We start from the raw sequence: 72,089 nt of genomic DNA, 5'->3' as shown, positions 1-72,089 counted from the left end.
ATAAACACGGGTGCTTAATTTGGACATTTTATAAATCTGTCTCGTTGCTTTTGGGTCGCTTGAAATAGGGAGGGACGTGGCACCACGGTCTACAGTGCACACATATGCCCATGTCGGCATGGGTTCGAATCCGGCTCATGCCATGCTCTCCCATCTTCTCCTGACTTTCCTGTCTGTCTGTCTTCACTATCACAATCTGTCCAATAAAATAAAAGAATACGAGTGGGACTGCCCCACTCAGAAAATGAATAAATAGGGAGGGACTATGAATAACTACAGGTGGTGTCATTTCTGAATGGTGAAACCAATATGTACACAAAAACCATCAAATAAAAGCTGAGAATCTGGAGTGTAGAAACATGTTTCACTGTCCCATTACTTACAGAGGGCATGCATATTTAGTGTATTTTGTGAAGAAGCTTTAAACCCTCATTTGCAAGACATTGATTCACCATTTGGAATAGAAGATGACACTGACTCAGGAGTGTGAGGTCGTTACCAACTGCCAACTGTCATTTCAAAATATGTTTGTTCCATATGTCACATTATGCATGTAATATTACCATAGCAAGCATGGTCATGAATGTTGTATCAATATTGCTCTAAGCTCAGTCACCATAACAACAATTGTTCTTTCAGTTGAGTCTGTACACTGTTGAAGCGTTGATGTGGGAGTCAGATCTAAGTTTAGCGAAATGCAAATGTGGGGATTAAAACGTCAGGCTAGATTGAAAAGCACCAAAGCAACCAGAGCATTAGTTATCCTGAGAGCCACAGACACACACAAGCTCCCAATCAAACATCAAAATACACGCACACACACGGACACGCACACACACACACACACGCACACGCACACGCACACGCACGCACACACACACACACACACACACACACACACACACACACACACACACACACACACACACATACATACATTACACACTCACACACCATCAAACGGGCATGACATCTACATTGGAAGAGGATTTCTGACAGTCTGAAAGCAAGCAGGCTGAATGTCAATGATCACACGAGAGAAGTGAAGGCTTCATTCAGTTCAAGCTAAATTGAGAAATGATGTAATATTTCACACACAAATGTAACACTTTTACTATATAATAATAATAATAATAATAACTTTTTTATTTGTATAGCACTTTTCCTCAAATGTTGCAGCTCAAAGTGCTCCAATCATTATATAATCATAATTACATTATTTAGTCATTTAAAGGCAATATTAAAAAGATGTGTTTTTAGTCTTGACTTGAACTCAGCTTGATACTGAGGTTGCATCCCTGATGTAAACTGGCAGTGCATTCCACAATTTGGGTGCATAAAATGAGAATGCAGCCTCACCAAATCTCTTCTTTTGTACATGTGGTACACAGAGAAAACCAGCGTCAGAAGACCTGAGAGCTCTATTGGCCTGATATGCTAGCAGAAGACCTGAGAGCTCTATTGGGCTGATATGCTAGCAGAAGACCTGAGAGCTCTATTGGCCTGATATGCTAGCAGAAGACCTGAGAGCTCTACTGGGCTGATATGCTAGCAAAAGGTCTGAACATATTCTGGTGCTGTGCCAGAGAGAGCTTTATAAATATAAATATAGAGGTATTGTGGGCTCACCAATCCCATGCATTAAAGAAAAGTAATTTTGTACATATATATTTGCTTTGAGTTCCCGTTTAACTTTGATGGAACACTGCAATAGGAAATGCAGAACCCTCCCACATAGACCACCTTGTGTGCTTGCTGCCCCCTCTCCCCCCTGCCCCTGGAGCACCTCACCGCTTTCCCCCCTTGACAGATGGATAATTGTCCACCGCTCCTAAATGTTTTGTCACTTGCAGATTGGACTGTGAATAATTCAGTGAGACAGCAATCTGTCTTAATGCGTCCGTGTTGACTTTAATGGCAGGGTGGAAGCAATCAACGATATTCAGGTGTGCTAATCAGCTGCGAGTCTGTCTGTCTGTCTGCTGTTGAGATCTGTTTGAGCCATACATACAGCCTAGAAAAAAACCCTCTATCTGCACCCAAACTTCTTGTGCAAAGTATAGAGCTAACAAGGATGTGAGTTGTTATTATTATTAGTGTGTCCTATCTAATCAAAACCTGTGACTGGGTTTTGGTGGATGGGAACAACAGTCCTCGTGAGTAGGCAGACTGCTCGTTTCAATTCGTACGTACTGTATAATCTTCCACAGTAATGCTTCCAAATCATGTTGTTCTCACGCCTCTGTTGGAAGTCTGAATAAATTGCTATGCCTCAAGGGAGATGATACCAAGAGGCTGAGCTAGCTTATTAGGAAAGCTGCTTCTGTTCTCCGTGTGTGTGTTACCCTGGACACTGTGGAGGAGGTAGCCAATAGGAGGAGGAGGACCAAACTCCTGGCCATCATGGACAATCGCTCCCATCCCCTACACGACACGGTGGCAGAGCAGAGAAGCTCCTTTAGCAACAGGCTATTATAACCACACTGCACATACGTAGGAGCTCTTTTCTGCCTGCCGTAATATAACTGTACAACTGCTCCTCCGAATGGCTCTATCGGGGAGATCATAGTCAGGCTGGAGGATGTTAAATCCTACTTTATATAGCCTAAGTTTTTCACATGTCTATTAGGTCTATCTTTATTTTTATTTTTTATTTAAGTCTACTATTGAATTGTCACTTTATTTTGTTGTTGTTGTTTGTGGTTTTAGCTGCTGTAACACCTGCATTTCCACTCACGGATCAATAAAGTATCTATCTATCTACCTATCTACCTATCTATCTACCTTTCTATCTATCTCTCTATCTCTCTATCTATCTACCTACCTTTCTATCTCTCTATCTATCTACCTATCTATCTATCTATCTCTCTATCTCTCCATCTATCTATCTATCTATCTATCTACCTTTCTATCTATCTATCTACCTACCTGCCTTTCTATCTATCTATCTATCTATCTATCTATCTATCTATCTATCTATCTATCTATCTATCTAACTTTCTATCTACCTTTATATCTATCTAGCCGATTCAATTTGAATGGAGCGCTGACTGCGAAAGGTCACATTTTTAAAATATACCTTTTTTTCCTGGAATTATAATTCGGTTATTGGAACACTGTCTATGTGGGCTGTTCCGTTTTGTGATGCCTATTGCCTGGTTGGCAGTGTGTTCCCTCTGGCAAGGTCGCCGAGGCAGGTGAGCTACTGTAGCATTCACTTATTTATTGGTTTCCTCACATTGTAAACATTGTTATGCTCACCACTAAAATGTAAAATGTTCTTCTTGGCTTATCCCAGAAACCTGGCAAGACAGAATGTCCAGACAGAATGACGACGGCCCCTCACTTTTGTTTACGAGGTCTGTGGACTATTTTGGTTAACAACATCCCACAAACACTTCCCTATTCCTCTCAGAACTTTCCAGGCGGCGGCTCGCTCATCCCTACACACACCTATCCCCCTAGCGTGTGTGTGAGCGACGGGGAGGCTCCTCTCCATGCAGCGCAGAGCCCCCCTACCTATCATAGCCGCCAGTCAAAAGTCGACTGAGTCTACCACCGACAGCCGGGAGCTAATCAACTCTGACTGGAGTGTCTGGGTTGGCAGTGGCCCTCCTTTGACGGGCACAGGTTGCAGCGGGTACTTTATCTCACCGCACTAAAGCGTCTCGCTGGCAGCTGTTGGCATGTGCTGTCCACCTCATTGATCCAGCCCGTCTGGTGCGGGGCTGCATAATTCTGTTTAATGTATGAGGACCGCGGGGCCCGGGGCCTGTCAGGGCCAGTAGAGATGGATCCGGCCTCCCTCATACTAATGCGCCCTGGCAGGGCTCCCTTAGGACACCCAAGGCAGCATGAGGGAGGACAGGCTCTGCCCATGCAGATTCATCAAAGTGGGGCTGGAGAGAGGGGATCGTGGTGGACCGTTTCCTCCAGGCGCTACCAAATACATTTTGCCTTTTTTTCTCTTTTTTTATTTTATTTTTTAAAGGGAATTCAAAGTTAGTTTGTGTCAAGGTAATAGTTGCGAGGTGATGAGGTGGATTTCTCGTCTGTTTTCGTCATTTGTCGATTGGAAAAATACGAGAATAAACAACTGAAAAAAACTATTGTTCATGCAAAAGGTGTTTTTTAGTGAGGAATATGTCTAGCCTGTCATCTGTCAAAAGAGATTCAGATAAATCTTTCTGAGTAGGAAACAAGAAGAGCTTTGCTCTTGAAGAAGCACTCCTAAAACTCTGTCAACCATTGACAGGTTTGTTGCTGAGGGGTGGGTCTTGACTGGTTTTTATGGCCACGCCCCCAAAACTAAATTATTTACATGGAATACATGAATTGAAATTTTAGTCTTAATGTCTTCAGTAGTTATATTGTATATATATATATACATATGAAATGTATTCATAACTGTATCAGTTTACAAATTGATAATCAAATGAATGTCAATCTTCCCAAGCTTTCATTGACTGTAGTTACAGTTAACAGTAACAGTTTGAGATCTGTTTTAGATATCAAAAAAAGGCACACATTTCAGATAAAAGCTACTTAGAATAAAGGGTATCATCGGTGTATGCATTATAGGCCTAGAAACAACTGTTTATTTGATAATTGGCATTCAGTACCCAGGGAATGGTTTTCAAATAATTGTGGCTGTGCAGTACACATCAGTAAATACAGATATAAACATTGGTTGGTTAATGATTTGTGATCTTTCAATTACTCAGCCTTGTACTACCCCACTTCATATTGGGAATACTAGTATCAGTATACCAGTATCAGTAATTATGTATAATTGTATAAATAATCAGATAATCCGATGAGTTCTGTGAGAGAGAGAGAGAGAGAGAGAGAGAGAGAGAGAGAGAGAGAGAGAGAGAGAGAGAGAGAGAGAGAGAGAGAGAGAGAGAGAGAGAGAGAGAGAGAGAGAGAGAGAGAGAGAGAGAGAGAGAGAGAGAGAGAGAGAGAGAGAGAGAGAGAGAGAGAGAGAGAGAGAGAGATTTTCAGCCTCTACTAACAAAAGAGGAGCCAACCTGCTTTGTCTTCTGTCTTTATAGGCCTCTGATAACATGAGCGATGAGAGAGAACAGCAGCTCGTGTTCCTGTGTTTATATTCCCAATGGTTCCTTTTTAGTTGTTTCCCAAATTATAACTCCTAATTATTTGTTCAAACTACCTAGTGCAATTGCAGAGAGACCGCTCTTGTTGTTTTACATTTTATTAATAGCAACATCAGAGTACTAAATGTACAGGGGACGAATCCGATGAGAATCGCATTTACAGTGCTTGCAAATACAGAGCTTAGAAGTACAAGAGTAAAATCCAAATCAAAGTCACCTGGAAATTCAAACATTACCAATACCTACAAAAAGAAAAGAGAGATGTGATTCATAAGACACAAAATAAAAATGTTACAACATTTAGCTTACACAGAAACCAACTGTTTATACAGTCCCTCTGTGTGTGTTTGTACGTGTGTCTGTGTGTGTGTGTGTGTGTGTGTGTGTACTATATTCATAGGTCTTATACAAAAGTAACAGAGGTACTCATTGATATATTAAACACAAATATAAAAAGTTAGAGAGTCACAAAGTACAAATTTTCATTGTTATGGCAACAACACGAGTCAGGTTCTGTGTAGTAGTATGGATTGTGATTGTAAGTATCTTTCGCTGAACAAACTGTTCTGTGCCCGTGTGAAACAACCGAAAGAAAACATGTTGTTTCTACCGATAGCTTTGTGAATGACTTCAAATACCTGAAAGAACTTCTCCCCCCCCCCCCCAAGACCTTAGAGAGATACACGATATTCAGGGCTATATTTTAACGGCGTAGCTAGCAGTCTTAGCACAAATGCGGGTTCTGGAGGGGTAGTGGGGGGGTGGGATGGGGAGTGCTGGCACTGGGGGGGGTGAAATATTAGTGCTATTTTCAAGGCCAGAATCTTTCAGCACACCTGATGGCACTTGACCTGCTCATTGTCATGAACAGGCCTCTATTACGGCTACTCAACACACCTGAGCGCAGGCCAGACAGTGTTCCAGCGCTGTGGACTTTTTTTTTGTTGCCAGTTATCTCCAACACAAATTGCCGATGTGCCTGTGTTGTGGACTTTTTTTAGGACCGTTTTGCACCAGCTGAAAATAGAGCCCTCAGTTCTCTCTCAGTCTGCTCATAGAGGTGAGTCAAGCAATGCATCTCTGTCACAGCGCGTTTATCGTCACCTTGGTGACCACCTTGGCGGTTTTTTTCTGCTGTAACAAAAACAGACTTAAAATCTGCCTAGACTGCCGTTTACTGGCACAATAATTAGTTAAATAATGGCAGATTTGGCCCGATTGGAATTCTCTGTTTTGTTTACGTACGTAAGCAAGACTTTGCCCCGGTCTTTATGTCGAGTCTACCTTTAATTATCTGAGAAAACAACTACTGTAGGAGTATCACCCCGGCACGGTCAATAGACTGGGGAGGTGAGCCTGCGTTCTATTTATAACAATCAAATCAATCATCAATAATGGCTGCTGTCTGAAACCCATTCTGTGATGTGAGCCACCCCATGGCCTATGATGAGATACAGAGACGAGGCAGGCCTACGACTCTCCTTCTGTCCTGTTTCATAGCCACTCTGAGACAATCCAGCCAACGTCTGATTCAACATTATGAATGCATCGATGATTCTCCATCAGTATGCCAATATGTCAGATGTGGGGGGGGAACAAGGACAAGGCAAACACAATCCTGTGCCCAATACACAAACTGTGCATGACACATATCGTTTCATCTTGGCACTGAATACTGTCTTAATTGAGAGTTTATTTGTGTCAGAGAGGGGGAGGCGGCTATGTCTTGAGAATCACTGAAGAGACAGCAGAGATGTCAGCTGTAGATATTCATTAGCCCCCGCGAAGGCAGAGTAATGTATTTGGCGTCTATACTTCGGATGTTTTTGATCCTGTTGCTGCTCCCATTCAGCGTGTGGTTAAGCCAACTGAACTGCTTTGACCACTGTGAGCTGAACAGAACAGATGGGAATACGAGGAAGAAGAGCTCTGTGAATGTACAGCATGTCTGCGTTGCCTTGATATGATAACTTGAAAATGATTCGGTTTGTAATGAGCCAGCAGGTCAATTCTTTCATTTTTTTTCTTTCTCCAGATTTCAAGACTTCAATGATGCAACATTGAAACTTGGAATTATTTCTCATCATAGTCGATAACTTGATGAGATTTGACAAAGTCGTCAACTGTTCTTGATACATTGGTACAGGAAAACTGAGGTAAAATGTGGAAGAAAGATAAGTGTACTGTAAACGTTTCTAAAAGACTACAGAAACAGTACGCTTCAGTGCATCACTGTTTCTACATAAAGCTGAAAATTGTGGGTACTGTAGTTAGAATTGACCTTTTACATGTATCGAACATGAGTTGTAGAAGAGTTGGTTATGGCAATCTGGTAACCGTTTTTATGTTCTCTCATGTGTATGTGATATCACATTGCTAATACCATTTGTCTCCATTCATAATGTATGATATTTGAACGCATGAGAGGGAAGTGTTTTGCAACAATAAATGGCACCAAATGAAATAACGCTGAATACATAATTACCAGATGCATTTAAGCCCCAATATATATAAAAATGTAAAATACAGTTCACCAAATGTCTTCCACTTCCTGGATGTTCTGGACATATAGTGTACATATCTCTCTCTGATATTCACACAAAGTGTATATGTTTTTAGCTTTTTTGTTCTTCTTCTTCTATCTTGTAACTATTGAATCAGTGAGAGGTTCATGATGATAGATTTACCATGAAGAGGAGTGGGGGAGTTGCCCGTCTCTAACACCCTTGGTTTTCTCTACTAAACACTCTTCTTCTCCCTGATTATTTGTCTTTAGTCATGTTTTCAACCTCAGCTAGTCCCCCTGTCCCCGCCCCTCTAAAGAAAGCTCATAATCTAGCGCCTCAAGGGTGGTTACCATTAAAACAGAAATTTGACTGAAATAAACGGTCTCAGTCTTATCTCCTTTTTATCACAGGTGTTCTTGGGTTTACATTATTTCCCCCCTTTCAGTGTGATTACCGGTAATCATATCTCCAGACCACAAGCAAATATAGAATTCATATCAAAGTGATGTCAGGATTTGAGAATATCACTTGATCATCTACCAACCGACACCCCAAACAGCAGCTCTCTGATCTCACCCTAGGATACAATCAAAAGACCGTGTCATACTTTTGTAGATTTTTTTGACTGTCGCTTTCTCTCACATTTCCGGCCCGAAATCGTTTTTTGTTTTTTTAACGACAGTGAAATATTGCAGCGTCTACTTAAGTATTGTATTGGTTAGCTAAATATATAATACAAGTACTGCTTGAAAGTGCAGGTAGGAAGCTTGGCACAAGGTTAGTTTGTGTTATGAAAGAAATACTGTAGTTACACATGTAAACAAAGACACTATCCCAGACCTAGCCGAACCTTTTCCCAAAAAGGGACAGGTCTTGAAAAATAACACACCTGTACACAAATAGAAGTAAATATATAGAAAATACATTTACACATGTATAATATACAATAATTTAGTAACCCTCTGACTATTAAGATAACACTCTTCGTTCCAAAAATATATGTTATGTTGAATCACCGAGTGTACATGGTTGGCCTGAACTGGCATGGTCATTCATGACAGTTTTGGTGTGTGTGAGAAATGACAAAGGGAGTGAATCGCTATTGCACCTCAATACTGATCTAAGGTCAGTTTGACAACCCTCCAACTTAGCTTTAGCTAATTCAGATAAACTGATCTCAGATCTGCTCCTAAGGGACAGCCTCTGCCTTGAGCTCAGGGGAGTGAGTAATGACCACCTGATGGAGTTACAGTAGCAGTAAGTGCAGATACAGTAGTCAGCCCTAATCCATTCCATCTTTAAATCTGTACATATTGCTGTCTGCCCCCCTCCCCCCCCCAATCATTTCAATCAAGAGTTGTTTTTGTGCTTTCTACAAACCCACTGCATCACAAAGGGTTTTTAATCGCATATCATTGTCCTGACTTGGTGGAATTCTATTAAGCGAGGGCCAGAGTTCCGCTGGCCTCTGATTGGCTTGTCCTAATCCCTTCTACCCTCTGATTGGCTTGTCCTAATCCCTTCTGGTTCAGCATTGACTCAGCAATGATGATGCTTCTAGGGGTGTTGGGGGAGTTAGAGACACTGACATTCCTGTGTAGCTTGCAGGGCTATGACCCATCTACTACGAAAATATCATGCCTGTTTTTCTCTTGGCATGACATTTTTTACGAGAAATACTGTGACTGCAAATAGTAGTAGATATAGATGTATTATGTTATTATAATGTAACAATAAGCTCCCTCTCAATCTTGCCACTGATTTGGACAATTTGATCAAGGAGCTGACGTGATTGTGTTCAAAGCGCAAGATTCGGCTAATTTGGACCTGAGGGATACCTTTATGCTTTTGTTTTCTTGAGGGGGGGGGGGGGGATTCTCAGATGTCCTCTTCAATGATTCTGAGCTCGTGATGTCAGAGAGAAATGACTAGTGTAAATGATAACTACATTTGAATAATCTGATCCTGGAAAAGGTCCTCTCATTCTTGACCGTCTCGTTTTGTTACAATGGATTTTCTTCATTGTGCCAATCAAACTAGTGTTGTGTATTATAGTTGTGATTAGCAAAACAAACTAGAGAGAAACACAGCATTTGGGAGGTTGAGACGGAATACTACTGAGTCTTCTTCAATTGCTCCAATTTGGACGAATTATTCTATTAATAATTAGTAACACTGAATGATTACATTCATGTGAGCTAATTGAAAAAAATTACCAGCCTTGTGCAATGCTGCTCATGTCTTACCACCAATTAGTGTAACCTATAGTGTATTACTGTATCACTCTGTTTTTGAGATGTGTTAGTTGTTCGGATGGGATGAAAGCTTGTGTTTGAGACACTGACCTGAGGCAGTATGTCAACATACTGCTAATCCTCCCCTTTAACCATCTTGATATCATCCAGATACACAGTAAAGAACCACTGCAGGAAACGGGGTATGCACTGATCTTCCACCATTGCGTCAGTCAAGTTTTGGGAAAGAAAATAAAAAGCTTAAAAAAATGGCTTTACTAAATGGCAACTGAAACAGGATTAGATGGGGTGTGTTTTCAAATAGTTCCCTTGGTTTTAATCTCAGATTGGACAGGAGAAGTTAATTAACAGTCCGGGAATCTGGTCGCACAGGAACTGCACAATTTGGGTTGTCACCTCTTTTGTGTATAAAAATAGACGCGACTACTCTGGTTTTAAAACGGGACCTACAGTAGTAGCAATGCCTTAGTAATAGTATAAGGTGTTGAATAAAGCATTTACTGTTTCTTTTCTTTCCCCCCCCCCCCCCCACCCCCAATGAATAGTGCTTCATATAAATATTTTTTGGACTCTGCAACACAATTCTTAAAACTATTTCAAAACATATTCAAATACTTTGATAACATATTTTTTTCTCTTCACATTTCTTTAAAAAAAAAAAGGAAAAAAAGAAAAAAAGAACGTCAGGTTGATACAGGGTTAATATAGCACTCTGCTTTTGTTGTCCATTGAATTGTTTTTTTTTCTTCTTAAGTTCCTTCTGTACAGATTGTGGCACATAGTGGCATTATTGGCACATTGTTCTGAGATACAGTTCAGTTCATATTCCAATGAGCAGCAGCTCTTCCTCCAGACTCAACCTCTGAAGGACATATTCCTCTTCTTCGTCTATGGTCTTCTCCTGCACGTCCAGTAAATATATCCATAGTACCTCTACATAGATATCTGAGTGACCACAGGTCCTTGGAAAATAACATGGAGTGACAGCAGGAACGGCTGCTCGGTTTGTCCTCATTTTTTAGAAAAATAAATATCTTCGCCGGTGTCCAGAGAAAGAGAGAGAGAGAGATATCCCCACTATTTTACAAAATTGGCCGTTGTTTTGTGGTGCTCCTTTCTCTTGGTTGAAAAGTTGACCAAAGGAATCCTGTGGAGGGGGAATCACCACATTAGTACTTAAGACTGTAATCGTCAAACAAGCTGCTTGCTCAATGTAGGTCATTGTAGCCTAAGTCACGATGTAATAGCAATAGCAGAAAAGCAGCCCTCCTCGATCTCCGTTCCTGCCCTGCAGTGAGCCCTTTGTGTTGACAGTATAAACTGTAGAGGGGGGGACGGTCTGGGCGGATTTAACTGATGTGAATTCATTTAAGTGATTTTGAATTCAGTGGTAACCACCCGCCTCAGAATGAAAACACATTATCTGGGGCTCACTGTAGGGGCTGAAATAGAGATTGTGTAGGAGTGCTGCTTTAATCAAAAGAAGCAATTACTCTATGTACCAAACTCGACATTGATAGTATATTTTCCGCTGCGGATAGTCACAATAGAGATCTCCATGTTTTCTAAGACCGCAGTGCTGAAAGTAAGAACTGGCACCCCCCCCCCCTACCCTAACTGTACATATACCCTAACTGTACATACTGTATTGATATCCATCGCCATTGTTCTGTACCGTACATATAATATCTTAACTGTACAAATCTTCGCCCTTGTCTGTACATATCACACTGTACATATACAGTATCTGTCCATACCTTTATGGCTTTTGCACCATTGCATAAGTCAGATGCCGAACTGAGTTTCATTGTCTTTGTCCTTTTGTACTCTTGTCAATGACAATTAAATGGAATCTGAATCTGATCTCCTCAGCAAATGTATTATTGAATGACTACTCGGCGTGTCAGAACTGATGATTTTTCTCCCTCTTACAGTACAAGGCTATATCCAGTATACCCTACCTATAGAAGCTTCCCGAAAGCAACGTTAGGCCTACAAGACATTACAATGACCTTGTCTCAGGGTCGCCAGCTCTCACGCGTCCGGCGTGACTCTCACACGTTCATCTGGTCAGACGCCGAACTGCCTTTCATTGTCTTTGCACTTTGACTACTCTTGTCAATGACAATTAAGTTGAATCTGAGTCTGACTGAGTCTCCCTGACTGAGACTAATGTCTGTCCAGACGAAGGCCTGTCGCCGTCCCCGCGGTACGCTACCTCCAGGCATTTCTATTTCCTTTCATATCTGGGTCAATAACACCCAGACTTGTGCCTACCCCTGGGGGCCTCTCAACCACACTGTGGGCTAGAAGCATGTGTCTAACTTTCGCGAATTTAAATTTCCAATAGAGGCAGTCCCAGCCCCCTGTCGTCCCGTTGCATAAAAAATGCAAGGAAAGTCAAGTGAAAGTGACCCTTTCCATAAAAACAATATTACATTTGCCGCATGAACGAGGGCTGCAACCTCATAAATGAGTAACACCTTTCATAAACCCGAGGATTTGCTGAACTGCCAGATCCAAACGTAATATACATATCCAATAACATCTTTTAACTACTACCAGTAGTACAAACTTTAGTTTGTAAAGACAAACACGTTAGACATTCATTTTTGCTGCCTTATCTTATTGGCCTTACCAATTGTAGGTAATGAATGACCTTTTGGGTGGTGTTAAAAACTATTTCACAGTTTACCATGAACTATTTCACAGTGCTCTAATTGGATTCATGAACAATCGAGGCAGAAATAACACAACATTATGCCAAGTTCCTTTCTATTCCCAAAATGGGGAATTACCCATCTATGTACCAAACTCGACATTGATAGTATATTTTCCGCTGCGGATAGTCATAATAGAGATCTCCATGTTTTCTAAGACCGCAGTGCTGAAAGTAAGAACTGGCACCCCCCCCCTACCCTAACTGTACATATACCCTAACTGTACATACTGTATTGATATCCATCGCCCTTGTTCTGTACATATAATATCTTAACTGTACAAATCATCGCCCTTGTCTGTATGTATCACATTGTGATATATACAGAATCACTGCGGGGATCAAGGTGTCTAAGGCTCAGGAAGTGATCTGCTGAGGGGATGAAGCGGCGTACCCACGCACCAGGGCATCAATTCAGGAAGTCTGTTTTGCCCATAAGGTGAAAAGGCCTTCTTCAGACGGTCAGCAGGAGATCTCAAACCACTTCTCCGACACGAAGGCCACAGGAATCAGCTGCCTCTCAGTAGGAGACGGTCTGCAGGCGGGGGGGGGAGACAGGAGATGAGAGGAGAGAAGAGAAGAACAATAAGGGCCTGAGAGTACAGAGGCTTGTTATCCCCGCTCCCGGTAAGGGAATTACTTAACATGCAAAATAGTATAATTCTTACGGGGGAGATTGTGCCAAAACAAATCAGCCGTTACTCGATACGTCTGAGGCAGGAACAACTCCTGGGATAGTGTCTCAGAGTAAAATAACCAATCCAGTCAGAAGGGTGATTTGCCAATGTCATCAGAGCAGAAATCAATTCAGGGCAACTTCAAAACCCCCGTATCTATATATAATAATAACACACGCCATTTAGCTGACGCTTTTATCCAGTGAGTGCATACATACATTGCAGTGAATGCATACATTTTTCAGTATATATATCTGGTCCCAGCGGGAATCGAACCCACAACCTAAGCGCTGTTGTTAGCGCCATATCCATAACTGTACCTGTTTCCGTTGTAGGTGGTCTTATAGATCGGAGTCTGCTGGATCATCTCGTCCGTGTAGACGGGCACGGCGGTCCGCACGCACTCGTGCGAACACTGTAGGCTGTCGTTGTAGGCGGTGAAGATGTCCACTTTGCTGGGCACCCTGGCGGGGGTGAAGTCTGTCAGGTTCTGGCAGCTCTCCTCCTGCTGGTGGATCTTCCGCTGATGGCTATTGTGACGGCCATTCCCCGTCTGTGCACAGCTACAAAAACACGTACCAAAAACAAGAAACAAACATAAAATCATACCTTGTACCACTGCTGGTGGAGTGGATCTCATTTCAAAAATCTCATTTCAAAAGCTTAATCATGATGATTATTTGAGGAGAATGTGGAGTTAATTGTGGAGTAAAGGAATCTTTCCTACCAGTTTTTAAGGACAAGTGTTGTTATCAAGGCTGCAATAACCATTATAAGAGACACAGTGATTGTAATAATCTGGTGAACCGCCAGACCTGCAACGAGACCAAAACACAGAGAAAAAAAGCAATCAGTTATGGAGGCAAACTGGTTCACAAACAGATAGGATCTGCTAAGTAGTAACTCATAAACTAATAACACTTTTAAGGAGTTTTTTAATTGAACTGTGCTGTGCAGATACAGTATATGATTAACACAGCACCAAGGGCAATCTACTAAAAGTGGAAGATAGCATCATTTCCTATTCATTATGCAGAACAATCCATTATGCAATCAAAGCCATCCCTCAGCATATCTTCATAGTTTCATAGCAACCACCATAGTTTGAGAAAACTGTAAAATATTTTCCCAAACTTCTCCTGAGCAGATGGAAACTGTGTCAGATGGGGAAAAGTTTTCAAACCTTTACCTCAAAGCCTTCACCTCCATCTTACCTCCGTATTTCACATCAATATTACAGCTTTTGGAACACTACGTGCCACAAAAAATACGGCAAACAATAACACAGTATATTACCCCCAAAATATCTGAGTGAATCCGAAATAACCTACATATTCTGGGAATTGACAAACAGAGCAACTGCTATTGCATCATCAAAATCTCCGGGAAGGAGGATAATCACCAAGATAGTGTTATTTTAATTGCTGTGTTGTGAGTAGCTGTAACAGAGTAGCTGACACAAAAGAGGCAGTGTTCAACTGACATTGAGGGGTGAATTCACTAAGGAAGAAGACTGCCTTCTTTTTCTCTGCTCCTCATCTCGCGTACCCGCTCTGCGCCTGTTTTAACGACAGATTCACACGAGTATCGATGCAAATCAAGTGTGCAACCAAGTGTAACCACGCCTGAACTGCAAGGGACTGAGGGCTCTTAGAGGAGGGCTGTGTCATGAGGAGAATAAAGTACTACTAGACTATAAATAGCCGGATTATTAGATAAATGGCTGTGAGATAGTGTAGCGTACAATCGAAAGTCTTCTTTCATCCAGTTAAATTACACCCCGAGTTATCTTTCCGACAGATAGGCTAATACTGATAACATGTTGCATTAGAAAGGTATCCGTTAATTGCTTTAGCGAAGGCTACAGTATGCAATGCAAGGGATGATAACCAGAAATGAATGAGGCACTACAGAATCGATAGGAATACTGTAGTGATTTTCCATAACGACGCGCGTAATCACCGAACGACTGAGGGTGAATGTCGGCCCAAATGAACCAACACACTTATAGTCTAAATTATTTTATTTCACATTAATCTTTTTTCATTTCATTCTTGTGTCCTGCAAAAAAAAACTGCTTCTGATAGACAGAGACAAGCTGTGCTGATCCAGTTGGCTACCCGACGTTGGCAGACCAGCTTGATACAGTAGATGACATAGAGAGGGGGAGCGAAATGAGGTTCCATTTATTCTCTCCTTTTTTATCTTGAGTTATTGGGATTGGAATAGTGCTCGTCTTTTAGATTAGTATTCAGACCCAGACATAACAACCTGGAGTGGGCCAAGCAATTCTACAATCCCTGGTATTGCACAGGATCTTCACGTGACTTGACATCGAGTCGCTGCGAACAGCCTTCGCATTCCAAATTGCTCACACAAGTCTCAAACCTGTGTGGGAAAGATGTCTTTAATACACTAAATATGTGACAATGATTACTTAAAACTGTATGAATGGCAGGTATGGAAGACACAGAATACTCTCATGTGATAAATAGAGGTTTTACGATTACTTGATGAGCAAAATGGTTTACGAGGAGGGGGAAAGGCTGCTTCTCCTCCCTCTGTGACAGCTTGACCAACAGTTGAACTCACTATGGGAAATCCCAGGACAACCTGCTCACGTGTGTGATGGAATAATATTGCGTTAGACATTTTATATATTAATAGAATAAGAATATTCCTTCACCTGACTGAATTCACAAGGGCAGAACCAACATTGACGACCTCAGCCTAGTAGACAATGAAACCAGTTTCTCTACTTGAAGCTTGACATTGGTTAGACAACAGACACATTTAAATGATTACAAAGACCTGATTGCTCTCTTTTCTCCTGACCTGCACCTAGATGGACTAAGCCATCTAGAGCAGTTTTGGACCTTTGTGTTTCCCCAGACCCAGTACTCTAGGACCAGACTAAACCAGTTTGTGGCCTTTGTGTTCCTTTTTCACCTTTGTGTCTCTAGGAGAAAGTGGGGGTCGATTCCCCCTTAACCTTCATCCCCCATCATCTTCCTCAATGTACAAATCCACACCCCTTGTAAATGATTGGCCTAGACCTCACCCAAGGGCGGACTTGTTACCTGAAGTGTACCTATGTGTATATATACCGAAATGTAATGAATGTTCTGGACTTTGAGAGAAACTTTGACCGTTCAGACTTGTCTGACGTACCTGTAAACTTTCGCCTTCTATAGAGGTAAACATTAAATACCTTTTTCCAATGCATTTTGAAACGAAGCAGGCTGCCTTTCTTTAATTTCTATAACACAATGGGCCGGTTTCACAGACAAGGCTTAAGCCTAATCCTAGAATAAAAAACATCTTCAATGGAGATTTTACATTGAAAGTGTGATTTAGTCCAGGACTAGGCTTAAGCCTTGTCTCTGAAACCGGCCCATGATGTTGTAAACCTATAAATGTAGTTAACAGGGACCACCCCGTTGAGCTTTTGTGATGAGACCCTATTTTGTTGGCCGGACAATCGCTCCTTCTTGCAAGAACTAAATAAATACTCTAAGGGCCAGTTTCACAGACAAGGCTTAAGCCTAATCCTGGACTAAAAAGCATCTTCAATGGAGATTTTACATTGAAAGTGTGATTTAGTCCAGGACTAGGCTTAAGCCTTGTCTGTGAAACCGGCCCATAATGATTTGATTAAGTCTCAGTCTCCTGGTTACAAAGTTTAGCATTCTGTGTATTTGAACCTTACAACCTGCGACCTCTGAATTGTCACTCTGAACACGTGACCGCCGTCTCCTAAATACGTGACGGAAAACAGCTAGACCACCGAAAAGCTAGCAATTTGATCATGGCATGTTGTAGGTATTTCAACTCGAAGGGAGTGAGTCTACCATCTTAACTCGATTACACCCACCCCTTTAAACTCACAAACAGCACAGCAACAACATAGCAACACCACAGCAACACCATAGCAACACCACAGCAAGTGAGTTTGGCCATCTCAACTTGCTTCCGTTCGGGTGGCAGGATCAATGATATCCTACTACATGGGAGAGGCAGCACAGGAGTCTAGGCTCCCACACCAACAGGCTTGCGAAGAGCTTCTTCCCTGCAGCTGTCAAACTGCTGAACTCAAGATCCCGGCGATAGCCTTGCCCCCCAATACCTCTACCCCCCCACCCAGACCCCTCCTCCCCAACAGGATATTGCACCCCCCCCCCCTCCGCACCCCCAAAACCACTCAGGACTTCAACTACATAATGTATTGATATCCATTGCTCTTGTTGGGCGGCTGTGGCGCAGGAGGTAGAGCAAGGTCGGCGGTTCGACCCCCGGCCGGCCGCATGTCAAGGTGTCCTTGGGCAAGACACTGAACCCCAAATTGCTCCCAATGAGCCATTTTTTGTTATGTACATATAGTACTGCACATATCTTACTGAACTGAACTACACCTTTACCCTTGTCTCTATATATCATACTGTACATATATCTGTGCAAGTTAACTTCTCTGGTGATGCCAAACTGCGTTTCGTTGTCTGTACTTTGTACTCTGTCAATGACAAATAAATTGAGTCTGAATCTGAATCTGATATCCTCAGCAGATGTGAAATTGAATGACTACTCAGCGTGTCGGACCGATGATTTGTATCCCTCTTCCAGTATAAAGATATATTATCCAGTGTGCCCTCCCTATAATATATAGTATAATATAATGCCTAGAAGACATTATATTGACCTTGTCTCAGGGTTGCCAACTGTCGCTTTCACCTTCAGCCTCACACTCTCACGCTGCCCAGTCAATTCCCACGCCAAAACATTACTATTAAGTTCGCTATATAATATAAAGATACACTTGCTATTGAGAGAGCCACACAAGAACACGGATGGGGGCATTGATATCCATGTTAACTCAGAACAATGTTGTCAGTTACACTTAACGGGGGCTGTAGAGTGCCCCCTAACGCATGGGTATAACAAGGCATACTGTTGGCAATATCCATTGCATACATAACAACTACGACAGCGACAGACATTAATGGCCGAACGCCCCCCCCTTCTCCTCCCCCCCCACCCAGTATGCGAGTTGAGGGGGGATGGCATCCCCCCTGAAATAAAAACGGTCAATATCATCCCCCTTCTAAAACTGCCATCCCCCCCTTTCCATCCCTTATGTCATTTTATCAATGACCGTGGTATTACTGCTATTTAGTTTTTGCGCCCATTGAGTAAAATACTGTGGGCGAGGGGGCTGAAGTCACTGACACTGTGGGGATGCTAAAATTGTCCCCATATGATAAAATCCACCATCCCCCCCTGATTTTCTTTTACAACTTGAGTACTGCTCCCCCCCCCCCTCTCCAGAGATTTTCTCAGAAGGCAACTACTACTACGGCTAACCAAAGTCTCAGTCCAGCCAGGTATCCAAAGTTGGCAACCCTGACTTGTCTTTACCCACAGACGGTTGTATATGACGACAGATAAACGTTGGCTCGGAGCTGAGCCCCGATGAGTCTGGCAAGAGACACAAGATAGATAGATCATTACATGATTACCGTCAGCTTTCAGAGTTGTTTTTTTTTAACATCGCCAGGTTAATCGTGTATGGCGAATAGAGACGATGTGAATTGGGCACTCACTATAATGAGCGTCATTTAAATCAAATCCACCCATTTTTGCGCAATTAAATATGCAAACAACAACATTTAAATAATGCATGATCCTGATGGCGTCGCGATTTGCCAGGCTGCGCTGTTTGGTGTGCTTGTCAGCCACGGCGGGTGGTTTGTGAATGAGACACATTTTTTACTGTTTGAACGTCTCAAAATCTCTGCAATCCTTTAGTGAATTTGCCCCTAAATGTATTGGCGTGCTTCAATTCCAGCGCGTTGGCAAAGTGCGTTTCTTGCTTCAAAATATCTTAGTGCCTTACAATCACGGCAGTTATAAACATGATACTTCCGTGGTTGGCATTTCTGCTAACCAACTGCTAATTCCAACAAGACAAAATACCGTAATAAGACATTATCTGTGTCAACCCAGGAGATAATAACAACAAAGAAAGCGTTCAACCAATCCAATACCGTAGCATTTCCACATTTCTCTGTGGTATATGAGATGCTTCACTGTGATGCCCTCTCTGTGACCTCCGCGTTGCGCAGCATACAGAAAGCGCTTATAGGATCTCTCCAGATGTTTCCACCGGATCATTCCGTGTGACTGATCTCTGATCTACAAAACGGTGTATTGTTTTAGTCAACATCTGGAGACCCCCAGGGTGCTGTAGTCTCACGTTGGGGGGGAAAAGTGGTGTGTAATCCACAAACACCAACGTGTGGTGCATATCAGCAGCACAAAGGACTCTATGGATGGAGTATGATGTGTGTGTGTGTGTGTGTGTGTGTGTGTGTGTGTGTGTGGGTGGGTGGTGGAGGTGGGGTGGCAGAGAGAGAAACAATCCACCACCACTGCACTGAGTAACCATGTAGCGGAATGAAATCGTCCTCCCAGTCCCATACATTCAACTTCCCCCTCAGCCAAACTGACTGGCTGCGGATCCAAGACAATTTGTCTTTTGAGAGCTCGGAATGAAGTGCTACTCTGTCATCTCTAACAGGACATTTGCCAGGGCTTCAACCGGGCTGCTGACTGGCTGGCTGTCTGGGGACTCTTTCATTGTGCATATGCACTTGGATAACAAAGTTCTGTGAGGGTGCAGGGGCACACCAAGTGAGCCAGGTCAACCTTGGATTAATGATATCTCTGGCTGGGCTGTGGAAAGCCCTCCCTTTCCCCTTTCAAATCAGAGTCCCTCTGCAGCAAAGGCACATTAACTTCTCTGGAAGAGGTCATTTGCATTTCTCGCTCACTCCCTGTCCCCCCCACCCTCTCTCGCCCGACATCAAGGCTGAGAGTTGAAAGTGTGTGGCGTGATAATAAATTCACATCTGTCCAGTTCATGGATAATAGAGCTCTCGCCCTTGACCGTGATCAATAGTTCAAGCGGTTTCCCCTGGAGATATTGTTGGATTTGTATGTTTACGTCAGTGTGAAAAGGGATGTTCTCTCTCGTCTAGTGGATAATGCAGCTTACTCAGACGCTAATGAATATCAGACCGAAGCCCAGCCTCACAATCCTGGTCTATTATAAATCTAATTTCTGTGGCAGTGCATTCAGAGGGAAAAAAAATAATATATGTCGGATAATGGCTATACTGCCACATCTGACAGAAGAGTCTAGCCTATTCTTATTCCGAAATGGCAGTTTAAGGGAGAAAAATGTGGACCCGCTATCCGAGGCTGGTGTCGGCTATGGGTAGGGGTGGGCTCAGCCCACGCAAATGTGCGTCTTGCCCACCCAATGAAAAAGTATGTTTCCTTTTTCTGAATTGTTTATATTCCTGGGGCGTGTTTGAATGTTTAATCAAACTTTAATCATATCTGTGTTTGGTTTAGGTCCATATACTGTGTCTATGTACTTAGCGCTGCCCAGAGCCTTGCTTCCCCCCCCCACCCTGTCGGCCTTGCTATCACTACCGCTAACACCACATCCCTCCTCCACCTCCCATTGGCTTGCTACCACTACACCCCCCCCGCCCCCCCCCTTTGGCCTTGCTACCAATTCCCACCCCCCACCCCCGTCGGTCTTGCTACCACTAACCCCCAATCCACCCCTACCCCCACCCTCCGTCAGCCCTGCTTCCACTAACCCCCTCCCCAACTTGAACCAGAAACTTGAAACTGAAACCATCGTGGGTATTGCGACCGCTACCCCTCACACACCCCCACCCCTATCGTGAGCATTGCAACCCGCCCCCCCCCCCACCACCCCTATCGTGAGCATTGCAACCCCCCCCCCCCCCCCCCCCCCCACCCCTATCATGAGTATTGCGACCACTCCCCTCCCCCCCCCCCCACACACACCCCACCCACCACCGGCCCACCCAAGGTGTTGGTTCTGGCGCCGGTGGGGTCTGGCGCTGGGCCTACCGTTATCTCCAACTCATGCTCTGTTCTGGCAGCGACGTTGAAAAATCACCTTTGGCAGTCATCTTGCTTTTGAGGTGCTGGGTTAGGTTTTGTTTGGACGATCAGTGCCAGACAAAGAGAGAGACGGAGCAAGAGAAAAACGAGAACGAGAGAGAGAGAGCTGCTGACCCCCGTACCAGCAGGGTTTGAGCACCACTGTGTCTCCCAGGGAGAAATAAATTAGGTTTTCACTTTCGCGATCATGACAGTTTGATGAACATGCCATTGACAAGCACGGCGGTTTAATAAAATCCTCCCCTGCTATCTGCCTTTATTAAAAGATCAGCGGGCAAAGTCCATTCTTATCTGGACTGAAAAACATTAAGGGAACAATAAACTCTTCATTGAATATCCTATAATGATATAGATTTACTTCAACAAAGGCTTGCAAACGATCTGCAGTATCTCTGTCTTAATTGGCCAAACAAGAACCATACTGGATAATAATAATAATAATAATAATAATAATAATAATAATAGTGAGACAGAACCACCATCTATAGAGACGAAAAAAGCTTTAATGTCGAGTCAACAGTAACAGAGACGGAAAGAAAAGGATAACTCTGCAATCTGTCCTCTAAAGGGCAATTTAAGAACACTGAAACAACGTTCAGGACCCCAGGTCTTCCATCAGGTCTGCTCTCTAGCTGTTCATAAAACCAGAAGCGAGCATATCTAGAGAAGTTAACCCACTTTAGAAGCCAAACCGTGGACGCTCCCTGTTGAATTGACATTGGCTTCGCATCGTATCACAGCTGTTGACCCTCTCATTCACAATCTGTGTTTGCTCCCAATGGCTAGAGCCCTGTCAATATCAAAAAACCTCTGATATTTGAATTGCACGGTGCGCATCGATTTGGAACTGGTTACTGGAACATTTGAGCTTGGACCACACACTAGACTCAGGTTCGTCCTCCAAAAATTGCCTCAATAACAAAGTCATAACACGACATGGCAAAATAAACGAGAAATATGTCCAACTCCTCGCTATCAAAGTGCGAATAAGAGGCCAATATTTTATGCAGTGGGTTGCTCTTAGACGTTTGTTGTAAAATGGCCATTTAGCATTTATGGCACCTTGCCGCCTACACGCGATACAGGCTTAAGAGCTCATGAGGAATGGTGAGAAAGGGCCCCCTTCATTTGTGAGCAGCGGCGTCGCTGAGATCGCGCCAACTCACTCCTACCCGCTGCAAATGTCGGGAAGCCGTCCCTCATTTATAATGCATTAAACATCCTGGAGAGTGTGAGGGCTGACTTGCAGTGAGACTTAACCCTTCGCTCCCTTTATACAGCCCTTCTCCGATTCAGCCTCCCACGCAGGGTACCTATGTCGGAGGGGTTGGGGAGGCGGGGGGGGGTAGGCGGGAGTGTGTCGGGGGGGGGGGGGCGGGGGGGGGGGAGGAGGCAGGGAACCTTCTGTTGGAAGGCCCCACTGATGGTTCACAATTGACAATTAACGCTGATGTCAAAGTGTCAATCTGGGCTGATTTCCACTGAGTCACCGAGCAATCTGAAACACTTACAGAGGAAAGAGGGTGCTCCCGGAGAGAGGGGTGAGATCAGAGCCAATTATTCAGCACACGCGTTTTCTCTCTCTCTCAATGTCAAAGGCAGGCGCTGCATAATTCAATCACTCCTAGATGGCAGAGACTCTCAGACAGGAAGAGGAAAGGTGGTCGGACCCTTGCAAGAGTTCACGTGACTGCATTACTTACCCAGAAAATGAAGTTGTCCTGCATGCCTGTACATAATTTGGGACATTTAGGGGGAAAGGGTCTGGCAGAGCTGGATGTCATAGTATTAACAAGAAACAGTGGATCGCGTGGGCGGATGGGAGCTCTTGAGGCAACACATTCCACATGCTAATCCCTTGCATATCCGCCTCACTTAAATATATCAGTGTTTGTTCACGCCATCAAACATTTTTGGAGAACAAAACCAATAATAGGCACCGTGATTTATTAGAAATGCCCTGACTGCTTTCAGATTCAACTGCCTGCATAGATACTGTAGGCCTGTCCTAATACACAACACTCACATGTACACTGTGAGGCTCAGGAATGGCGTCAAACACTGGGATGCGTTCCTCCATACCAAAATGTTAATCTACATAGAGTATTACTGCTTTAAAACACTTTGAACACTTTGGAAGACACATCCCTCTCCTAGCCGGACTTTTTCTGAAACTGATAGTTTTTTTTACATGTTAGGATTGTTAGGATTTCAAAATCACAATTGGCGCGTTGGCCTGTCAGCTCCTGTGTGTGTGTGTGTGTGTGTGTAAATGTAACATTTTATGCCTCTATAACCATTAATATGTTATATTCAATATGTAAGCCCTAAAAAATAAATGACTTCTTGAGTTCTGACTCAACACAGCCAATGCATTTTGCTTTGTCAAATTGAATGATTACGCTGTTAAACTGTAAAACTAAATTAGAAATGTTTAAAATTCTGGGGCACTTAGGTGGCGTAGTGGATTAAGCGCTGACCATGTACCGCAGGGCTCGCGGTTCGATTCCAGCCGCGGACATATCCTGCATGTCATCCCTTCTCTCTCTCACCCATCCTTCCTGTCATAATCTCCACTATATCTGTCATTAAAAAGAAAAATATGAGTGGGACTGCCCCACTCAGAAAAAAATACTTTAAAAAAAAGAAGAAATGTTTAAAATTCAAATGACGGCAACAAACTTTACTGTGGTGACGATGAGTATTGCTGAGAGCACAGCACTCCCAGTGTTATTGGGAAGAACAGTGTAAGCTGCTTTCCAAATAGAGAGCTTACACTCAGAAGCCAGTTATTAAGGCGTTAAATGTGTTATTAGGGTGAGTTAATGAGTTATTAGGCTGTAAATGCTTTAAAAACTATCCCTAATGTGAAATCATGCAACATTATTTGAAATAGTTGCATAGTGCTTGCACGGTTGGCAAATTGTATTTGCTGGTTTTTTACACCTGATTTGTGTAATTGTGGGTGTAATATCTCTTGATTAATGTACTCTATCTAGCTATGCCTCTATCCTACAATTACAATCATGACTACCCTCATCGCATAGTAGAAACAGAGACACTCCACGTATTGATTAATTCCTAGTATCACACAGCGATATCAGACAAGTTCACTCTTAATTGGTTTTCAATAGGAGCACGTTTTCTCTATAGTCCAATGAGTGCCTTATGTTGTCCAATTATTATTAAAAAATGTTTTGGGGGGGCTGTATTTCTCAGGACAGAAACCACCACAATATATCACAAAGTAAATACTTAAAGCATTGGTTTGTTGTATAAACTCACTTTCGAGTGTATAAAAGCAATAATGCCCTCGAGGAAGTGATTTATTGTCAGTATGGTCGGGGGTTTGTCGACCATCCGCTGCCTGTCTACCAGTGACAATGTTGACAATAAATCATGGCCTCTCTGCCATTATTACTAAGTCTGAAGCAATGATGGTCAAGATCTGTAGGGTAGGATTTAATGACTGCTACTGGGACACAATGTACAGGTCACTCTGTATGTTACTCTAGGTTATCTGCTTACAATTCAGCATGACTAGTATTTTGAAACATTTATGGGGAAATATTAAGAGAAAAAACCTATTTTGTCAGCACTTAGTTTTTAAGTAGCCTACTTTAAAAAAAAAAAAACATCACAAACCAGGATGTGGGTTATACAACCAAACTGTAGATGTCAACTCTCTTGTGTTGCTATCTTTACTCAGTATTTGGTCAGTAGGCTCTAGCCAGCTGCTGCCTGTCAGCTAGTTTTGACACAGTCATGATTGGCCAACATTGAGTTACCAGCAATGTTGCTTTGTCGTAAGCTTGAAACAGCTTGTTGTTGTTAAACACTGATAGTACACAGTTCGCTGGTGGGAGAACGCTAGCTATATGTTGTGTGGAGCTGTCATGGCAACGGCGTTCGAAAGACATTGTGACATCACCCGGACACATTTTGGCACCCGGACAGTATTTACCATGAGAGAGCCACTGATGATGCTCACTTGCTAGTTAAATCAATGCCAAATGAAGCTAGGCAGTAGCTACAAACAATTGATGTGAATTATTTGTTCATAGCGACTTGTTATTAATAAATCATGCAATGTTGAATCACTTCGTCCCTTATGAAAATGAATTGCTGTGCTTATGAAAGGAGAGGCTACTTTACTTGGAGTGCCTTATTGTAGATGTCATACTGTAGGTACCCATTCATTCTGCTGAGCTACAAACACTTCATATTAAAGTGACATTTTATCAGCTACGAATGTACAAACTCATTAATTGATGATGGTAACTCATTCATAAAAGGTTAACGGTGTTACACTTCACATTCAAGGCCCGCTAAAGTGGCCACATCATTTCTGGGTAAATGTATGTTACATACTTTAATTGTTATGTCTTCAATTAAAATGCAAATTTGTCTTGTGAGCCTTTCGTTTGGAGCTGGCTGTAAATGTTGAGCAATTCTTAAGCGGTCTACACTCTACACTACAGTGTCTCTTATGTGGATTTATGCAGCATTCCTGTTGGATGCTATTAGCCTACACTAGTTTGGTGAGTTACTTTTAAGATGGCTTTGTAGCATTCTTTCGCCACTCTTCTAAGATAAGTTAGTGTTTATCTAGTTTGCAAAATACGACACTGTGCGAGCTCAAACAACAAGATAACTTAAGCTACATCATGGTCTTACCCAGGGTTGCCAGATGAGATTGACAATTTCCAGCCTAAACACAGTCTAAAAAACGCTGAATCCATCCAAAACCAGCCCAAAACTTATATTTTCAGAAAACCACTAATTACTATGAATGAATGGTCTTTATTGTCATTGATATAGTACAGGTACCAAACAACGAAATTTGGGAGGGGGGGCTCCCCTGGTGCTAGAAAAAAAACTAAAAACTAAAAACAAGAAGGGAAAAGAGCTGGTTTACATAAATAATTGGGCAGGTGCCCATCTCCTGCACCTAAACTGTATGTCTGTTGCCAATGATGTTTGTAATAAAATAAAATAAAAACTGCACATTGTATGTAGCTACTAGGCTGTGTGTTTTAACTTCACGCATGTTGTACTTTGTATGTACTTTCAGGCACTGACATTTTGATACTGCCTAAATGCTATTTATCCAGCCCAACCGCCCATATACTTTTTTTTCCGGCCCAGTGTGATCAGAAGTAGCCCATTCGGCGGTAAACCCGCCCCTTCTGATAACCCTGGTCTTACCTTTGTATTCTGAGCAGTCTTGTGCATTTTACCACAACATTCTAAATGGCCAGTTTCATCTAGTCTGGGCTGAGATTTATTCACTACCGGCAGGGAGGTGACAATCTTGTGCACTGCTAGTGCCTGCGACGATGATGACATCTGTACTGATCTTCACAGTACTTTATGCAAAGACGTGTGTTGAATCGGTGTCTCGGTTTGGTGCCAGGCAATCATCCCCACAATTCAAGGAAACCACTTTGCAACCTTTGACAATGATGTGGCAGGATTTCACATCAGTGTTAGCTCTCAAAGGATGTATTAAGTACATTTACAGGAAACAGCATTAATAACTCCTGATTGCAAAACTCCCTATTAGGCAAGCATCAAGTGAATATCAAACAAACTAAACTAATGCGCAAACTGTTTGTAAAGGGTTTATTAATTGCACTTTGCACACCTATCGTTTCTGTCATTCCAATAAAGTTGGATGTATGAGAGTTGTAAGACCAGCCTAGAGGTTAGAGAGGCCGGCTAGCAATCAGAAGGTCTCTGGTTCGATCCCCACAGGAGGGAGCTGCATTGTGAGCTGGTGACTGGAGGGTTCATGCAGGCATCATATCTATAGTACCTACCACTGCCGTTGTGCTCTTGAGCAAGGCACCTAATTGCTCCAGGATGTGTTTTGACAATGGTTGACCCTGTGTGCCTAGAGCCAAAACTACATTTCGTTGTACTGTTTTTGCAATGGCAAAAAGGTTTAATCTAATCTAAGTGAGAGACAGAAAAATTGTAACCTAAACTCAGATGGTACTTTGCCAGTAGTGCACCTCCTTCTTCCTCAAGGAGGAATATGTCAAGCCATGAAAGGGGCGGCTGAGCATTAGAAACATAAAGTATAGCAGCATCTGTTCAGTTTGGCTACTTCATCTCCTCTTGGCTGCGTTTCCGTTAAATCAGAGGGCTTGACTGTGCATGGCTGTCACCAGGCATCAGCATTTAAATCCAGATTTAACACTTGGGGAGGCGGATTCATTTTTACCCGCTTTATCGAGAGTCAATATAGAGTAATGGTGAGATTATTGGATTGCCATGGTAACCAGTGGGAAAAAGTCCCTCTCTCTCTCTATCTCTCTCTCTCCTCTTGAAGAGCCTCTATTGAACGCCTCTACAAGTCAGAGGTCACAACAAGTCACGTTAAGGCCGTTGTTTCACGTTTTGTTTCACCTCTTTACAAAACAGATGCTGAAGCACTTGAGCCACTTAACATACATCTTATGTGTGTTCACTTTGCTTTGCTTTACTTTACCTAACCTTACCTCCTTTAACCTCTCCGGCCTTGCAACAGGAAAAAAACAAGAGCAGAATTATCACCCGCATTTGATTATCTCTTCAATGTTTGGCAATGTTTTTAACTTTTACAAATTACTTGACATGTTTGTCTAACCTCTCGACTTCAGGACGAGATAACAAGACCTGAGCTATCAGCAGCAGGTCTCGACTGCAGGTTTAATCATCTCATATCCATAATGAACCTGACAGGCCCATCTGCGAGGCTACGAGGACTGCAGCGAGCACAATCACCGGGAACAATCACCCAGCATCTGGACGCACCACGACTGTAAATCTACACACCGCGGCCACTTCATCATGCTGCACTGGCTGTGTACCGTGCAGTACAGCAGAGGCTAGTGTGTCTGCTAACATACTAACCTGCCCTGATTGCTGACATACTAACCTGCCCTGGTTGCTAACATACTAACCTGCCCTGGTTGTTAACATACTAACCTGCCCTGGTTGTTAACATACTAACCTGCCCTGGTTGTTAACATGCTAACCTGCCCTGGTTGTTAACATACTAACCTGCCCTGGTTGCTAACATGCTAACCTGCCCTGGTTGCTAACATGCTAACCTGCCCTGGTAGCTCCAACGCAGCACTGTGAGTCAGGGCTGCCAAGTTTCACCAAAAGTTTGGAGTGAGATTTTTTGGCGGTGGAGCGACCCAAAACTGTGCACGTTTTGGCGGCAGCGGCCCCTCTCTCCCACCCAATTATTTGTGCTAGTTTCCTGCAATTTTACATGTTGTTCATAATAAACCAGCACAAGAAATGAAAATAATTAACATTTTATAAAACAAGACAAAATATGAAATCTTAATAAACAGCCTACAGACTCTAAAAGAAAATTGGGCCCCATCAACAGGACTCAGCCCCTTGGTCAGCAGCAGAAAGACATCATCATCTTATATACAGTGCATTGCTCATAGATGGCTATCATGTTATACAGTACATACCAGGGGTTTTCCTGGGTCAGAATGAGGCCTTGGTGGTTGATCTTGTGCGCGCGTAGCGCGGCCACATTTTTTTTGAGGGACCCCCAATTGTTGTATTGTAAATTGCAATTACTATTTATTATTACTATTGTAGGAGCTAGATATGGTCCTGTGATACGTGTTGTAATTCACTGTGTGGGCATGGGGTGGCGCTGTCACAATACCTGAGGCAGGTATATCAGGTAGCACATTTGTTGTTGTTGTCGTCAGGTGTTGACCCCGGAAAGGCAAATAGGTTTGACCGCAAGGGCGCTAAGTTTGTTATTGTTATTACCAGTGATTAAGCCATTGATGGCACATAGTAACACAATAAATGTTTATTATGCAGCAAACCAACGACTACGGATCTTATATAACACACGGCTAACACTCTGCTACAGGCTAACAGTTTACAGCCCTCTCCCAATAGACAGGATTACGGAATAAACGGACCTTGAGCATCATTTAAATTTCACGGCAAAACCTCCTCAGAGAGACAAGAAAATAGTCTGAACCGTCCCTTTAAGCATTTGGGAATGCATATTTTCAATAACTAGCATTCAAGAATTGTAAAGAAAGATTGTGGGGAAACAAAAACATGGTCAGACACACAGACACTGCCTGGGCTCCATAGTTTTATATTCTCTGTTGGCCCTTTTCTACAATGGCCCTTTTAGACAAACAGTAACAGTAGCCTAACAGTAGAGCTCAGACCTAGCGAGTGTCTGGGGATGTTGAGGTGTTGGTTGGTTGTATTCTGGGTGGGATGATTGAGGGCTCACACTGACCTGACATGCCTGCTGTGGGAGATAGCAGAGACAACGGGGGACCTCCATCCGTCCCTCTGTCCCCCCCTCCCTCCCTCCTTCCCTCCCCTACCCCGGCCACCAACAGTGGTTTTGTTTCATCAGCAATACTGAGCACTACTGTCTGCGTACCTTGCCCTGAGGCGAGCAAGTCTGTGCAAGACTCGTTTTTTTCCCCCGTTTGTTGTGAATGCATAGAAATAGTAGAAACTTTCCTCTCTCACTTTTGCTTCGGCTCTAACTAAAGTAGTGTCATCTTTCTCTATCCATGTTCTCTAGCGGCAGATTCATCATACTCCAATGACTGTTGTGCTCTACCCTAAAGTACAATATCGTTTTTTCTTTTCTTTTCTCATCAACTCTGACGCAACCATTAGAGTCATGATGATAACCGTCTGTTTTTGAGAAGCAAAATCAAACAATCGTGTTTGTCATACAGTAGATTGCCCACCGTGAGCCCATACAGCAATGAGAATAAGCCAGTTTAAAGCCATGAGGGTAATCAGAGGAGGCTTAATCAGCCACCTCTGTGAATAAAAAATAAAAAGTTATATCTTTGCACTCAATAACATTTCAGGACCCTCCTTATATCACATATCCTAGATATGTGCGTTCTACCACCCAGTATCCTTACATTTTCAAAATCACATCAGGATATAAAGCTATTTTGCAGTTTTTCTGTGTAAGAAGCAGGCTAATTTACAAGCGGCCAACTGGTGGTTGTTGTGTGTAAATAGCAGATTATCATTGTAAAAGAGGGCGGCTCTTTTAGTAGGTAAAAAGGCATGGCTGTTCTCGTGTTAATCAGCAACCAGCACTTGACGCCATTGACTTTGGGAAAAACAGAAGTGTGACAGAAAACATCAGCGTAGGATAGGATGTGAGTCATGATGAGTGGCAGCATAGCATGTGGCAGAAAACATAAAGATAATGTGTCGCCGTTTTCAATTTCAGAAGTGTGGCAGTTTTCCATCTTGATGCGCCATATGTTCAAAGACATTCTCCACAGAGAATGAGCTGAACTATGTGCATTGGACGCATTGGGCAATCGTTCATAAAGCCCACAATTGTCTTGAGATGTGCTGTATGTTAATACGGTTTAGTGATCAAGGTGTTCCACTGGATCTTTGGTCGCTCTATTCGGATATTGCGTAATTGTATGACATTTTATGTAAATGTAGCCAATAAGGAAAAGTGAATTAACATAGTGCTAGCTCATACATCGTTAAACATGACACTTCGTTTTATGAGTACCTGTGTAGCCCATTTAAGAAGCCCTGTCTCCTAGTTGATTTAATAAAACGGTAAATAAAATGTGCATGATTCGTGTGTTAGCAGCATGGAAAAGCCTCCCATAAAAATGACATATTGCTCTGCTGCCCGAAATATTTCAAAAGGACAGCCATTTACGTTGATAACGTTTAAGCCCTAAAAATGACCTACAACATACCCTTGCACTTATGGTTATTTCATCGTGCTATCGTATAACCACTAGCAGGCAGTAAGAACTATTCAAAAGCTGTCTACAGAGATTAAAACGAATAGCAGCATGCTATTTTGAAACAACAAACAGTAAAACAAAACGTTTTATAGCTTTTTATCACAACAGATCAGAGAAATGGAGAAACCGATAGAGGTCAGAGAAATAAGAGAAATGGAGGCGGGGGGGCTTACCTGGTGTCTCCCCGTATGGCTTTGGTGGTTTGACGGTCTCTCCCAAGGTGACGCTGGCCTTGGTGGTGGTCAGCCTCCTCGGGTGCGGGGTGGTAACCACCGCGAACGTCCTTTGGGGGATCTTGGTGGTGGTGGTGGTCGCCGTGGTGGAGGTCAAGGCCTTGGTGGACAGGGTGGAGTTGGACGCCGTCCCCTTCCCGTCGCCGTCGAAGCTGTCCTCCGTCCCCGTGGGTCCCCAGTCGATAAATCCCGCCACGGTGGTGGTCCTGCCGTCCTGGGACTTGTCGTAGCCGTCCCATTTGAGCTGCCTCCGCGCCCTCAGTAACAACCTCACCGCGTCTAGTTTGCTGCTCCCCCCCCGCCCCCTCCCGGAAAGACCCGCCGCCGCCACCACCGGTGCAAACGAAGCCCTCGCCACGGCCGCCGCCACCTTGGTCGATGAGTATTTCAACCGGCACTCCTTACACGGCTGTCCTTTAAGCGCCGGCCTCCTGTGCTTCTGACCCCCCCTGACCTTTGGCCCCCCCAACCCCCCCCCTCCGCCTCTGCTGTCCGGCGGAGGGACGGGGTTGAGCCGACGTGCCAGCGGGCTCACAGTCCGCCAGTGGAGCATGCTGGGAGTGTCCCAGAGGGGCGGCGAGCGAGGCCGGGGGCGAGGCACAGATCTGGGGATGAGCTTGATCCCCAGGCCCTGACTGAGGGGGCTACAGAGGGAGAAGTCCAGGGTGAGGTGCGTCATGGCCAGGAGGATCCACACCCGGCGCCCTAGAGAGCACCCCGGTCGTAGAGCAGACATCGGACTGGAGAGAGAAAGGGTGGGGGTGGGGGAACCATTTTAGTTTTGGCACTTTTGCATGTTCAAAACAAGAGACCAAATATCAAAGATCAAATTCAAAATAAGAAATGTTCTTGAAATGTTCTAGAAGTTCTAAGATTGGGTTGCTAAGAGGATAAGAATGTACCAGCTCAGACAATCATCAAGCATCATTATACAACAGTTAGTTCCGACCAAGTAATTTGATTGGACAAGAGGCATTCCATGAGTGCCGATATACAGTATAACAGCACTGGGACTTTTAACTATATGTATCACTCCGCCGCACAGGTGTTCTATTAAATGACCGTTAATTAGACTACCGGTACATTAACAGTCGTTATCTATCAGATTATCTATCAGTGTGTTGGTTTCATACAAAGATGGATATATTTCCAAATATAACATTTGAGTTAAATTATGAATGGTCATCAGAAGAGGACGAATGTGTTTTACAGATCTGAAAGACTCGGCCTGCAGCCTCGTACCTCCGACCGAATCACAGCCGTGCTGATATTCAGTATAACAGCACTCCCTCTCGTGTGATATTGCTGCATTAAGGATTGATGAACTTGGGCATCTTTAGAACTATTTTCATGGATCAAAACTTAGGCTTTTTGATGAAAAGGTATGGAGATATATTATCTTAAATAATATATCTACCATGGTACAACTCACTGTGAATGGACACATACAATTCTGTGAAGAAATTAAAACAAAACCACAGACTATTATAATCATAAAAATATCAAAATAAAACAAATGTCCTTGAAATGTTCTTGGAATGTTCTAGAAGTTCTAATATATTGAACTGTTCTATGACATTGCTAAAGCTAAAGCTACACACTGTTGTGGCCCAGGCTACCTACTTGGCAGAACTCTTTGATGAAATATTGATGGACTCGGGTGCACATCTGTATTCCACACCGACTTCGGCTTTAGCTCCCGGCAAAGTTCTCTGCTCTCTGGCTAACTTAAGGTCTGGCAAGCTGAATACAATAATAATTAGTTTGGCGGAGCACCTTAAGTTACAAAGGTCAAACGCAAAATAAATGTTGGAATACATTTTACAAGATTATGGCTTTAACCTCTATTGCGTTCTGCTGTCAAAAGCATCAAGGTTTTATCCTTGATTTTTACTGGTTTATTTAATTCCAGCTATGATTAAATATGGAGGGACAAGGTCAGGCCTGGCTGATCGTAATATTCAGCATAATCACTTTGTATAGACTGTGAGGTATATTTTAATGCATTGGTTATGCAGTGAGATTAAGCTGAGATGTGTCATACCATGTCAGAATCGGAAATTGCTCAATGTGGATATGATATTGCAAAACATTACCATAAATATAATCATGAATACATCGCATGTGATGAAACATGTAACATTGATGTTATCAGCATCATCAAAACAGTATTTACTACTATTACAATTGTGTACATTTTGACCTTCAGTACATCAAGTATTGTTTCAGTTAAATCATCATCATTATCAAAACTGCCCTCATAATATAGCCTACACGTATCCCAAGCATTGTCTAGCTCGCTACATTTCAACCGATGTAAGCTGTCCTTACATTTTACACATGTAACATGTTACCATGTTTCTCAGTGCGATCCGAATCCCCACCGCTTTTTTATTACCCAGACTGCAACACAGATAAGAATTGATCTGCAGAGTGCAACCTTCTAAAGCCCCTGCTACAAAGCAAAACTATTGATTCCCAAAGGAACAACCTCATCATGTGGTATCTCTAATCTGTATTGTCCTTGGTCAATTTAAGCCCACACCAAGGAGTCATCTGGAGGTATGGCAGAACAATGGAGGTATTGGAGTGAATGGGTTCACTACCCTAAGGGGAGGACAATGGGTTCCTAAGAGGATAAGAATGTACCAGCTCAGACACTATAACAAGCATCATTAGCATTAATTGCTGCATTAAGGATTGATGAACTTGGGGATCTTTAGAACTATTTCTCATGGATCAAAACAGATTTTTGATTTAAAAAGGTATGGAGATGTATTATCTTAAATAATATATCTATCATGGTACAACTGAACACATGCAATTCTGTGAAGAAATTCAAACAAATCCACAGACTATGTATGCAACATATGTAGTACTGAAATGATTGGATATATCACAGCAATGATTTTATCTGTAACTGGAAAATGTGTGTCACTGCGCTTGTTTTATTCACACATCATGACCTTTGATTGCAAATGTAAGAGAATGTATTCACACATCTGTAGCCATAGTTACAAATCTATTAAAAATGATGTTACAGATCAAGAGGTGTTTGTGTGGGGATAGTAATTTGATAAAATATATTTGTGCTTTTTGTTTACGGATCATGGTACACATTGTGAGTTGTACTCTATATTTATTTACGATCAAATCACATAAATGATTATGTGATGACCCCAATGAAAAAATTAGTCTGGCAGATAATATTCCGTAAAAAGGGAGTTGAATGGCACGGTAAGATATTGCTTCAAAAGAGCAAACTATAGAGTTTAAATGGGAAAGGCAGTTTGCTAAAGTACTTGTGCAAATGATGAAAACCAAAACCAAGTTTTCCCACACACACAGGAACAGGTGGGTTAGGGTTAGAGGAGTTATACTGCAGGTAGGGGCCTACACGTTTTTCTTGACCATGTGACCTTACCAGGAACAATTCAGAACCAATTGTGTGGTAATCCTGTGGGGTAATGGCTGATTTGGCTGGGTCACAGACCAGACTGTGAATGTGCACTTCCCCTAAAAGCACACTTAAAGCTGACTATATATAGTCTCATCCAGGGACAGAATTGTTGTTTTCTCTCCGATAAGGGAAGCGGTTCTTAACCGTGCTGAATAATATTGATTCTGGCAGGGAGATCGGGGATAACACCTCTACTGCCCTGTCAAAAAGTGCCATGGAATGTTTAATGACCACCTTGGATCAGCATCTGACTCACTGCTCTATCGGATCCACTAAAAGGCCACGGCACAGCGTTTTGTTCTAAATGGGCGCAACATGGGTGTGACATCATGGGGTAGAACAGGGTTGTTGTGGGCCTATAAGCTAATGAGATCTGGCTACCCTACCCTAGCCACCTCAACTGGCCTAGTGGGTTGGGGGTAGTTAAGTCGATGTACTGTGCAGTTATCATAACATCCTCTGTGAAAGCGGTGAGGTCATTGTACAAGGAGATTAAAGTAAAGTGGACGACACGATGTAAAGCAGTGTGATGAATGCTCCTGCATTACGTCGTTAGCTTTCGATTCGGTGCCAGCGTCGAGGAACGAATGGGTGACTGAATTAACAGTGAATTACATTTTTCCCGGTAACTGCGTTGTTTTTCATATGGGGGATGTGTTAAAATGTAGATAGACAGATAGCACCTAAGCCAGCCTATCTTAGTAAATGATGAAAGCTAGGGGTGGGCATCGACGATCGATAATTGATCGATAAGGATCTTGGTCGATCACAAAATAAAACATTTGGTCGATCACAAAATTTTTTTTTTTTTTTTGGTTTTGTGATCGACCAAATGTTTTATTTTGTGATCGACCAAGATCCTTATCGATCAATTATCGATCGTCGATGCCCACCCCTAGATGAAAGCCATGAAAGGAGAAAACCCCCTCACTCTTATTAAAGACCACGATGTCTCTGCCACTGAGCTGGCATTGACATTCAAGCTTGACATTTAACCTCCCCCCCCCCCCCTCCTCTCTGCTCCCAATTACCATGATACATGCAGATGGCCCCGTGGGATCATGGGAAATGGAAATCGTCCTTTGGATCTTATTGATCTCATACCAAAAAACAGAGGAGGGAAAAAGACACAATTACCCAAAGAGGGAGAACCACATTCATATGCACTGCTTACTGACGGAAACCGGCAGCGGATAAGTTGATTGTAAACAATATGCATTATTCAGAACGTCTACAGGCATCCAGCAGTTCTTATCTATGCCTGGATCGCAATACACCAGGCCCATTCTGCAGCCGAAGTCATACAGGGAATGAAATTACTTTCTGAAGCTACAGAGCGACCCATTAATTAGTGTGTCCGTTCGCCCGGAGGACCTGGGCTTGAAGGTCAGGTAAAGACTCCCCTGAATGGCGATTGCTGCATTGCTGGGTTCACAGACAGAGGCAAATTAAGAGAGAGCCGCAAGCATAGAAGCAGACACAGACAGACAGACAGACAGACAGACAGACAGACCGACAGACGCACACACATCATAGAACAGGAGATCATGTTATGGCTGTAGCCTGAAGTAAATCAAATGATGTCATGCACAGCGAAATGCACACTTTCATCGACAGAGAAAGACATTTCCTTTCTCTACTGTGCCGCCCAGTAAACGTTGTCCAATCAATCACGTCACGTGATGTTTCACCTCCAGAGGTTACATCATCAAAACAATTAGCTTCTTCCTACTTGCTGGTATAGGCCTAGTACTTATGATATTATAAAATAGCATAGCAAGTTGTTTCGATTATGATGATAAAAACTCAAATAAAACACCCAAAACAATGGGATCACCACACCTCTCTTGATATTACACTTCCATTTTCAACTTATGTTGAGATCAGATATGTATTAAAGGACAGACTCTCACAATATAATGTGATCTGGCAACCTCTCATATCACACCGTACACATATAAGCTCCTAAGTTATAACACACACTTAGACTGTTTCAATCTTATTTAGTGACTAAATGAGTAAGTGAAGGATAGGGGACAAGGAAACAGCGGAGGCTTGGGAAAATAGGGAAGGGTACGGGGTAGATAAAGGTGGAGAACTACGGCTCTTATCTTTTGTTTATTCTTCATTCTTCCTTTCTCTCTTTTTTTTTTTTATACTGTTACCAAGTATATGTGAGGATACGTGAATATATTTTTGTATCTCTTTCGTATAAATGGAAATGAGCGTTGATACAACAACATGAGGCAACAGGGGTATACTGTGGAGCAGGAGGTAGAGCTGCCGTCTAATGATCGCAAGGTTGGCAGATCGGCGGTTCGAGCCCCGGCTGACCACTTGTCAAAGTGTCCTTGGGCAAGACACTGAACCCCAAATTGCTCCCAGTGAGCGGGCTGACGACTTGCATGGTAGCTTGCCGCCATTGGTGTGTGAATGGGAGGCCGTTGTCAAGCGCTTTGGATGAAGGCTCTATATAAGTGCAGTCCATTTACAACATAACGTATGTTATACGATGTTTTGGTTCAATAAAAACGTATGTTGAAGCTCTGTAAACGCCAGTGTCGGGGGGGGGGTTGAGGATTAGGCCGAGACAGGCATTCTAAAATGAATCATGGTCTTCATGCTTGAGGACGAAAGTCTGCAACACATTCATAAGTTTTTCCTTTTTTAATACAAATATCTCCGGCGTATGACCCCAAACTTGATTTATACAGTTAAATTGCATTTTAGAGTAAGTCATAAATAAACAATATTTTGCAACTGTTGTTTAAAACATGCCCCCTAGACAAAGAAAACTGTCCATAAAGACCATGCTGCCGTATTCATGTGCACTGTCAATTGGCACTGTAAGGTTCAAACACAAGCTCTAGAAGACCAAAGGAAACAATATTGTAATTCATATGGGGTATTTTGTATTAACATTTATAGAAAACAAATAGGCTAACTGTAGGGAAATAAATGCATTTTAATCAGTAATCCATTGTGCCAAGCTACCTAAATCCATTTAACTGCACTCCAAACTGGAGAGCTCAAACACGCAGACCACAATGCTAAATGAGCGTATGCCGTAGCATTACTTCCCTTTGATGTCAGGCTGAAAAAGAATGCCGAAATAATCCTGATTCAAATGTTTGACGGAAGAATTATTTTTTTCATTCAGGGCATTTGGGGGGGGATTAGAGCTGGAAGATAGCTCGCTCTGCAGAGAGGATTTGGCCTATGTACCTCTGTCAAGCTCAGGCTGTTGACATGTGGAGTTTACTGTTGTACACAGGTATGTGTGTGTGTGTGTGTGTGTGTGTGTGTGTGTGTGTGTGCTGGGATCTACACGCCTAACCCAATATAGCGCCTTATTCCAAAGTGTTTTTTTTTACAATGGCCTCTCATTCACCTCATTCGCACAAACATTCACACACCGATGGCGGCAAGCTACCATGCAAGGCGCCACCGGCCCGCTCATTTGGGAGCAATTTGGGGTTCAGTGTCTTGCCCAAGGACACCTCGACCGACACGTGGCCAGCCGGGGATCGAACCGCAGAACCGCCGACCGTCGTGATCATTAGACGCCGCCGGCTCTACCTCCTGAGCCACAGCTGTCTCTGATCCCCGCGTTCTGGGCACAAGAGGAGGGTTCAACGGTGCTCACGTTCAAGGGCAATATGACTAAAGACACCTGTGATGAAGAACCCCATCCCCCCCCGGTGACATTTGGTTTGGTGCTTTTCTCCGGGAGGGGAGCTCTGATGAATGGACAACGGAAACACTCCCGAGTTTCTGAAAGGTCGAGAGAGCTCACACCTGGCACCAGAATCTAAAAGAACATCCATCGTAATCAAAAGAGTGATTGTCGATCGATCGTTGCACATGTAATTCCCGAATTGATGATGGATCACTCGTGTTTTTCACATCACATGTTGCAGTTTAAATAGGCCAGTTATGACGGCATTCGGTTACAAGAAAACAAAAGGTCAGAGGCGGTGAGCGCCCCCAACCCCCTCCCCCCCGTAGCCAGGCAGCCACATAAGTGTCACTGTGCTGTGAATGTCAGTGGTTACACTGGTTAGGACAGAGATTAAAGGCAACCATCTTTTCTTCTTTTCTTTTTTAAATATATTTTTTAGGGCATTTCCGCTTTTTTATTGGGAGAGAGAGAGAGAGAGAGAGAGAGAGAGAGAGAGAGAGAGAGAGGGGATGACGACATGCAAGATTTGTCGATGGACGGAATCGAACCAGAGACCTTGGATGATATGGTATGCACATTAGTGTGCTACGCCACTAAGCGTCCCTAAAGGCACCGTCTTGAACGAAACACCTAATGATGTTGGGTTACAGTGCGGCTACATATGGGGGCATTCATTCCAAGGTGAATAACCAAAAGTAATTGGTCTAATCACTCCATCTTCAGAGGCTATGGGGAAAAATGCAAATCAGTGCAAATGGGTGAAAATAGGTTAAATCTGTCCAAATAGGTGCAAATAATGGTGAGAGAGGGAAATACACATTGAACTAAATCACAAATTAAGACAGTTTCATGATCAGTTCAGTTCAGTTCAGTGTTCTGATTATTTTTTTTTTAAGTTAATTAGTGAATTAAGCTCACAGTGTCACGGACTGCTCCAGTCCACACAGTAGGAAAGTGACTCAAGATCAGCCCATTGTTGTGGTCTCCTCTTAGCTAACATCACGGGGGTTGAGGTTGAGCGCTGTGTAGAAGAACGTGCAGCACTACCAAGGTGCTACGGAAGCTTTCTGAACATCCATTTTTACTGTGAATATTCAGCAACGACGAGGCACTGACAGTTAACTGACAGTTAAGACACCGGTGCACAATGTCCTGTAGCTACAGTGTTGGCTCAGAGCTAATCAGATCGCTCACCTACTCCTCTCTTCATCTGGTACCATTACCAGCGCTGTAATTGGCTGTTGATTGCAAGGTCTTAATTAGAATCTTTTTTTTTTTGGTCGAGTTTACAGAAAAAAAGGCCTTAGCAGATACAAGGGTCTGTACCAGAGGGAGGTGAGAAAGGCATGCCTTATACAATCTAGTTCAACCCCCCTCCTCCCCTCCTCCCACCCCCTCGAGCTCCGCGCCTCCATCAATAGACGTTTTATCAGCATGCCCTCGACAACCCCTCTCCACTGAGTACACATAATTTTCTTCCCGACACACAGCCATTGAAAGGTGCTTTGGTGAAGGTGACTCTCTAAAAAAGCAGGTACGATGCCAGGCGCTGTGAGGCCCAGGAGGGAGTTTAGACTGAATCAGAGCCTCTTCCTCTCTCTGTGATTTACTGCCCTAGGACGGGTGTCGTGGTTTAAGCTTTTGTTAACAGTTTTCAGAGGTGTACAATAACTTAATGCTCTCTATTCAAAGTGTCTTAACGATTGATGCACCGTGTTACAGTACTATATGACGATCAATTCCGAATCCCACTTTCTCCTACACAGTTCTAAAAATGGAACCCTTGGTCGAATCACTAGGGAAAGATATGCAAGGTAGTGCTACAATATAAGCAATTTCGTTTCTACTGTGGGCGGTTCAGTTGAGATCGGTCTGTATACATTTCCAAGCCAGGGTCGCATTAGCATTTTGAAGAGGATGGCGCTCCAGTATATCCTTGAAATATGAATGTTCACCCGATCTGGGGATAATTAAAGACCTTGAGGATGATTAAGGATGATTAAGCCGACACTTGACACTTAAAATCTGACTTCTGTCGTCCCATATAAGATGATCACATACAACTAACTGTACACTGCAAAAAAAAAAAGTCAGCTCTCAAAAACAAGAAAAAAAAGCAATAAAATGGGGGGAATATTACTTATAATAAGCAGAATTATCTGCCAACAGAACAGGAACATTTTGCTTTCCAAGGTTTTCTTAAAACAAGTAAGAGATACCTTAAAACTAGTTCCGTCAGACAAAAAACAAGCACACAATCCCTTGATTTAAGATAGTTCATCTTGCTTAGATTGACTTTTTGCAGTGTACAGGACTATGTAGACACGCAGAAGTCACAGTGTGTTTCGCTTTGTGGCCTGATTGTGTTCAGGATCCAGCTGACCTCCTCACCAGAGGGACGAGCTCGCATTGTACTCCGATTTCTATTCTCGTCTATACACAATCTGGCCACTAAAAGGAGTCTAGACTGAAAACAAAAGCTGACTGCTGCCTTTGCTATTAGGGGGCTAGTCTCTGAAACGACCGTGCCTTTGCCATTAGGGGCTAGACTCTGGAACGACCTGCCTGAAGATATTAGGCTAGCAAGATCAGTATTTTCCTCCTTTTAAATCTGCACATGTGTAAAGCACTTTGTGACATTGTTTTTAAAAAGGTGCTATACAAATAAAGTTTATTATTATTATTTCACACCTTTTCACAAACACAGGCCCATCTCATCTACCATATTTGGAATGTCTTGTATTTTACCATAAGTAACTAATATGAAAGCAGAGGTCAAAGCAAGTAAATTGCATGATACTTTTCTGACATTTGCTAACTGTAAAAAAAAAAAAGATTGCATTAAAGTTCCACAATGCCCTGACTGGAACAGTTCATTTCATGGCCACATAACTGGCTGTCTAGATATAGGCCTAAGTGCACTGACAGGTTAATAGTTAGTACTTTCCTCACTTATCTCAGCGGCTGCTCCAAGACTGGCCTGTGAAATAAGTTTTCTATGACTGGTGGCTTTGGTGCTAACAGCAGGGTAACAGAATGACCCTGGGATTAAATGTTTCACTTTCAAACAAGAACCCTCGGTAGCAAAGTTGAACAAACTATACAAATCTAGGCACAACGGCTACTTCTCACAATTCCAACAGATTAAAAAAAAGAGGAAGAAAAGTGGGCTGTGCAGTTTCAAAGTTCGGTAACGGAATTACAAAAAAATCTCTCTGTTTTTTTAATGTAACTTTCCCCAAAAGTCCAACTTAAGATACATTTACCTAAAAATATGTCTGCAGAAAAAGCGAGGTGTTAGCTGTCATAATAGCTTGAGTACCGCGATGGCACTAGTAAGTTTTATTTCATGTTATTCACCTCATCACAAAACAACCACTAGAGGCAATGATGACAAAGATGCTTACAACCAATCAAAATGTTCTGACCTTTATTCTGAAAAATATAAATTAAAATAAATGTAAATGTCAACGTTGTTGAAAAAAATCACTGTCACATTTGGATTAATCTTCTGTGTGTGCATGCTTGAGCTTGGCTTACAACAAGCTCAAATCGTTTCCCATCAACAAACAAAAGCGTGACAATTTATCTAGCCATTAGAGAGATACAATTCGAGTCATCCCCCTCCTCTCCTGGAACAGTAAAGTTCTTAATTTAATTAGATAATTGAATTAGTTAATTTAATTAATTCCATCAGATGTCATGATTTTCAACCTGAACAGTTTAAATTGTACCTCACTTCTTTTGTTCGGTTTTAATTATTATTATTTTATTTTTTTTACTTTTTAATAGTTATTTTATTGCATGTTTTGTAAAGCACTATGAGCTTACATTATTTTTTTATGAATATGTGCTCTATAAATAATCTGCCATGCCATTAGTTCATAGAAGATGCAAACATGACATGCAAACAATGATTTTACGGTCGTTTTACACATTTTACAGAGCTGTGGCCACACCCCCTCTTCCAACGTGCCTGGTTGTTATCACTAAAAACACACGGCGACTATATGACTTGTCTGACAGATCGACTGCATAAACTTCCAGTTGATTTAACCTAATTTGTCATTGATTAGATATCAAGGTGCAGCGTGTGGGTTCGGCACTGCAGAGCCTATTGTGATGCTTAATGATAACAACCTATATAGGACAGAAGCAGAAGATGATATCCGCCCACATTCGCTGGCAAATTCACTCACCTTCCCCCCACTCTCAGCAACATGCGCTCTTGGTTGTCTAGATATCACACTGGTGAAAAATGAACAACCTTCTGCAACTGGTGTGGGAAGGATGCTAAGAACCCGTCTGTCTCAGGGACACCAGACAGAACTTGCCAGGGAACATTCACTTTCATGAAGAAGACGCATCTCAACGATGTCCTTTTTGTAACTCTAAATGGAAGTTACTTGTACTCCATATTTGAGTGTTCTATGTGATTTACAGCCGTAGTTCGGCGCCCCCGGGAAGCAATTAGGCGTTACGTGCCTTGCTCAAGGGCACCAAAGCAGTAATTTTCATTATCCTCGCTCCTCATGAGACAGAGACATTTGAAAACATCTTGCACGTACGTGGGTTTTTGGTTAGATTAACCAGGAAGTCAAGGCCTTTGCTTATCCCCATTTTTATGATGTATTTCTGACTCCATTTCAAGTTGTATTGTTACGTCACGTTACACAAGTGTAAGAGAGTCAAATTCGTAGGCTTCGGTTTGCTTGACATTGCAGAGTTTTCCCATCACCTCTTCGCTTTCATTTGATACCCAATTTTACATTGCTCTGATGGATTTCACAATTTTATCACGGTCCTCCTCTTACAAGGTTAGAACCTAGGTGAAGCTGGCAAACCATTTACCATTTTCTCAGATAATGTCACATTCCAACAAATATAAAATATAATATATTCAACAACTTCTCACTTACAGAATAGTGATTTATGTAACAGGATCATCATCATCCAGTTGGCTGAAAGATAATGGGAAATGCTGTTGAATACTACGACCTCTGTCATTCTATGCCTGTGTATGCATTCTTGACATAATGCTGTTATTTTTAGCAAAATTGGATGAAAAGGCAGCTTTCAATAGGGTTTCGTGGGAATACACAGCATTGTCGTTGCTTTCCAAGGCCTTGAGGAGGCGTGTGCGTGTGCGTGTGTGCGTGCACTACACTTAGATTCACGCCACTAAGAACCAGGTCATGCACCGTATTGAAAAGCATTGAGAGTCATCTTGAGTGTAAAGCTGTAGCTCTGTTCGGCAGTGGTCCAACTCAATAAATACCTATCCATTCATTATACCTGTCCTCTCCCTCCAAACTGCCAGCGCCAAATGCAGCCATTCCGCATGGGGGATAACATACTTAAAATAGAAGAGTGTGGTGGTGGGGGGGGGGGGGGAAACAGAAAGAGGCAGAAGGAAAGGAGAACAGGTAAAGGGGAGGTGTGGAGGGATGGGTTTGCATCTGCATTACCTTGAGAGAGGGAGAGGGAGAGAGAGAGAGAGAGAGAGAGAGAGAGAGAGAGAGAGAGAGAGAGAGAGAGAGAGAGAGAGAGAGAGACTGAGACTGAGAGACTGAGAGCTCTTGAACAGTGGTCTGGCAGTCCAGCCTCACCTGGGGGGTTTGGGGGGTGGGGGGTGGGGGAGGAAACTGTGTGATCACATCCAGGCCATGGAACAAGGACACATCCCTTTCATCTGACTCACGGGGGGGGGTGGGGGGGGGGCAGTGCAGGCTAGAAATGGAGATTGGACCCACTGGCTGTCAGCCCAGGGACATTTGACTGCTTCATCAAATTACAACAATGGTCCAGTGAGTATAGGTAAGAGGAGAGCAGAGAGAGAGAGAGAGAGAGGGGGTGGGGGTCAGGGTTCTATTCATAGCTGCAAAAGCAGGGGGGAGAACGACCAGGTTATACTGCTTTTGTTTTGATGCGGGAACAGAAAGAGGCGTAGGAACTGACAGCGTTGTCGGTGCATAACCCCAAAAACGCCACGTGTCAGCGCACTGCTCAGGAAGGCAGAATAGTGTTGTTGTTCGGATGACAGCTGCATCGTTAAAGGTTCCCGTCGACGGAGACCGATGAACTCGCTTTTTCAATCGGCATCGTCACGCGGCGTCGTGTACGTTATTGTATCGAGACAACTGACTCGACCTGTTGATGTTGAATGTTGTTCATATTGGCGGAATGTACAGACTCCCTGTTGGGAGTTGAACATTGCATTCAATCCCCCCCAGGACTAAACTGTCTGTGAACAAAACAAAAAAAATAGATAAACACACAAGTGGAATAAGACTGCAATTACTCCATAATGAATAGGGTCTGAGGCGTAAATAAACCCACAACTTGCAACTTGTAAGTGGTTGTATATTCAACAGCATCAATCAGCCTGTTTTTAATGTACATTGGTAATTGCACTCTATTGGCTTCAGACACGGTAGGGAAATGAGTTTGACCCCCGTTGGAGATAAGAAAGAGAACAGGTCATCTCATGGGTTTCTCTTTGTTGAGGGGGGTGATGGAAGAACAAGGGCATCATGAGAACAGTCCTCTGCCCTTCCCCATGAAGGCGCCGTGCGTACAGCTTTAATACAGCCTGACCCAGAATAATCTCTGTTTTCAAGGAGAGGCCAAGCAGAGATGCACTTTAAAGCCGAGATACGTAGTCTTAAGCAGCTGAGCCTCCACACGACTGGACTGAAATGACTCGGCTCACTGAAAAGAAAAGAAAAAACACAGGAAATTACAGCGAGATTTCAAGAAGCCTTGAAATGTCTTTGTCCTTGTGACGTCTTCGTACACATTGCCCAGCCACATCAACCCCCTTCTTTGCAGTGTGCTGAAGTGAATGCGCTACATTAAAGGAGCTGTCTCCCTCACTGATCCATCTTCCTCCCCCCCTCCCCCTCTCTCCTCCCCCTCCCCCTCCCCCCACCACCACCACCACATCAGAACTTTGAAGCAGTGAGTGATGGTTCCACTGGAGAAGCATTCAAAGGGAGAGCTCGGGCTAACTGTGATCCGTAGCCTTCAGAGAATAAAACATTGCCTCAGATCTGCTTGTACATTTTAGTTTAAAGTTGTTGTTTTTTTTCTCTTTTTGATTGACAGTGGCAGGTTTGTTGTTTCGAGAAGCCCCAACTCTGTCTGGGTGTGTGTGGGAGGATGGTTATGTGGCCGATACTAGGGTGCGCCACTCAAGTAAACAGCATTTCCACAGTATCCTTTCCAAATATCTATATGTTATAGACTTACTTTATAACACACGTCTAACATCATTAGAAAAAAAACAGAGCTAAGATCGTTTTCTGTAACAAGTATGGAAAATAATTCCTTTCTTTGACATTGACAAATAAGATGAAATGAGAAATACGAATGAACAAATAATATCAAATGGCATATAGCATCAACCTGCTGCGAGAAAGACACAGCTCTCGACTACTTAAGTGTCGAGACTGCTCCTTGAACACGGTTCGGAGCTGGAGTCATTATGCTCAAAGCGTTTCTGAAGATCCACAGCAATATTCTTCACATAAAAGGCCATCTTATTATTATCCATAAATGCTTAGTCGGATTCCTGGTGACGGTGTCTCAGCCCATTGAAGTGGAAATTGAAAACGGTTAGGGTTAGAGTTAAAGGTACGGTTGTTCAGCTAAATGGTGTATGTTAGGGTACAGTTGTTCCAAGCATCCCACTTAGCACCCTGGGGTTGTCCCAATGATCCCACTTACAGTAGCACCCAACCATAGCCCTAACCCACCCAACCATACACCCACCTCTGTGAATAGTAGTAGGGGCAAGATGAACTACTTGAGTCCGCTAGAGAGAACGGTGTGTATTATACTAAATTAAGATTGATGGAATGATGCTAATGGTTACAGTCTAATGCATATTGTGTGTCTCTCAAGAGCTTAATGCATTGAATTGAAGTTCATCTCCACTGAAGAAACCAGTTCATCTCCGGTGAAGAAGCCCATACACAATTGAGCTAATCATGCGTGATGTCTGGGGAAAAAACACCCAACTATCGTTTGCCAAAGATATATAGCCAGTCGTTACAATGCTGGATTCCAACGGAAAATGTGTTATTTAAATGAAACGTATGGCAGCAGGGCTTTCCAGTCCAATAAACTCAATGAATGGCTAACGATAAGGTAAATTGAATATGTCAGTGTGTATACAAAAATACTGTGAGGAAACTCTAAGAAACGGTGATGAATGCCGCCGCATTGGATATGTATGAATGATGAGGATACAAGGCCGCTTCCATTATTACGTTTAAAATTCACCCGGCTTATCGCTCGACAGCCCTGTGGTTCTTGAGAGACGGAGAACAACAAACGTCTGTTATATTTAACTTAACTGGGCAAAACTATGACAGTGAAAAGAAGAAGAAAAAAGAGAAAAAAAGAGAAAAGATAAGTATATATTTTTTCTCAAGCCCATTATTCTTTAATACAGTCGACTTATCAACAAAAAAAAGCCTGTATTATATCACACTTTAGGCGATGAGTAAATGCGGAGCCTCCGCTAGTCCTGGAATACTGAGTAGTATTAGATACAAGATATAAAAGTGCCTCATTCCTTATTAGCATAATATCAAATATGACAATTGCCGCCAAGCCGTCTGCCTGCGTATTATCAAAGCCAGGGAAACATTAGTCTTCTTTTAACACATCAGTGCATTGCTTATCTCTCCTGTAAGCCCCTGAAGTAAATGTCACATTGTGGCAGTTCTTCAAAAAAAAATGCATCGTTAGCAAAGTTGTCTATAGTTCTTTTCTCAAAATCCATTTTGTTTGATTTTTTTTTTTGGGCTCCATTGTCATTCAGAACATAGCTCTGCAGTTTCGTTTCATTTCATTGTAGACAAAACGTACCTGGCCCTGACCCCTAAAGGACCATCAGGGTCATGGAGGGGGGGGGGGGGGTGCCCACAGAGGAAAGGTGGTTGGAGAGAGGAAAAGTCTAGAAAAGGGAGTCCCACCATCTTGCATTAGATAAGAGTGGGTCGTAGTTCTGTTTATCCATTTGTAGATTAATTGTTAACATGCATTTGTAAGTGTTGGTCCAATTGAATTATTCTCTAATTGATTATGTACAGGTGCAACATCATTGTGCCTCGACAGAGCCCAGCTGAAGTAGATTAGAGCATAATGGTTTGTCATTGTATAATCTCGGTACAGTATAATCATGCACATTAGCTGTTCCTTGACATGAGAATTAGCCTTTGAAACTGTACCCTTCTCCTCAGTGTCTATTCAATTGCTGGTCAACAAACGAATACTGTTAGGGTTTGGTTTTCAATGGCTGGTTTTGCTTGCTCAAGGAATCCCATTTTGTTGGATATTTGCTTTTCATGGACTCTTGGTAATTCGGTTTAAACCTCATGGCCCATAAAAGGAACATCTAAGAACCCATTGAGAGTCCATTTGAGCCTGTTGAATTTGCAAGTGGGCCTTTGTTGGAACTGAAGAGGACTGTGTGCTCAAGCTCTTAAGAGTAAGCGATAGGGCAAACAGAACCCAGCATGTCCTCACACACACACACACGCGCACACACACACACACGCATGCACACACACGCACGCACACACACACACACACACACGCACGCACGCATACACACGCACACACACACACACGCATGCACACACACGCACGCACGCATACACACACACACACGCACACACCACACACACACGCACACACCACACACACGCACACACACGCACGCGCACACACACAGCTGCGGTAGCTAATGCCACCAGCCAAGAGACGGAAACACACATCGCACACCGTGGAAACGCACATCGCCCCTCTCCAGCAGTGTCTCTCCAGCAGTGTCTCTCCAGCAGTGTCTCTCCAGCAGTGTCTCTCCAGCAGTGTCTCTCTAGGTCGATTTTGACGACCCAGTGTGCTTGCTGGATTTCTCCACTGCTGGCTGAACACCAGGTCGTTACCGTCTAGAATAGGTGCTTGGTTAAAGGTCCAATTTGTAACTTTGAGTCTTTTGTCAAGGACTTCTTGTCATTCTACATATTTACACATTTCCTTGTGAAATAGTTGCAAGTTGTACAGTGTCTTGAAGGGCAGCAAGTTCGCTGAAAGGCACATAGGAGATATAGGCCTAACTGAGGAAATATTAGTAGATCTTGTTCATTTGGAGTCGATGAGATTTGGTTGTGATGAATAGCTGTCGACACAGTGGATCCCAGGACCAGAGATGAGAAAGTCTGCTCATGGTAAAAGAAAAATCAGGTCATTCTAATATCCAACTATCTCCCATAACATATTATGTTTGTCCCGCCCAATGTTGGACAATTAAAGAACTTAGCATAGTGAATCACGGTTACTTTTCCAGAAGTATGAATTATGTCAGTTAGAGTATGTTGGAGAATGGAGTTGCCGTGCAGCGTTGTCATAGTGATAGTATCTCGCTGTGACCTTTTCTCTTAAAGGAAAAAGGAGACCACAATATAAACTACCTCCATTTATCTCTCAAATCGTATCGCAAAGACATTTTGAAATCATAAATCAAATACTGTACTGTTATCTGGAACTATTTTTAGGCGACGAGACATTGTTTTCACATCGAGTGTGGTTCCGCCTTCCAGAGTGTGGGTTTCCAGCGTGTGGTTGAGTGGCTTTGGAAAAAACGAGCTTCAAGGTGTGCAGCAGCAGTCACTGAGGAGAGTACCGGCGTCTTGTGGTTTCTCAGTAAAAAAAAGAAAAAACGATTTGGTAGTAAATCACCACAGCGAGCTCTATAGAATGTTCTGGTTGCCTCAGTGCAGGCCTCTGGGTGGTTAATATTGTAGTTTCAATAACTTGCTCAAGGTTCTGAGATGAAAGCTTTAAATGTAAACCCCGCAACACACAAACAGTCTCGCACACGCACGCCTACACACACACACACACACACACACACACACACACACACACACACACACACACGCACGCACGCAGTATGCCTGTGAGGCCAAGCAGCAGCTGCTATTATGGGCGGATGAGGCAGAATTGCGTCACAGCTGTGGGAATCTACGCCTGGAAAAACAAAACGAAAAGTGTGGAGGACCCAGAATGCAACAGCCAAGGGCATTTCAACATCCTATTAATTACTCCCCCTGCACATTGTCCTCCACTAGTGTGTACATGACCCACATGCTCAGCAAGATAAGCAGGATGCTAAGGAGCATGGGTGGAGGGTGGAGGCTGGAACCTGGAACCTGGAACCTCCTGATTGGACTAACAGGACAAAGCTCCAATTGACTTAGCCCCTCTCACTAGTGTCAAGGTTGTCCTCTCTCAACTCTCTCTGTTATAATGGAGCTGGATGACACAGAAGGGAAGAAAAGAAGGGGGAAAAAAAGACAATTCTCAAAAAATTGCTGTTCATTCATTTAGGAGGTGTTTTTAATAATAATAATAATAATAATACATTAGACTTATATGGCGCTTTTCTAGACACTCAAAGACGCTTTACAAACTGAAAAGATCGAGTAGTAAAATAAAAAGAAACCTAAGAAATCTAAGTGTCTTTGTAGGACAATCTACTCTGTATCCTGCAAGTATATCTAGATTTCGGGCGGCGAAAAGCGGCGAAAACAAGCAATGCCAGCGTCCTCTCTCGACCGGCAATTTTGGAATAAAATAACATTAAAAAGGCGGGTCACTGAGAAGCGATCGTCCTACCTGGAGCAGGCCGTTTAGTGGGCAGGCCGTGCCAGATTAAATGTGATCCTTTGTAGAGGCGGTAACGATCCAACACTACATGAAGCAAGTATGAGCTCTGCTGTCCTCTCTCACTGGCTCAGCTCTATCCTGTGGGATGGATGTGCTTCAGTTGATTGCGTAATCAAGTTCCCAATCAAGCTCTTCTCTGCAGTCGCCACAGTTGGGTTCGAGAAGTGGTGTGCTTTCATTTTCCATTTGTTTTGGGGCGGCTGTGGCTCAGGAGGTAGAGCCGGCGCCTAAAGATCGCAAGGTCGGCAGATCAGCGGTTTGAACCCCGGCTGGCCACATGTCGAGGTGTCCTTGGGCAAGACACCGAACCCCAAATTGCTCACCATGAGCGGGCCGGCGCCTTGCATGGTAGCTTGCCGCCGTTGGTGTGTGAATGTGTGTGTGAATGGGTGAATGAGAGGCCGTTGTAAAGCACTTTGGAATAAGGCGCTATATACGTAAGTGCAGTCCATTTACCATTTACCTTTTATTTTCGATTGCATGGAAGGAATGAAGAGTTTGGGTGGAAGGATACAAATATTTGAAGTTGACACCCCAAAAGCAGGCAACAAGATTATGTTTTAAAAGATCGGGTTGTTAAAGATTCACTTTGATTGAAACTCCGAGCACAGATTGCTTAATGTAAGCCAGCGATCGCTTTGTACTGAAACAATGACTTAATACCCCAGACTACACTACAGTGTTTTAATCAGCGAGTAAATGAAAAGCATAGCATAATGAAAAGCATAATGAAAATGAAAGCATAGCATAATGAAAAGCATAATGGAAATGAAAGCATAGCATAATGGAAAGCATATCATTAATTGCCTTTGGGATGGTCTTACTCTTTCCTACAGAAAGGTCCACAGTTATTGGATGGATTTTACCATAATCATTTGTTAGTCACATAAAGAAGGGCTTCCCTTGCCGATTCCTTCTTGATTTCTCTCCTCCTCAAAAATATGAAATTGATTAAAATATTGGGTTTGTCCAAAGGTATCATTTTTATACTTTTCTTTTAGATTTTGGCACTAGAATTTATGTTTATGACTACAACTGAGACCACATTTTGAACCAAGACCATGTTTTCAACGGGAAACATTGTTTGCTTGTGTTTGTCTTTCAGTAGTATAATTGTCTGTGAGAAGCTTAAGTATTAAGCTTCTTAACACTGGCACCTGGCTTATAGTCAGAGTGTGTCTTTTAAATATACAGGACATCTGTTAGACAGAAAAACGATGAAATCGAAATTAGCTTGATTTTTGCACATCTGCATCTATAGGAGTGTGACCTAATAACCACTCGACAGTGGTGACTATTTATTTTGGATTTATTAATTTCACCATGTCATCCTGATTATACCCAAGCTGTTGGTGTCACCTCAAATACCAAAATGTCAACAGACCAAAACCAGCAAGCCAAGGAAAGCATCCCTTATCTCACCCCATCGATTCCCACCAGTTTGACTGTCACTAAAATGGTCCCTAAATGGAAAAAATCCTGTAATACCAGTCAAGGGCATTCACCATTCTCGGGGGGGGGGGGTTTCCAATTGATTGCCAACATATTATCAGATCAACTCAGATCCATTTTGTATTCCCGTTCTAATGTTGTGGCTGGCCCCATGTGCAGTAGGGTCAAGTAACCAGACACATATTCTGCAGAGAGGTGTTAATAGTATGGTCAGAGCAGGCAATGCCTGTCCGTGTCTGTCTTCTGTAGCTGTGTATCACAGGGAGGACCACCTCTCTCTGCTCTCTAGGGCTTAACAGACTGCTGAGTGCAGGGTGTTAGTAAGCACACACACACAACACACAACACACACACACACACACACACACACACACACACATACTCTCTCCTGAGTGTACGGGAGCTTGGGAGATGCAACACAGCCTATTTCACCGCAAATTAGGTTAATCACACTCCAGAGAGGCCCAGTTAATAACACTCATAAAGCCTATTAAGATGGCACCAAAATTGCTGGTGTCTGAACATCTGATGGACGCTTAGGCTATAATGCGTCTGCTTCACACTGTGGCAAAAAACGACTACTACTTAAAATCACACTTACATAGAGTATCACGTGTTTTACACATGCGCCGGGTTGTTTTCTCATGAAATTACATTTCATCGCGTCTAGGCATGGTTGTTGAAGTATCCATCTAAGATATTCTAATCTTTAATAAGGTCCTCTACATCCTATAAGCCATGCTAGGCCTGTATGTATGTATGTATGTATGTATGTATGTATGTATGTATGTAACATGCCAATAGGCTTTTCTGCACACTTAAAAACACATAATTGCAATCGGGAATGCTTAGGAGAAAATATGCTAATCATGACAGCCTCAGGTCCAATTAAGCCGTCATTCCCGTGCACCTGTTGTAAACAACCGTCTTATGCTAATTCTCCAAACCCCACGTTTGTCAGCCATCTTAATGTTAGGTCCATGTATAATTGGCTTTCCGTGTATTGTGTTTTTTTATTTTTTGGAGTATCAAATATTTATAAGGCCTTAATTTAATCAACCCAGATGGAAGAAAGACCCACTGACCAATCCCCCCCAGACCTGCTGATGATGTTTCACGGGTGGGTTTCTCTCTCTGGTTGTCTGATGACATCTACCTTTAGCGCCATGACAGCTCACCGTGGGGGGACGGGGGGGGGACTGAAACGGTCCGACGTCCATGCGAGAGCGATCATGCCGAGGAACATGATAGTCCCTATAGGTTAAGGCTACCCAGCCATACTAACACTATTATTCTATACAATTACAGAGAGAGAAAGAGGTAGCAGCGAGGGACATCTTAAGCTAGAACAAACCTGTGGAGAGGCCGCTTTGTGGAGAAATAATATCAATATCTCCGGGGCACTCCCACACACTATGCATTAAGGTCCCTAGGGTGGGCCTGGGAGGTAAAGGAATAATGTCTACTTTGAGTTGTGGGTAAATCTATGACTGCTCACAACGAGCCTATGTTCTATAAAGCAGGGTTAGTAACAGGTCTTGAGCATACAGTATCCACATACATACGATAGGTGGATATTCACATACATACGATAGGTGGATGTAGATGTGCTTTCCTACCACATCCGTTCTATTCTGTTTAAGGAGTCATGTTTTTATCGTCTTATAAGAAACATCATTCTAATTATACTCACATAATGAGTAATGATTTCATGCTTGGTTAGTCAATACACGGTGGAGTGCTCAGGCAGTTTAAGCCTAGACTTTGTTTTAACGAGCTCGTACCATGATTGCATTGAAAGTTGGGTGTTGAATAGTGTCTGTGTACGTACCAATACCCCTTTTAGATCAAAACCTAGATTCCTGTGTAGCTAGTTCTTTGAAAGCGTATCACAGGAACATTCTTCTTTGATCATGATGGGTATACCTTTTAAGATGAATTTAATCAATACACTGATTTGAAACTGAAAAACTAACTAGATTTCACAGCGTGACACCAAAAGAAACTGAGATATAGGACGCCGTCTTGCCTGAATACATCTGATCGCTGGTGGATTGTTTGTTTTTACAGAAGTACAAAATGCTTCATTTACATTATACTAAACTACAGTAAACAGGGTTCCTACAAGTTTCAACAAGTCGAATTTAAGACCTTTTCTAGACCTCTTTGAATATCATTTTAGACCTATCCGCGACACCATAATGATAGCTTTTTGTCAATCTCGAGGTGATGAAATCAGGGATTTCACTGCTGTACAGACGGACCTTTTTAGGCCTTATAAATTGGATTGCTGGATTTTAGACTTAAAGGCTTTTTAAGACCAGAGCGGGAACCCTGAGTAAATAACAGTGGTGAGCGGAGGTATCGCTGTATCTGCTGAAAGCTTGTGTGACCACTGCACTCAGAACAGGTGTCTGTGTCGACCGAAATAACTTCGCTGGTCCACACTCAAAATCAGAATCACAATTGCTTTTTTACTACATCCAATGTACGGAGGTACACCAGAGTCAAATTCTTTGGCTTCGCTTCTTCAACATTGGCAAAGAATTGTACTCTTGTGTACCTGTACATTGGATGAAATAAAAGCTATCGTGATTCTCCTATTATGGGATGAGGCAGATGAGGCAGAATTGCGTCACAGCTGTGGGAATCTACGCCTGGAAAAACAAAAACGAAAAGTGTGGAGGAAGGAAGAATTGCTTTTACTACATCCAATGTACAAGAGGTACACAACAGTAAAATTATTTGGCTTCGGTTCTTCAACATTGGCAAAGAATTGTACTCTTGTGTACCTGTACATTGGACGCAATAAAAGCAATTGTGATTCTGATTTTGAGTGTGGACGACATTATTTTGGCTAAAAAGAGATTCAAGGTTTCTTATTGGGCTAGTATGTATGTAAGACCTAGGTTCTGGGCCCTGGACAGTCTGGACGGATTGATGGCAGCTGCTGGATTGAAATCAGGTGTAGTGCTGAGGCACAAATGTGTACATTTCAAGCCTGCAAACTGCGACACTTTAAATGAATGTGCAATAACACTATGTGCAATATGACAACCCTAGGGTACATAAGGTTGCAGAGAATAGGAAATGTTAGAATAGGTATAGCATAGCATAGAGTACAGCACAGTGTTTTATTTGTACAGTATAGTACAGTGGATAGTGTACATAGCCTTTATTTATGTAAACCAGCTCCTTTCCCTTCTTTTTTTTTTTCTTTCCTAGCACCAGGGGAGCCCCCCCTCCCAAATGTGGTTGTTTGGTACCTGTACTATATCAATGACAATAAAGACCATTCATTCATTCATTCATTTCATTCAGGCATAGATAAGACACACGTTTCGTCCTCGTCACTGCTATTCACATTCCATCACAGTGGCTGCTTCTATTCATACTCCCCATTGCATTGTACTCCATTAAAACACAGTGATATCAAACCTCTCCAGAGGTTTAACTCAACAGAAGCTCCTAATACATCTGTATACTCGGTCCTTAACAAACACAGTCAGCGGTTCTTACCCGGGAACACACATACACCACCCACATACAGCACAGGGAGGTATCATTAAACTGTTATCAGTAAGCCCCGTTGCTTACGCTGTACGACGACAATGAAACGCACTTTAGAACACATTAAGGAAATGAGGGTGTGGAACAACTCATCTCCACATCTGCTTCTCTGGACTGGTTGGTCAGGTCAGGGAAATGACAGAAGAAGTTTGGTGGAATTTCATGTCTAGTTCAGCCGCTGTATCCAACACATATTACTATTCAACTCTGAAGGCAATATTATTGTCCAGAATTATTGATCGACATTGTGGAAAATGTTTAGTGATTTTGGAAATCCCTGTCGGCATGAAATCATACTGTTACTGCAGGTGGTGGCAGATGGATCTCTTCTATTCAGAGCCATTTCCTTTCTGTTCATATCTTATATGAGGTGCATAGTTAGAGGAAGATTGGTTAGTTAACGGCATACAAGAGCAGCTGTGAAGGTGGGGCACTCTGCTCCGGTCGATGTCATTAGGCTTTTGTTAACATTTACCGGCGATTGTAGTCAGCCACCGGAACAAACTTCATAGAATCTGATATGGTGACAAATGCTGCCATCTCAAACTTAAAACCATCTAGGCTAATTAATGAGAGTCCTATGCAAATTGAACAGATCATATGAACATCTGTATCAAAAATCACAAAGTCCTCTGCCAAGTAAAGTCACCCATTTCAAAGGTTGAAGTAGGGTATTTTGTAACAGGTACATTTTGTTTACATTTTCATACTGTATGTATGTGTTTGTGTGTGAGAGAGATACAGAGAGGGAGAGGGAGGGAGGGAGAGAGAGAGAGGGAGACAGCTAGAGAGAGAGGAGAGAGGGAGAGGGAGATACAGAGAGGGGGAGGGAGGGAGGGAGAGAGAGAGGGAGACAGCTAGAGAGAGAGGAGAGAGGGAGAGGGAGATACAGAGAGGGAGAGGGAGGGAGGGAGAGAGAGAGAGTGAGGGAGACAGCTAGAGAGAGAGGAGAGAGGGAGAGGGAGAGAGAGAGAGAGAGAGAGACAGCGAGAGAGAGATAGAGGGGGGGAGTGAGAGAGAGAGAGAGAGACAGAGACAGAGAGAGAGAGAGACAGCGAGAGAGATAGGGGGGGGGGGGTGAGACAGAGAGTGAGAGAGAGAGCGCAGGAGAGATATACAAAGCTTTCTGTCTGGGCGCCAGACATGTCGTGCGTCAACGTGTACGTTTGGCGACCCCCAGTGTGCAGTATGTGAAAGTTGTATTCAGTTTCTTCAACAAAAACAAAAAAGCTGGAAAAAATGAATCTTCATGCGATTCATGACCATCATGACATGGTGCACTAAACATGTACCCAGACATAACTCGATGTACACAATGATAAACGTTGTGACAGTGGAAGATTGGCTAATCAAAGTAATATTGCCAAGGTAGCCAGATACCAAAACACCCAATACAGCCTTATTCCAAACAGACGCTCATAACTCTCCAGTACAGTAGATAGAAAAGGCAGCATTTTGTCGAATTGGGCGTTATGCAAAATGTGAAACACGGAGGAGATCCTGACTCAAACAATGGCACGATGCATTCCCACTGACCCTAACTTAAAGACCGCTAATTACATAGGATGGATAGAGTCTAAATACATTCTTACCTGCGTGCAATACACCGTTTTATCCACATTTTCTCGACCAAAAATCCCGAGTCAGTCCTCCAGGTATCCTCCCATTTAGATGTGAGGATGTTTCCACTAAAGTCGACAGCGGCTCAATTACACTCAAGTGACGAATCTTACTCCCAATGTCATTATTAACGCACACATTCTACGGCTATATCCTTCAACATAGCCAACATAAAAATTACTCCAAATATGCTGTCAATCCTGCTATATAACAACCACCGAAGCCTTTGGAAATGCAAAAAAAAAGAGGCTACTTTGTCTTGGCAAATGATCTTCCTTTTAAAACCAGGCGGAGTGGATGAGGGCGCGCGGGGACCGTGGACAGGTGGTCTTACTGTCTGGATGGCTTCTAAAAGGTGTCCTCTGACCACTTGTGTCGGTCAAACTTTGTCTTTAGACAAATCATCGGGTTTACTCCACTAGAAAGTCAAAAAGCGGTGGAAAAAGAACACGGGAGGAGGAGAGGCAAGGTGATTCGTCGGCATCCTCAGTCATGGAGCGCTGAAAATGACCACGCACTTTTCTACGGTATTGACAGGTGGAGCGACGAGACACATCAGAGAAAGAAAGGTGCCCAGCGTGGGTCGTTACATCTTTAAGTCAAAAACCCCGAAAAGATGCGCCGAAGAATTTCGAAAAGCGCCGGTTCACGTTCACCGTTGGCCAAAATTCCCCATTACGCACATCTTTTGGAGAATTAATGTGAATATAGGTTCAAATGGGGGGGGGGGAAGAAGACATACATTAGAAATAGACTAGGTTAAGAGTACGGTTGTTCTCTCGGATGAGCGAGTTTGCAGAGCGCCAGATGTATATAGGCTACTGTAGGGGTGAGCGGTAGGCTATAGGGGGGAATAAGCACTAGGCATTTGAAGAGAGAGAGAGTGCAATGTTATTCTCACACCCGGCGCTGGATCTTCCTGTCTCCGTGCCTCTCGCAGACTGACTAACAAACCCGCTGGTCCCTTTTTCGGCTGACACTGCCGTGACGTCATTTTAAAGTACAATAATGTGATATCGGGTGCGTTCGTAAATTCGCTCGCAGAACGCCGGAGCGCACACTGGGTTCAACGTCATCAAGGGAGCAAGTCATGTGATTGGACAAGAGGCATTCCACGAGTGTTGATCAGATTCCAGAGCGAATTTTACGAACGCAGCCATTGCGAACCACATGCAACAAACTCGAGAGTCGTCACTCAGGTCTCGCCCCGGCCGCGTCTATTTGCACACCTGTACCACAAGATGTTCGAGGTGCCGCGCACCCCCCGCCATCACATTAGACTCAACACACTGAGGTAACCACGTGAAAACCTTATCTATGACAAGCTGAATGAATGAATGGTCTTTATTGTCATTGATATAGTACAGGTACCATACAACGAAATTTGGGAGGGGGCTCCCCTGGTGCTTGGAAAAAAGACTAAAAACAAGAAGGGAAAAGAGCTGGTTTACATAAATAAAGGCTATGTACACTATCCACTATACTATACTATACAAATAAAACACTGTGCTGTACTCTATGCTATATACCTATTCTAACATTTCCTATCTATTCTAACATTTCCTATCTTAGCTCAGCTCTTGCGTGAGACGGAAACAATTGCAGGCTTTCTGGTACACCGGGGGTCAATGTGTCAGACAGGTGCGCTCAGCTGTTGAAATCTCAACCTTTTTCGCCACTGCGATTTGCACAAAGAACATATGACTGTACCTGCAGTATTTGTGTTATGTTTGAGGGACCCTCAATGAGGGTGAACCATTGAGATTCACATGCATCACTGGCGTAACATGTCAGAACGTTTTCTGTTGTGAGTGCAGAAAACACGAATGTGCCTAATAGGAGAAACCAACATGTTTTGATTTGATTTGATTTATTAGGTTTCGCCATCAGATACTCTTCCAGGGGTCCGCACAGAACATATACATATAAGTCATCATAAAAACATAATAACAAAGGAAAATGACATCACAGAACATATAACAAAGGAGGAAAACATCAACATACATAACAGCAACAACAACAAAAAGATTGAACATAACACCAGAGAACTTTGCATTGCATTGATCAGCATAGATCTAACATAGTTGTCAAAGCATTGTCAAAGCACTGTCAAAGCACTTTGAGCTGCAAGGTTTGCAGGAAAAGTGCTATACAAATAAAAGTTAGTAGTAGTAGTAGTAGTAATAGTAGTAGTAGTAGTAGTAGTAGTAGTAGTAGTAGTAGTAGTAGTAGTAGTAGTAGTAGTAGTAGTAGTAGTAGTAGTAGTAGTAGTAGTAGTAGTAGTAGTAGTAGTAGTAGTAGTAGTAGTAGTAGTAGTAGTAGTAGTAGTAGTAGTAGTAGTAGTAGTAGTAGTAGTAGTAGTAGTAGTAGTAGTAGTAGTAGTAGTAGTAGTAGTAGTAGTAGTAGTAGTCAATGCTGCTTCCAATGAATTGTAATTATTCAAAGGTTCCATAGACATGATCAGCCCATGTAACGTTTATTACTGCATTAAAACATACTCTGTACAATACCCTCATTACTGCATTCAGGGGTACAGATGAATTCTGGGGTACAGATGCACAGATCCAAGTGGAGTAAACGTTAGTGACTCTCCAGCAGATGGAGATTGTCATCTCTCTCTCCCCCTCACACTCTCTCTCCCCCCCTCACTCTCTCTCTCGCCCTCCTCCCTCTCTCTCTTTCTCTGTCTTCATTGGCTCCCCTGTGTGTGTGTGTGTGTGTGTGTGTGTGTGTGTGTGTGAGTGCGTGTGCGTGTGCGTGTGCGTGTGCGTGTGCGTGTGCGTGTGTGTGTGTGTGTGTGTGTGTGTGTGAGCGCGTGCATGCATATGCTGTTTTACCTCAGAGATATTCACAGGTTGCTGTGCGTCAGTCAGACAGTGGGTGGTTCTGGTTCACATGAAGGAATCATGAACCCAAACTGGTCCTGGTGAAACAGCTGTTGTGTAAGTCATTAACGCCTCGCGAAAGATAAGGGATTTGTGGCCACTACAGTGCATCTGCATAGCTGGATCCAGTGCCTTAGAACAGCTTTTGTGCCCACTACTTTTTGCTGAATGAAAGAAAGTGTGCCTTGATTAGATTAGATTCAACCTTTCTGTCATTGCACAGAGTACAGCGAAATGTCTTTTTTGCTCTAGGCACACAGGGTCAGCTATAGACAGCGCCCCTGGAGCAATTAGGGGTTAAGTGCCTTGCTCAAGGGCACAGCGGCAGTGCTAGGCACCTTAGATATGATGCCAGCAACCCTCCAGTCACCAGCTCACATGCAGCTCCCTCCTGAGGCGGGGATCGAGCCAGCGAGGGGGATTGTTGATAGCCGGCCTCTCTAACCTCTAGGCTACCGCCGCCTAAGGCTAAGTGCTGAGGCTAAGTCTCTGGAAAGATAAGGTAGAGAGTTTTCCGGTATTTCAGAGAAGAGTATACTGCATGATATTGCTCAGGGATTGTGTTCCAAAGAGTTTACTTTGCCATTAGCTACATTGGAAACTGTGAGATTCAGTTATACAACTTTACCTTTGTGTTAAATGTTTCACACCTGTAAGGGGCATCTTGGGGCATCTTTGCCAAGCAATAACCATGTTACAACTTTCCAAAAAAACAATGTTGGGCATCTCTCAACCCCATCGAGGTCAAATGTGGTCAATAAGAGTGTATTCTCTACTGTATATGCTGGAGGTGGTCGAGCAATGTTTACCCTAAGAATTGCTTTGTTTTTTACTCACTTTGTTAGCAATTTCTCGAAAGCAAAGTGCTAATACAAATGAAATAATCTGAGTAAAGTCAAGGCTTAATTTATTTTCAGGAGTCACAAGGATGACCTTTCTATCTACCCAAAGTACGGTTTTTCGTATTCTTTTATATGAGACGTCTTACTGAATAATGGTTACTTACTGATTGGTGTTATACGCCACGACTTCCCCATTAAAAGAGGAGGCCTGGGGAACAGGCAAGCGTGCCAGTATTATGATGAATGGGTTACGTTGCACTTGTTATACTGTTGGGGGACTCTCCACTCTGCACTACAGAAAGCTTCATAAGGGATCTAGCTACGGAATATCTTGGTTGGGAGTTTCACAGGAATATTAAACATAACGCGATCTCTTTATCCTGACTTGGCACAAATGTCACATTTGCACTTTAGATAAAGTTGTATGCTGGGTTCATACACCTTTTTTGTGTTTCGGCTACCCCTACACCCTCTAGACGTAACACTGTATATTCAACAAATATACTTGTATAGGAATACGTCCTGGATATGACAAATACTGTATGTCAATGTCGCCATTGTGTGTTTATTAGTGAAGAGATTATACTCGTATAATAATTTGTTTGCCAGGGTGTTTTTTTTCCCATCTCTTCCTTCCTAAATGAGAGCATTACAGCTGTCCACACGCGTGTGCGTTTAATTTCGGCGCTCGTGTTAACAGGTTCGGAGAAGAAGCCAGACGACAGCCTCGTTTGAGCCGCGTGTCTCACGCTGTGCGGCCGCTCTGACCTGTTTACATGGCCGCCGAAACGAAACGCACACGCGCTGCTGAGGTAGAGGGATCCAGTGTGGCCCAGCGCATTATACATTTACTCTACTTTGCTTCCCGCTGTTTTTTGGGCAGCTAGCCAAGCCGTCAGACCGGCTAACATGCATGTCATGCCCAGCTCTTGACCGCACATGACCTGTGGACTCTACAGTAAGCCAATAGCTGATTTGTTTGATGTAACAAAAATTGATAGTCTTCCATGCTTATCGGCAGCACTTTTTTTCTCTGGGCCAACGTTGAATTATTAATACACCTCAGAACAGAGTAAACCTGCCAACTTCTGCCTGGCTCGCTTTCAGTGGACGGTCAGACTTTGATCATCCCTTTTTTTTGTTTATTTATTTCTGTTACAGTTGTAGAGAGATGCTTTGGAATTACAGAATGACTACACACAGCCATTATGACCATCAAAGCTCCAGCCAGTCCGCTGTACAATGTTAATTTGTGACGACGATCAGAAATGTATGCGATCGCTAAATCATGCACACGACAACCAGTGTATGATAATATGTACATCTAGGGAGTGAACCTGGGACGCTGGGATTCACTGCTGAACCCTCTGGAGGTGTCGTGGGCTTATCAGTGAAACACTCATGAAGGAGGGCGCCCACTTGACAACCCAAAGGATGCCATCGCTCATTAGAACACTCATTAGAGTCTCATCGGTGCCTATAGGTCCCTCTATTGAGGGATATCAACATCTAGTCCTACACAACAGATCTGTATATATTTTTTTAATACAATATAAAATGAGATAGGTTATATGTAGTCCAAACATAATCGATGAAGAATGATATGCAGTGCCACGGCCGTTTCCTGAGAATGTTGTTTCAGGGTGAACGAGAGGAGATAGCAATATTGGTTTTGAGTCCTGTCTCGACATCTCAATGCTCTGCTTCAGGCTATCCCCTCTATGGTCCTGTGAGATCTGAGAGACAAAAGGAGGGTGTGTGTGTGTGTGTGTAGTGTTGTGTTGTATTACTTTGTGTGAGAACTAATTTGCGTGCGTGTGTGAGAGAGAGAGAGAGAGAGACGAGAGAGAGAGAGAGAGAGAGAGAGAGAGAGAGAGAGAGAGAGAGAGAGAGAGAGAGAGAGAGAGAGAGAGAGAGAGAGAGAGAGAGAGAGAGAGAGAGAGAGAGAGAGAGAGGGAGTGTGCTGGGCAGGAGAGCTATTAGACAGTGTGTGGATGAACCAGCACCATTGATCTCCTGCCATCCTATTCTGTGTGTCTCTGTGATACTAGACACTCCCCACTGAGGCCCTGGCATCCACAGCTACATCTACCCTTCTCTCTCTCTCTCTTTCTCTCTCTCTCTCTCTCTCTCCCCTCTCTCTCCTCGCTCTCTCTCTCTCCCCTCTCTCTCTTTCTCTCTCTTTCTCTCCTCGCTCTCTCCTCTCTCCTTACCTCTCTCTCCTCTCTCTCTCTCCCCCCCTCCCCGTCCCCCTCCCCCCTCTCTCTCTCCTCTCTCTCCTCACTTTCTCCCTCTCTCTCTCTGCTCGCTCTCTCTCCTCTCTCTTTCTCTCCTCACTCTCTCTCTCCCCCTCTCCCCCCCTCTCTCTCCTCTCACTCTCTCTCTCTCTCTCTCTCTCTCCCTCTCTCTCTCCCTCTCTCCCTCTTCTCCTCTCTATCTTTCTCCCTCTCTCGCTTTCTCTCTCTCTCCCTCTCTCTCTTCTCTCTCTCTTCTCTCTCTCCTCTCTCTCTCTCCTCTCTCTCCCCCCCCCCCTCTCTCTCTTTCTCCCCCCCTCTCTCTTCTCCCTCTCTCTCTCTCTCTCTCCCCCTCTCCTCTCTCCCTCTCTCTTCTCCCTCTCTCTCTCTCTCTCTCCCCCCTCTCCTCTCTCCCTCTCTCTCTCTTCTCTCTCTCCCTCTCCTTCCCTCTCTCTCCTCTCACTCTCCCCCTCTACTCTCTCCCCCTCTCCTCTCTCTCTCTCCCTCTCTCTCTCTCTCCCCCCTCCCTCCCTCTCTCTCTCTCTCTCTCTCTCAGACACAGAGCCAGCCTGTCAGTGCACTGGCCCAGTGCCAACCTCACAGTTAAATGTCAGATATTGTCAGTTCAGACACAACCAACACATTATTTCCAATGTTTCAACTTGTATTCACCTAAAAATACATACTTGGCCTGGAGGGAAAGGAGGATGACATTTTGATTGTGGCGTGAGTGAAGGAGAGGATAGAGTGGAAATGTTATGCCCTGAGAAAAGGCATCAAATGGTTACGTCAGAGAGAGAGGAGAGAGAGGGGAGAGAGAGAGAGAGAGAGAGAGGAGAGAGAGGGGAGAGAGAGAGAGCGAGGAAAGAAAGAGAGAGAGTACATTACCTTAGTACAGGTACAAGATGTTGACTAACTCTGACGGTCTTACCCCTGTTGGATGACTTATGATCTTCTGTCATGTTGAGTTGTCAATCTCGTTGTCATCATGATTGTTTCACTCAAATTGTCTCCACACTGGTTTTGACCGAGGGGCGGCTGTGGCGCAGGAGGTAGAGCTGCCGTCTAATGATCGCAAGGTTGGCAAATCAGCGGTTCGAGCCCCGGCTGGCCACATGTCGAAGTGTCCTTGGGCAAGACACTGAACCCCAAAATTGCTCCCAGTGAGCGGGCCGGCGCCTTGCATGGCAGCTTGCCGCCATTGGTGTGTGAATGTGTGTGTGAACGGGTGAATGAGAGGCTGTTGTAAAGCGCTTTGGAGCAGCTTTGGAGCAGCAAAAAAGGCGCTATATAAGTGTAGTCCATTTACCATTTACCATTTACTGAGTTGTCTTGTAGACGTGCTGAGCTTTCGATTGCTGGTTAGAGGAACGCTGTCTCTGTCTCTAGTGTCTGGTTCCTAGCGGCTGTGTCTCAGGAGGTAGAGCCGGCATCTAATGATCGCAAGGTTGGCGGTTCAATCCCCGGCTGGCCACGTGTCGAGGTGTCCTTTGGCAAGTCCTCGGGCAAGACACTGAACCCCAAATTGCTCCCAATTAGCGGGCCGCCGCCTTGCATGGTAGCTTGCTGCCATTGGTGTGTGAATGGGTGAATGAGAGGCCATTGGCCATTGCTATATAAGTGCAGTCCGTTTACAATGATATCTTATTGGAGTTCCTTGTCATGCTGTAGGTTTTCCACTTCCGGAGGTTAATGTCGTAATGTGTATTTTGATTAGAGTTAGAGATTAGAGAGTAAAATAAAACGTTATGTAAATGTGTTTTTATGTAAATGTATTGATGATAGTAAGTGATCCCCCAAAAATGTTGTACAAGTGATGATTCACTGATTTGCGAATGTAAATGCGTTAGTTGGCTCTGTGAATCATAGCATCAGTGCCGGAGAGTAGGAATCAATTTCCAGTGTGGGAGACGGACACCTACTCTTTCCAAAAACATCACCAGAATTGGCAGCTCTCTCCTAGTGCTTGGAAGCACCAGAACCAAACCAACAACAGTATCCCCTGATCAACAACAAATACATACCAGAATAGCCCTAAAAGGGGGTGGAGATGGAACCTTCCTCATCGATTATATTCGTTCTAAATATGATGTTGTTTCATTTCCTTTTTTTATTAAGGTTCAAACTTGTTTCTCACACAAAATGCCCAAAGATGCAAATAATACCGCTTAAGCAACGTCTGTACAACTAGACAAAGGGGACACAGTCTGTGAGAGGTATGAGAGGGGACTGACCTTGGAAAACTGTTTTTTGGAGAACTTGGAGAAGTTGTTTGGAAGTACCCTTCTCAATTCAGTTATTGAGGCCTACAGTACATAATACATGTCCCAAGAAGACCCAAGAAGTCTCTAACGCTGAAAAGGTCTAACTCCAAAGAAGTCGATATTTGCAGTGCTTTAATCCCAAAAGTATAAATGTACAGTCTGGGCCAGGATAGAATACATCTTTGTTCTAGGTAAATATGAATATATTAATATTCTTGTACACATCCACACGCACACACACACACACACACACACACACACACACACACACACACACACACACACACACACACACACACACACTAAAGCACTAGAATGTTCTGCATTCTGCAGTCTTTTTTAATGATTTGAAAGACAAGGGCATATTTAGACAGGGCTGTCAAGGTAAAACACAGCATTAAAAAGCCACAGGTAATAATTCCCTGGAACACACTCAAGTGCACTTCACTTATGTTTATTGGAATATCTAAACCATACAGTTTAATGGAGGATCTCTCTAACGAATCAGAGATCCTCCTGCTTTGTGATGTCATCGTGAGAGAGTACCTGGGAGGACAGTGAGCGTGGGTGCACTGGAAAAAGTCATTGCTATGGAAACAAGGAAACACGGGTAACACTGACAGAGAGAAATACATAGGCCAGGACACGAACAGAAACTGTGCTGTGTGGGGAAGAGTAAATGTACAAATTGACTAAAACAAACTAAACAAAGCACATGCCAATGGCATATGATTTGATCTAGTCTTGTCTTGGTCGTTGATAAAGCTGTATAATATTTTTTCCTCCCCACTCACAATGAAATATAAGTCGATTCTATTAGCCGTTGCTTTCAGTTCAGGATACCGTAATGGGAACCTGGAATGTGAGATAATGTAAATTTTTTGGGTATTGATGAACATTTCGAAACATTCATGACATGGCACTTTAGAACAACCTGGATCCCTGCCTCATGGCAGGTGATTATACAATGTTTTGACATCTTTCACTTGCTGTGTGTGTGTGTGTGTGTCTGTGTCTGTGTCTGTGTCTGTGTCTGTGTGTGTCTGTGTGTCTGTGTGTGTGTGTGTGTGTGTGTGTGCATGTGTGTGCGTGTGTGTGTTTGTGCCTAAATGTTCCGCAAGGAGGGTTGCTTACATTTGTAACGTTTTTCTCCAGTTCACTGGCTATGACCTCGTCATTAACATCCAGAAAGTGTTTCTGACATGCTTTCTTTGTTCCTAAGCAGCCATATGTTTCCATTCATCATCATTAAAGGCGCACCTGTCTGGTAAGTTATCTAACGTACATTGTATTGTAGACAATAGGCCTAAACTGTGGGCTCTAATGTGGTCCTGCTCAAAGTGTCCGAGCGACAAATAGACCCCAAATCCACAACCTGCTCATAACATCTCCTTGATCCTGATCGACAGCTGTCAATCAAGTACTGCAGCTCCGCCCGTTTCTCCAAATTAATTCGAGGTCGAAGCTGTTGTTGGGATAGAATCAATCAATCAACCAATCAATCAATCAGCTGTCTTTGTACTTTTCACAAAGACAATTGTCTGAAAGTGCTTTACAACAAGAAGAATTACAAACAATATAAAGATTAAATACAATGCGAATAATATTGAAAAACCACAGAACGGTTTCCCCTCCCCTTACGTGCACATGAGCGGTGGTAATAACTGGGGTCGTTTGTTTCAATCTAGTTCTAAAAGCAAAATGTCCTCCCGTCATCTGGAAAATGCGCCTGCCAGAAAATGGGGGGACATTGGAGCAATGAAATGGCAGAATAACCATAATCCCACAACTACTACCCAATAAGCAAAATATAGCTGGAGTCTAGTCGGCGGACACAGAGGCCAACAGCAAGCTAGCGTAACCAATATCACAGTTGGTTGGTCAGGGGGATTAGGTACCATGAGATATCTACAATGGACGCCGGCATGAGTGGACAGGCCCAGCGACCAGACAAAGACAACTAGCAGTTAGCGCGCTAAGGAGGAAGCAGATAAAGAACTAGCACGGGGTTACTGAGGCAGAAAGCGGAGAGCGAGAGCGAGAGCGCGAGAGAGAGAGAGAGAGAGATACTCTGGAGATAAAGATTCTCGATATATACACAAATATCGAGCATGTGTAAAGGTAAAGATGAAAGGCATGCGTATGTCAGTGAATCAGATCAGGTCAGAATCACTTTTATTACGTCTCATCATGATACAGAAGTACACATGAGTGAAACTCTTTGGCTTTGGTTCAGCGGTGCCTCAAATTAATACGACTTGCGTTCCCGCTGGTTCACACGGAGTCAGGTTATTAACCGCTGGAGACAGAGAGAGGCTAAGCAAAGCGATCATATTGTTTTATTGGGTCGCGCCAATGCTGTGATGACATGTAGAGTAAAATGAACTGCTGTTGTACTTTGGATTAAACTCTAATCTGATATGAGCCTGTGAAGAATCTGATTGGGGTCATGACCCTCGGGGGCCGGGGGAGGGGAGGGAGGGAGGGGAGGGCGGGGGGGGTGGCTGGTGGGGCGGAACGGAAAGAGCTAGAGGAAAGGGGGGGGGCGGGGGGGAGCAAAATCATAGCACAACCTCAAATGCCCTCTAAATCACCAGTAACATGGGGAAACTCAATCTATGTACCATGTACCCTAGAGATTTGGAAGTGCATTGAAAATGGTGGGGGGAAATGATTGACCCCCCCCACGATGAAATTAGAGAGAGGGGACTGTGGATGGGTCCCCATCCGTTTGTATGTTCGCGTGTGGCATTCTCAAACACCACTGGGACAATGTTTGGCGAAACTTGAATGAATGCCATAGAGATCCGGTATTTACAGAATTACTCTGATTGGCCCAGAGGGGGGGGCTATAGTAAACCCCTGAAAGTCCTAATTAGCCGTGGGGGACGACTTGTTTACTGTAGACTTGTTCTATACATTAGTAAAGTCGTTCTAACAGCAGATTAAAAAAAAACTTTTTTTTTTAAACTATTAACACATCATAATACAGTGCACTGTAAGCGCATTATCCGAACAGCCTTCAGCCAGAGCGAGAAGACAAATGGGTAGTATGGCCGGAGACACAAAAGCAAAGATGATTACCATCATCCCTTCAAGGGGCCCTCGCCTCGTTCTTTCTAAATGTCAAGCTTGTGAAGCTTGTAAGAAGAGAAGAGAGAAAAGAAAAAAGTTCATAGCCGGAGTCTCTTAAATCTCTTGGTTGACATTTCTTATTGCTCAGCGCCAGAGTGATTTAAGCCGTCCCACGGGCACTGCCTGTCGGAGTAATACCATAAATTTGTACTAATTCAGTTTCAGTGACAAACCCCCTTGCACTGAGAGCACCGGTCGGTCGGTCTCCCACCAACCCGGCACTGCCCGTAAGTGGGCAAGTCGGAGAGGAGAATGAGAGAGCGAGAGAGTGTCAATGTCGATGTTTTCCCGAGTTCGGCGTTCATTAGAATGTTGCGGAAAACTTACGGCAGTGGAAAATCTTTATGAGTGTGTCGGGCCACCGGGGGGACATTGGGGGCGCAAAACTGGGACAATTGCATGTAACTTGAAGCGAAAAAACTTTGAGTTACATGGATGCATGGATCAATGATTCATGCTCAGATTGTTGTTCGCCGATGCAGAGGAAGTGTGGGATACTGTACATGTCGGTGCCGCATCAATATGCCGACGGACCGTTGTGCCGACAGCCCTCCCTGCATGTGAATGCTCTCCGCTTCTCTGTTACGGTACATGTGGGAAGACGGTACATGTGGGAAAACTAGGGTTAGGGTTAGGTGCTACGTCGACTTGGTACATGCTGGCATGTCTAACCCTAACCCTAATCCTATCCCTAACCCTAACCCCAACCGTAGCACCCTAGCACCTAACCCTAACCCTAGTTTTCCCACATGTACAGTCTTGTCAGCTCTCGCAGAAATCCGCTAATAAACTGTCGGCATCGTGGTCCGTCGGCATCGTGGTCCGTCGGCACAGCGGGTGGGCCCCGTACATGTCATCGACTGTTTGCCGTGGGGGGCTGTAGGCACATCTCTAGGATGTTGTGTTGTTGGGATCAGTTGCCCGAAAGCTTTGTATTATATTTTTTAATCACTTAAGTGTTTATTGGGTTTCAGCATAGACATGGACAGAACAGTATTTCTTCTTAACAAAGGGCAAAGAAATACAGCATGGCCCATAAACAGATGGGTAAGAAAGCTTTGTATTATTACGATCATCTTTAATGTACGTCGTCCACTGTACTTTAGATGATCCTGATCATGCAATGAACCTCTTTGGAAACTCACCCCTGAGCGATAAATGTTGTGTTTTTATCTCAATATATTACTGGAGCTAGAGTTTTAATTTCCCAGAGAGCAAGTAGATAAATGTGGGTAAACACTGTACAGTACAACTCGTATCACGTTCAGAGGAGTGTGCCAGAGCTGTAATTATGCAGACGATCAGTCTGGAAGTATGTTAAACAGCCTTTATCACACTCTTTACAAATACCCAAACATGCCAGTGAATGTGAATGAATAAATGAAAGATATGCATATTTTGAATACCGTGGCGTACATCATTATATTCGTACGGCTAATCTAAAGTATATGGGGATGATCAAAATCACTGTTGTAATATTTACAAACATGTAATGAACAAGGGTAATCAATCATGATGTGACGATCTACATTTTCATGAATAACCATAATTAGTCATCATGAAACTGGTTTTGGAGGACCAAATTTCATGAGTGTAAGGCATTATTTGTTGTTATTTTACCAGCATTTCCATTAGATTACTCTTTAAAAAAACACACACTTTCAGTGAGTCCGGGAACAACAAGGGAACTCACCCCGACACAACCCCGTTTGAACTCTGCACTTCTAAAAAAAATAAGTGCCTCCTCTACAAATCCAAAAAGCTCCCTCTTCGCCTCTTTAGACTCTTTTCTCGAATGCAGCACTTTCTCCCCGGCTGGCGTTAGTGACTCTCTGAGCTATTATTCTAATCACCTCCTAATACCTTCAGCCATGGGTTCCCCTGCGCTCCCCTTCCACCTTCCGTGGCATGTCATTTATTCTCAAAACATCGATTTAGGATCAGAGTGCAGCCCAGACTTAATGTCGCTCTCTCAATATTATTCATATGTTTATTGAGAGGCCTTTAAAGTTCCCCTGGACCCCGCTGTTGCCCTCTCAGTGATATACTCCCACGAGGCTTCAGGACAGGTGATTTGAATGATTTATGCCTCTCCTTCTACGTTGGTTTGGTTTCCTTGTTAAAGTAAAACGCCCGTGTGTGGCCCCCAGCACTTTGCTGATTGGAGATCCACTTTTCCTGAATACCTTAGCTGTCATTGGGGAAGCATTGCTGTGTCCTTTTTTTATGTGGACATTTGCTAATTGCTAATCAGGTATCTCTGCTAACTTCAGAGATGCTGTGACTGTTGTTGGTGATGTGACATACTGAAAGTATTCAGACCCCTTCACCTTTTCCACATTTTGTTTGTGTTATAGACTTGATTTAAAATGAATTAAATTAAAATAATTTAAAAATATATTTATTCCAAACATTAAGTTAATTACTATTCTCCTTGCATTAAGATGGACCCAATTCAACTTATTGAGTGATTTGTTGAAGACTTGCGCATTTTAAGAGCGTTATAGCAAAGGGTCTGAATACTTATGTACATGAGGTATTTCTGTATTTACATTTTAATAAATGTACTGACATTTCAAAAAACATGTTTTCAACATTGTCATTCTGGGGTAGTGTGTGTGGATTGATGGCAAATTATTTTTATTTAATCCATTTTAAATTGACCCTATAACAAAACAAGATGTGGAAAAAGTGAAGTGGTCTGAATACTTTCCGACGGCACTGTAAGTCACAATGTGAAATTTGTACAGTTTAAAACTAGCTCTAGGAATTCAAGGAATCAGTATGAAGTTATATCTATGTTGTGCGCCATGTCACTTAGAAGCTAACAATAGCTTCAAGGCATTGGCAATGTCCTTTCCCCTCTGATATCCCCTCGTCTGAATGACCTAGGGGGGATGTGTTTGTTTTTGTCTCACAGAAGAGTCTACGTTTTGGAAGGCCAGCAAACATGCGGTAATGATGCCCGCTCAGCATTGGGTAAGTGGTCAGACAGCTGCTAACGCTAAACAGATGAACTGATGTACCCTTTACGGAGCTGAATGTCATTGGATGGCATTTCATTCATGTCTCTGGGAAAGCACGGTTGAAATGGTGCCTGTAAAGCGCAAGAAGCTGATCAGAGGAACCAGGTCAAAGGTCAAGGTAGAGGCAGTGATCATGTTCCCAAAAAGGGATTGTTAGAATGTGGAAAGAATGGCGGATTTTTTTTTCTAAAATCGGCGTCTCTACATGAATGGCAGCCATTCCATTCCAGTGTCTGTTGAATTCCCAACACAGGAACGCCTCATTCTACTAGTGAGGTACTGATTAGGTGATCACCTGAACCGAATCTTTTTTAACAAGGGAAAGTATAAAAAAAGAAAACACTTCTGTGGTCTTCCCTATCCTCTTGCAATAGGACCATCTTGATGTCAAAAAAACTGTGCTAGTAGTACCTCAAAAGTAATTGGAATCCAAAAATGTTGACCATACCAAAAGAGTTTTTGGCTGTGAGGAAAAGGCAGTTAAAATGTGGCCCGGAAAGAGCTAGAAGCAGATCAGAGGACCCAGGTCAGGAAGTGATCAGGTTCCCAAAAAGGATTGTTAGAATGTATGTTAGTTATGGCAGACTCATTTTGCTTAGCCTTTTTTTTTCACTTTAGCAGACGCTTTTATCCAAAGCGACTTACAGCAAATACATTTGTCTAAGTAAGTGAATAATCTATCCATCAGTCATCTCAAGAAAAGTAATCTCTGCTCGGGCCAGGGGCCATTGGCAGTCATAATGCTAGAAGACGGAAGTTCTTGTTGTTGTTTATTATTATTCTGAATACACTATGCCATAGCTTTTACAAGAAATGACATAAGTTTATTTTTATTGTGGTCTTTGAGTTATCAAACCTTCCG

The 72,089-nt window shown here is 43.3% G+C and overlaps 1 protein-coding gene across 1 annotated transcript; it reads right to left on the bottom strand.

The window, feature by feature from the left end:
• Positions 1–13,060: 13,060 nt before the first annotated feature.
• Positions 13,061–56,842, bottom strand: ajap1 (adherens junctions associated protein 1; the record flags this gene model as incomplete). Its single annotated transcript, XM_080533653.1, has 5 exons — positions 13,061–13,133; positions 13,596–13,838; positions 14,003–14,090; positions 31,256–32,055; positions 56,814–56,842. 5 exons carry the CDS (start codon positions 56,840–56,842, stop codon positions 13,061–13,063), a joined length of 1,233 nt encoding a protein of 410 aa, XP_080389779.1.
• Positions 56,843–72,089: the final 15,247 nt, after the last annotated feature.

Source organism: Nansenia antarctica (genome assembly GCF_963989245.1).
Source record: "Nansenia antarctica genome assembly, chromosome: 6".
Lineage (NCBI taxonomy): Eukaryota > Metazoa > Chordata > Actinopteri > Argentiniformes > Microstomatidae > Nansenia > Nansenia antarctica.
The sequence above is the reverse complement of the archived record's forward strand: the minus strand, read 5'-3'. Positions and strand labels throughout refer to the sequence as shown.